The sequence below is a fragment of the Camellia sinensis genome, chromosome 13, assembly GCF_055761805.1.
Source record: "Camellia sinensis isolate YWXY chromosome 13, ASM5576180v1, whole genome shotgun sequence".
NCBI classification, from domain to species: Eukaryota; Viridiplantae; Streptophyta; class Magnoliopsida; order Ericales; family Theaceae; genus Camellia; species Camellia sinensis.
In genome coordinates this window covers 113999259-114071347 of record NC_138973.1, presented here as the reverse complement: position 1 = coordinate 114071347, position 72089 = coordinate 113999259, and the positions used below count along the sequence as shown (strand labels likewise).

The following is a 72089-nucleotide window of genomic DNA, read 5'->3' as shown; positions in this document are numbered from 1 at the left end:
AGCTTGGGTCAACACTGGGCATGTCGTACGGCATCCAGGCGAAGACTTCGATATTCGACATCAAGAAATCTACCATCTCGATCCTTTCTTGGGCGATAAGGCTTGACCCTAGCAAAAAGAATTTGTTTGGACTTTCGGTGTCGATGCGCACTTCTACCAATTCTTCAACAGCCTTGTCCTCGGCCTTGGCGCCCACATCTTCAAGGACTCCCTAGTCTTCCGGCCCTTCATTCATTTGGACGAAGCCTTTGGCAGCCCGGCTCCCGTTTACTGCCACAAAACATTGCTTCGATATGACTTGATCACCCTAAATTTCCTCAATTTCCCCCATAGCCGAGGGGAATCTCATAACTTGGTGGTAGGTCAACGCTACAGTCTGCATAGCGTGAAGCCAACCCTTACCGAGGATCAGATTGTATGTAGACGGCGCCTTCAATACCCAGAACTCCACTTACTTGACCACGGATCCGGCTTTGACCTGTAAAATTATCTTTCCCATAGGCCACTCCGATTGCAAGTTGAAACCAACTAGTGGCGAAGTTGCCGGAGCCAAGTCCGTATCCCGAAGTTTGAGTTGCTTGAACGCATCGTAGTACATAATCTCAACCGAGCTTCCATGGTCAATCAAGATGTGCTTGACATCGAACTCTCTAACACGAAGAGTGACCACTAGGGCATCGTTGTGCGGCGTTTGAATGCGCTCTAGGTCCCTGGTTGAGAAACTAATGACGTCTTTCTCCTCAGTCTTCCCTTTTTGACCGCGGGCTGGACTGACAAAACTTCCCTCATATGTTCCGCCTTTTTTATCATACCTCGGAGCTCGCACATACGCGCCGGCTCTACTATGCCGTGGATCACATTCACCATTCCTTGAGGGTGGGCCTCTAAGTCATCCAAACCATTTGGATCAGCCGGGATAGAATGCGCGGCTTTGACGCCCCCATTAATGTAAAGGTCTAAGTGTCTGGCAGCGACCAACTCCTCCAAGTGTTGCTTCAAAGGCAAACAGTCCTTTGTCTGGTGGCCTCGCTTCCGATGGTATGTGCAGCGGTACCGCGGATTGAAGCCCTTTTGCTCATCGCCTAACTTAGCAGGAAACTGGACGTAATCCTCATCATGGATTTCACTAAGTATGTGATAGATTGGAATCTTAAATACCGTGGTGATGCCCGTCCGGGCGTTCAGCCTTCTATTAGCATCAGCCGCGTCATTGCGAGGATACTCTGCTTGGTCATTACGGCGACCCCTGCTCCAGTTTCGATGATTTGGTCCACGGTCTGATTCCCCTGCGCGATCACTTGGACGGTTAGTCTTCTGTCTGACCGCGTGCACCTTGCCAACCGCCCTTTTGTCTGTTGCCACTGGATTTGTCTTTGCGGTGGATGCCGCCGCATCATCCTCTACTTGGAGGCGCTCATTAATGCGCTGCATTAGTTGCCCCATGGACGTCGGCTGGTTCATTATAAACGAGTCCCTCAGCCTATGTCCGACCGGGAGACCGCTCTTATACTGAGTGATTGCCAAGTTGATCGGGCAATCTAGGATCTCGTTGAAGGTTTCCCAGTACCTGGAGTTGTATGCCTTAAGGGTGTCACTCGACTCCATCTTGACACTTAGAAGGTGGTCCCCTTCTTTTGGCGTTTTGGTGTTGGTTTTGAAACGAGTCATGAGTGCTTCCGCCAACTGTTGCCACCTCTTAATGCTCTCTTCTGGGAGTCTCTCAAACCATTTCAAGCCCAATTCGCCCAAGCTGGATGGGAAAATAAGGCACATAAGAGCATCATTACGCCTGTGTCCGGCCATGACTTGCCAAAAGTGGCTTACATGCATTTACGAATCAATTTTTCCGTCATAAAGTGTAAACTTCGGCTGGTGAAAGCCCGCTAGGAACAGCGTGGTCTCTATTTCAAAGGAGAAGGGGCAGGCGTTCAGCCTTGCCAAGTCGGTGTCCAAAGAAACTGGTACGGCCAAACGGGGCAGTGGCATCATAACCTCCTCACTATGGCGACCTCCGTAAGATAACCGCTGGAACGCCGGCACCCTTCCGGCCTCCCATCGGCGAGCTCGCTCCTTCAGGACATCCCTCAAGTCCTCTAAACAGACAGAGTAAGAATATCCCGAAGTGGTCGCCGGTCGTGAGGGATGGTAGGTACTATCTTGCGCGCTAGACTTCTCTACAGGCGTGTCTAAGTCTCCACCCCTATAACTTCTGGTGATAGAAAGGGAGGGAGTGCGCCGCTGGCTCTGACTGCCTGAACGGTGGGGCTGGGTGCACTCACTGTGGTCTCCCACTCCAGCAACACCCTTCCCTTTGACCTAGCATTTGAAAGCTTCCATCTCTGCCGCCATTCTCTGGATGACGGTGTCTTGGTCCCTTAGCTTGTGCTCCAGACGTCAAGCATGCGATTCTCTTCGCTGCCGGTGTCCCTTTGGGCTCCGTGAATGACCAAAACTTCTGGAGCGCTTATCTCGTGCATCTCTCGGAAGTCCTCCTAGGGAAGTTTCCAGGTCCGCCATGTTCTGAACGGCGGGGAGTTCGTCTCTCCGTCTAGCTGATTTCGGGGTAACGCCGTCAATGGCAAACAACGGTACTTCGTCGTTGTTCGCCATTGAAGGTGATCAGATGAGCTTGGAAGACAAGGTTTTGTCTACTGAATGTTCCCACAGACGGTGCCAATTGTACGGGGAGGAAATATTTGTCGTTATCCGTACTCCTTTCGTCCAAGCTCTGAATCTATTCGATCATCCAGAGAACACAACGGCGGTGAGCTACCCGGTGGTGTGTTACCGGAAAACCCCTCCGACGGTTAAGTTAGCACACACACTTAGAGAGAGAGAGAGAGAGAGAGAGAGAGAGAGAGAGAGGAGCTCAATGAGTGTAAGTTTATCTCACCAAATGATGTTTCGTCCCCAACATGGGGGGCGCAGTCATGCTTATATACTTTCTGCGCTCAACTCTACGCCCATTAGTCTTTTGACATGTGGAGTTGCTCTTCCATCTGTCAGCACAAATCCAGCGAACACCACCTAACCAAACCGCCAGACAACATTAGTGGGAACTCAGCAGCTCGGCGGCATCACCTCGGCCTCACACGACCGTGCTGCGTAACGAGTCTGAGTGCTCCACTTGCCGAGCTCCATAACAACCGAGCTCACTAGCATTCTCGCAGAGCTGAGTTCAAGATCAGTCGAGCCAGTAAACAGAAGGCCTTTGCCGTCGAGCTAAACGTGCAAACCATGGAACCCGGGGTAGCCGACGATCACCTCAGCCAAATTAGCTCGGTCCAAACATGGGACCTGGGCCTCGACCGAGCAAGACCAACTCCAGGGAAGCCCAAGCTAGCTCGGCCCAAACATGCTCGGCCCTATCTTGTCCGGCTTCTACCACGGCCCAAAGCCAGATTATAAATCTCCCTCTCAATCGCAATAAAATAAATTCTAAATTTTTTATTTTTTCAATATAAATTCTAATTTTTTTTTTTTTACTTGTTTCAATCTAAATTATTTTTATAATTTTGATAAGACAAGTTAACAAAAAATGGTATTTTAGTCATTAAAATTAATGAAAAAGAGTATTTTAGACATTTTGTATATACTTACATTGAGGTTAATAACTAAAATACTATTTTTTTCGTCGATTTTACTTAAATAAAATGGGCGGATGGTTTATATTGAAAAAAATCAAAAAATTAAATTTAAATTGACAACAGTAAATACTGAAAATTTATTTTATTACAAAAATCAAACATGGAGAGTTTTTTTTTTTTTTTTTTTGGTAATTTCTTCAAAATCTTACAGATTATACCCTATTAAGTATAGTTGACGCATAAGGGTCACCACGATCCTACTTTGGCGATCTGAGTCGTTCATTTCATAGTCTATTATATGTCCTTCATTCACTAAGAAAATCAAATTAATTTGATAATCATAACCACATAATTTCATCATTTTTTTTTTAAATGGAAGTTAAGTATGACTTTAAAATAAGATGTCTATATTGTTGAAAACAAATGATAAAATTATGTAGTTAAAATTATTGGATCAATCTAATTTTTCATTGATGATCTACTTGTATAAAATGAATGAATTGAATTATTGAAATAGAATCCATAGCGACTCTCATAGGACTAAATGAACGTGACAGCTGGAGAAAAGCTCATCCCAAATTTCATACATCCATTTCTTAGCATTTATAATTTGCCTTGTTTCTGTAGTCGAACATCAGGTTTGGTTTCTCTTACGTTAGCCATCTTAACTTCAGAGAGCATTTGAACTTAGTAGACCCATTTTGAAATTGATTTTGGTTATCTAAACCATTCACTTTTTAGGACTCGTTGAGTAGAATATTCATATAAAAAATCAAGATGATCAACTATCGGTAGCTATTGTTTTGTTAGGTTTTTATTCTTAGCAATCCCATTTGACAAAACTCCTTTCAGTTGTAATTGTATTCGATCTTTTATTTCAGTGAGGCTATGAGTTTTAGATGTGAATCCAACCTAAATTGTGTCTTGCAGAGATGTTTTAGAAGTTAATTCTTTCATGTTTGTTAGAAGTTTCACCCGCCTGCAAAAGTACTGGAAATTGTTTTTTTCCGCTCGAGCGGCCATTTCTGCGCTTGAGCGTAGATCTGCTCAAGCGGCCATTCTTGCGCTCGAGCGGAGATCGCGGATTTGTTTTTTATAAATATGTGTTTCAGTCCGATTTTAGGGTACGGCTTCCAGATCTTCTTCTTGGGTATTAGGGTTTTCTTCTGAAACTCCTTTGCTTGTTTCCTTTGATATCTATGAGAGTTTAATCATGAATTGAGTAGATTATATTAAAGGATTTGTTTTTTTTATTTATTCAATAGAAAAGATAGAGTTGTTCTTCGGTGGTTTCCGTGAAATTTGGGCCTGAAGCTTTGGTGGATTCTAGAGTGGCTCATCGTCGTGGATTCGACATCGATGTTGTAGATTCAATGTTTGGCAAGACAATTCCGCGGTGAAGACTGTGGTGGAAGAGGCATATAGGGGTCGATTCAATTCAGGCGTGAATTCGCTAGGTAATTGAGAGTACACTTGTGTAATTCCTTTTGTTTTCTTAGTGGATTGTTTTGTGATTTTGACCCGTGATTTTTTATCACAATTGGAGATGCTCCAATTGTGATTTTTCCACGTTAAAATCGTTGTGTCGATCTATCTTGATTGTTTGATTGTGATTATTATTTACTACTTAAAATTGATACATAATCACAAATCAATATCTAGGGAATTTCTAGATTTTTCATGTTTAAATCAAATTTATATTACAAAAAATGAGTGACTATTCTTGAAATTATATTTGTCATTTACTTTTTGTAAAGAAATATGATTTAAACATATAATTATAGATGTCTAATTATCTTTTTTTTTTTTAATGAATATTTGACACAACGAGTTTTAAAAAGTAAATGGTTCGGATCACTAAAATTAATTTCAAAATAAACCTATCAAGTTTAAATACTCTCTCAAATTAAGATGACAATTTCAAAAAAGTCAAACCTCGTGGATTTATACTTTTCCAAGCCTCAAAGGAATCTCAGGAATTTCCAGCTTTCACACACAACTGCATCTCGGATACAAACAATTCCATAGATGAACAATGAGACCTCATATTCCAAACAATGACAATTCACTCTAGGAGGTTGTCCTTCCCATTACTATTAAACTTGTGAAAGGAAATATGGACAATGAGAACCATGGGGCGGCCTATCTATGGTCACATCAAGACATGTGATATTGTTTAAAATTCCACAATATTTCCTAGCTAATGTTGGGATGAGAATTATGTCCAGTTGGGTCGTGTTTACTGAGCGTATAGAGATATTTAGTAGTTGTATTTAGAAATTCCTAAATTTTAATGAATTGTTTGTTAGGCAAAAGCACCTTCTATTTCATTTATCCTTCCTTTCACCTCTATATCACTCATAACATAATAGATGAAGTCATTTCCTTGGTTCAACAAAATTTTGTACAGTTTTAGGGAAATTATTCGGTGTGCATCATATCCAATCTATCACAAAATGTATAATTTTATTATAAAAATTCGTAACATCATCCATAAAATGTATAATTTCGTCACAAATTGACGTAACAAAAATATCATAACCAAACCACAAACTTTTGTAACATCAATCACAAAATTTTGGGCATCAACCACAAAATTTTGGACATTTTTGTTATGCTAATTTGTGCTGAGGTTACGTATTTTGTAATTGATATTATGAAATTTTGTAATAAAATTATATATTTTTTTGATAGGTTGCATATGGTATGCACCCCTAACTCTATGTTTAGTTGGGGGATTTTGGAAGAAATTTGGAAAGAGAAAAGGAAACGGTGTGTGAAATTATGTGAAATATAAGTATATTTTATTCACATTTCACCTACATTTTTTTTTTTCATTTTCAAATCCCTTCCGAAATCTCCCAACTAAACACAACGTAAATGGTGCACACCGGAGAATTTCCCCAATTTTTAACATATGAAGATATCTTCAATTTTTTATTTAATCTAAAAATTATAATTATAATAGTTTAAATAAAATATTCTCTTATTCTAAAATGCAACTTGAAGTATGATAATATTTGGAATAAATTATACCCATGGTCCTTTTATTTTATCACTTGTGTTAATTTGGCCATTATAGTTCTAATTGTATCAATTTTGTCACTTTATTTTTTTCAGATTATGTCAATTTAGTTTGATAACACTCGATAAGAAATTAGATAGCAAATGGTCCATTCAAAAATGAATTGATCATTTTAAATTAAATGCCAAACTATCAATAACTTTGACGAGAGTAAATGAACTATTTTACCCTTTGATTTCAATCCAATTTCTAAATAAGCATTATTAATTGAACTAAATTAACACAATGTGAAAAAATCAGAAGTAAAATTAATACAATTAAAATTATGTGGACCAAATTAACATAAGAAGCAAACTACAAGAGTTCAAGTATAATTTGGCCGAATGTTTTTTTATATTGATGGTTTAGGTTTATTTTAAGAAGTGAAAGTTTTAAAAGATATTATACAACAAATAAAAATAAAAATACAATTGACACAGATTATATAAAAAGATTAGTTTATTTTTTCAAATACATGCATTGCTTTTAAAAAATTATTCACAATAGTTGTATTATTATTATTATTTCTTTTATGGATATATGAGGTTTCTTGGGTCAACTTGTGCGCACCAGATTAAATCTTTATAGTTCAAACAAACTTTTTGAAACAGGGTTTAAACCGTACAGTCCGTGCCTCCAAGAGTTTTGTTGGCGAGGGAGTCGAACTTGTGACCTTAGAGATAGTAAACCCCTAAATCCCATACCGCATCTACTAATTCAGATCCTTGGGGCTATAGTTATGATGCTACTTGTGAATAAATAAGTTTTTTAACATTAAATTTTGTTAAAGCATTCAATTCAAAATTAATTGGCAATAAGTGGAGAGACTTTTTCATTATATTAACCAAGTTTAAGTGGTTTAAATTGGCGATGTGTCTTTAAATCTAGCACTCCTCCTCACATGCTATCCGATAGCACGTGGAGGTGATTAAGAGGTCTGATTGAGAGATGAACCATGATGTAAAAAACCATCCAAGACATAGTTTTGATAGCATATTAAAGTATCCAACTCAAAACCAATTGACAATGAGTGGAGAGGTTCTTGCATTATATTAATCAAGTTTGTATGGCTTAAATTGACGATGTGAGTTTAAGTCTAACATTAATAGAATCCTATATAATATCCACAATAATTTTACAAGAAAGATTAAATAGTTTTGCTAGGTTATCACTTGAAAATTATATGTTAACAAATATTAAAGAGAAATTTTATGGGATGTGTATCTTATTTTTCAGTTATAATTTTTATAGTATTTCATTTTGAGTTATTGTGTTCTTAGTTATGACTTAATTATGACTTGGTTATACACATTGTGGTGCTAGTTATAATACATTGTAATGTTCTTTATGACATTAATTTGGTTATGATTCAAAAAGTTATACCTTATGTAGTATTTCGTTATGATTCAATTTTTTTTTTTAAAAAAATTATAATTGAAGAGAATTTAATTATGACATATATGATAAGTAACACTACAAATTTCAAAACTTCGATAAGGTACATATCACCCCACAGTATATATATATATATATATATTAGTCATTTTGCTAATCAAAAAGTCAGAAAAAATAAATTTAAAATAAAATATTTTACATCAATATTAAAATTAGGGGTAAATTACACCATCCTTCCATGATGTTTGAAAAAAAAAATAAAAAATAAGTAAGTCTTACAATTTTTAATATAATTACATTGATCTCTCTTTTAATAAGATTAAATTGATCGAAACTAATTCAGATAGTTCAAAAATATAAAAATAAATAACGTAAAGTATGCATTTGTTGGGAAAAAAATAGTTTATGGTGACTTTAACATCAAATTAAACTAAGTCTCAACCATTGGTTGAGGTGTAAATAAATGAGTTTAGATTCTTTGTAACAAGATTTTTACACCACAAAAAGAATGACAAAAAATCATTAAAAATTGAATGATAAATTATCTCATAAAGTTGGTCTCATGAATCTGGTATTGGGAATTGTGTATAACTACCAATCCCACATTGATTGTAGAGGATAGTATTAATGGGTATTTAAATCTCAAGATTTTGATAAGAGCATGAGCCATTTGAGGCATCCAAATTTTTCAAAGGAATGGAGTTATGGATGCTTTAAGAATGGGCTTGGACCAAAATTATGGTCTAAGTTGGTTATGCGAAAATTGTCACATGCGCGCGCCGCTTGTCCACCGGGACCAAATCGGTCCGGGATCTGTGGATCGTGGATCTTGGGACTTGAGGGTTGTTAAAATGAGTTAGGTATGGGCTCGGCCAGATTAGTGGTCCATCAACCTAATCTTTTTGAAACAGATAAATATACACACATGTATATAGAGTGTGTAACTCACACACACTTATTCTCCATCAGTTTTGCAAGAATAATATGCTACATTTGCTATCAGTCTTCATGGCTGGAGGCTCCATATTATACAGTCAGTCTATCCATATTTTCTTCTTGTTTGAGAGAGTACTGTTGTTGTCAGTTTGTCAGAGCTAAATAGAAGGTACTTCTGCATTAGCAAGTCTATATTGCCGTATCCTGGGAGACGGACGTCAATATACCTCAAACACCCACGGTGAGGCGGCAAATTTGTTTTAAGGAGACTGTAGTATCACACAAGTTTTGGTTTGCTTTTTTTTTCCTTAAGTTTTATTATATGTATTTATGTTTATTAAGTTGTACGATATAATTCCATGATTTCTTTTCCTGTAAATCAATTTCATTTCATATGAATCTATTTGTTTATTTTATTTAATTACATAATTTATATAACAATCTTAAAACTGATTATATGTTTTCCATGAAATTAGATAAATAGATTCATTGTTAATTTTAATAGATTACACTACTTTGTATCTATTACTTGGGAAAATTATTGTTGCTGTTTCCGAACCACCTGTAGGAATTCCAACATGCTGATACCTTCTGTTTCAATGTACATGCTGTGGGATTTAAATAATTTAAAAGCAGTAGAAGAAGAAAAAAAAAACAAAAAGGGAGAGAGAACAGAACAGAACAGTACTTGATGCGCTTGAGTATGGATGTGCATGATGGATTATATATATACTAGTGTATGTCCGTGCCTAAAGTCACGGAGGAAATAATATTGGGATTATCTTCTCTTGTCCAATCTTTTATGTGGTACATGAAAAATTTATTCACAAAATAATTTCGGAAAAAATTGTTCCTTTCTTATTGCAACATTATTATTCTTACCCAAGTTATCAATCTTTCTTGTTCTAACTGAAGAGGTTGGTCTCATTTGAACTTCGGCTAAAATTAGAAAAGAATAAAATCTCAGTGATTGCAATATTAACAAACCATCTCTAATGCTTTAAAAGAAAAGGCATGGAAAGAAAAATAGTACACTGCCGCTCACCCCCATTGTGCAAAATTGAAGTGTATCAAAGCCCAAAGTTTAGCAGGAAAAATGTATCAATTAGTTAAATAAAATGTATGATTAGCGAACTCATGAATATATTACACTTAAGTCTCATGAATATAGTTACAACGCTCATTTCACTTTCATAAGCTTAAGTCTCAAACTTTGCATATTACACTTCTCTCTTGCTAAAGCTTAATTAATAAACCAATTACAGAAAAAGAGAAAAATAGAAAGGGAAAAAAAAAAGAAACTAAACCTTAATCAAGAAAATCACCTCTTTGGGCAATCAACTAACCCTCCAATCAAGCATGTGTCTATGGATTACACCGATCTCAAAATATCAAGCACTATTTATAATAATTGCAAAAGCAAAAATCATCAAACACTAATTGCAGAAGTTCTAAACACATTATTAGATTTTAGGTCTTAAACACATCATCAAGCACTAATGTTTATAAATGACTCCCTCCATCATCAAGCACTAATGATTCAACAAATATATTTAATTTCTAACATTGAGCAGTCTTTTAGAGACATGAAATTTAGCACTTACGTAGATAATTTTTCAAGAAGCAATTTGTTTCACACCATTTCACTTTTTGCCTCCCTCCATCTCTACTCCCCCTCATCCCACACACCCTATCTGTTTTTTAATTTATGTAGCAAATATTTTATGCACCCAGACACATGCAGCGTCCACCTAGGAAACTACTATATATCAAAAAAATGTTTAACAAAGACACATCCATATAGATGGAAAAGAGAGATTTATTGACCAAGAAAAAGGTTCTTTATTTGATAACCTTTCATGGATATCTATGGCACCACAATGCAAGGAGCGTCCGTTTCAAAAATATTCAAACCACAATCTGAAAAGAAAGATTTCATAAACTCACAACTAAGATCCAATTGAGAGCATTCAAACTATTTAGAAGTAATGCAAACAAAAAACAAAAAAATTGCTAATTTTTTGGTCTTTCCCAAAAACAATAAATAATAATAAAAATAATTAGTAAAGAGAACATCGTCCAAAAAATAGATAAATTCATAAATTCAACCCAACCAAGTAAAGGGAACTTTTTCTCACCCCAGTCAAAAGTTTAGCAGAGGGGAACTTTTTCCCCAACCAAAAGTTTGATCATTCGATCAATCTCCTTTCACCTTTCATTCCCTGTGAATTAACAAATAGAGAAACAATTTATGAAGCATTTGGTGAACATAGGAAAATGGTTTTTTATCAAACAATTTATCAAGCATTTGGTGAACATTGTAGTAGCAAAAATTATGTAGTGGCTCAATCAATTATTTTGAACTTCAATTATTGCAAAATTATACCCAAATCCTTACAATGGAATGAATAACAATAAATTTAATTAAAATAATAGGAAATAGGTTGTAATTTATGCCAAGTGACATGAAGAAGTTGGTCTTTGAACTATGGAAATCGAGTAAAAGATTAAATCATCAACTTACAACATGAATGTACAAAAAATAAAAAATAGAAGCAAAAAAAAGATGGAATCTTAGTTACCTCTATTCATAGAGCCTTTAGAACTATTCTCCTCACCAAATTCCAATGCCTCCGTCATCTTTACATGAATTGATAATTTCTCTACAACACTCCAACTCAACATAAAATTGTGCATTGATTTTAGGAGAAAAGATCTTTCTTACTTAAAACTAAAAAGAAAAATTAAAGTGAAAGCAATTTCAAAAATCAAAACACATTTGAAAATGAAACCCATTTCACATTTCAGAAATCAAACATGTTTAATTTTTCCAACACAAACACAAATACAATTTCAATTTGGAACTTTGTATATAATATTCTTCATTAAGCTAATAATATGTTACCTGTAGATCAATGATCTGATTTTGATAAGAAAAATTATTGTATAGTAGAGTTGAAAATGTAGATATCAAAATCTAAAACCAAACACAAAATTACTATAAATAATACTTGGAATTCAAAAATAACTTCATAATTGAGACAATAAAAAATGGGGGGAAAAATTTAAAATTTGAAATCATATTAACGGAGAATTCTAAGAAAATAAAAATACATTCGCTAATGAGATTAATTAAAGCTTGAACAATGGCCAATTAAGTCATGAATTTCAAAATCAATTAATTGAAAAAGATTCAAATCCTAACAGTTAATAGAATAAAAATTTAAAGCCATGGTTTTTTTGTTTTTTTTTTTGGGGGTAGGTATTTAAAGCCATGGTTGTCTAACTTGACTATACAAATCCTAACTATTAACACATTCATTCATCAAATGAATTTGTAGGTATAATTTTTTTATTTCATCATTAACACATGACACATGACACACACAAAAATATGTATTTTTATTGTGTTCAATCATATACCTACAAATCATACCTATAGCAAGCATGATGGATGATAATTTCCTAGATTTGTATAGTGAAGTTAGACAACAAACCAAAGAAATACTCACTAAATAACAATGATCAATCACTGTTTCAGTAAGAATACAAATCAAATTCTTACCTCAATGTTTGGAAGTCCTCAAGCTGTCTAATGATCAATCACTGTTCTTAGGAAGTATCAAGCTGTCTAATGTGAGCCTATTAAGCAAACACAATGCTTTTTTTTTTTTAACAGCAAAAACAGAACTGAAGCAACAAAAATAGAGCTACAAATTAATTCTGGTGTATTTCAGCCCTTGTAGAGAGTGTAGAAAATCATTAATGTTGCAATGATAGAGATTTGGCCCACCCATTCACCCAAAATGCAATTCTAATGTTGAAGATTCATTCATTTCTAGCAAGCCAAAGAGTCCAAATAATAGAATCCAAGATAGTTGGGATGTACATGGCAGCAATTAAAGAAATCAACACAAAATTTACTTTTACATGATAGCAAAACAAAAGACATCCAAAAAAATTAGAGTAACAAAAAATGAATACCAAAAACAATAAAAGAAATCAACACAAAATTTAAAATTTTACATGAGAGCGAAAGCTAATGAATACCAAAAACAATAGAAGAAATCTGCACCATAATTTCCCTGTTGCAAAGATATAAATTGAATTTTGATTTGGATTAGTAATCAGAGAAAGCTAATCAAAGTGCACAAACAATTTGTCATAAAAGCACAAACAATTTGTCATAAAAAAAAAGCCAAATGATCTGAATCACTGAATAAACTTCCATTGCTAGCAGAAACTAAAGAAACTAAAAATACCCACAAAAGAATAAACATAGAAATACAAATTTTTGAGTCCTTGAGAAACTTTGAGTCCATAGAAGACCAAAGTAGGAAAGCCAAAGAATAAACAAAGATAATAATACTGATAATAATTGCATTGGAGAATTCTACCATACACACCTTAGTTATGCAATTTTCTTCTTTAGTTATAAAAAATTTTCTTCTTTCGTTGTGATATTATTTTAGTTAGGACTCATAAGATCTTTGGTTAAGCCTCATGTGATGTTCGGTCATGATTTTTTTTTTTTAAATATAAAGTTATGCCATTTTCTTCTTTAATTATAAGGTGCATATGGTAGAAACCTTTTGAGAGGTGTGTACATAGTCTTTCCCGCTAGAAAGATTTAAGAAATTATGGAAATGATGCCTATTGTATTAGCTTCTACCGGAAATATATATTAAACTGTAAGAAAGTGATACTATAGACACCTTTCAAAGGTGCGTATGGTTTGTACCTAAAATTTTAACCACAAAGATTCATGACTACAACCAATTTGAATCATAATAAAAAATCCATAACCAAGATCACTTTCAATTCATAGCAAAACACCACAAACCCTCACATAAGGCAACTTGGATTCATAACCAAATATTAAAAAAAGGTATCATAACGAAAACTAATTTAAGTCCTAATAAAAATCTCATAACCAACTTTATTATAAATTTGACCGGCACAAAGCTCATAACTAAGTACCAACATGATTTATAACTAAAACCACAAATTTTCATAATTGAGGGATATGGTACATACTTTTGAAGGGATATGTATCATAAAATTCCTAACCTGTATATGAGAGATTTAGATAGAAAATGGGCAGCGTCGTGGCTCCCACCAATCCCTCTATAGTTCCGCTACTGACCATGGAGTGAATGAGTCCAACATAATCTCTTTGGCAATCAGAACAATCTAAGTGATACTTGAGTTAATGTATAATAAAGGTCAAAATAGGGCTCTAACATAAAGCACTTTCAAAAGTGATAATCAAGCTGATGCTCTCTAGCCTCTAGAATTGCAGGCAGGGGAAGTAAACTGTGGAATGAACTATACACATCAATTGTATTTCGGCCTTAATTGATCAATGAAGAATTTATTTTTAATGCAAGCTTAAAACAGAATCTATAAATTAAAAGATAATAGTAGTAGCATCACATACCAAGAAACTAACTAAAACTTTTAAGAAGATAGAAATTTAGAAGAGTTTATTGAGGGACTTATCTGCTAAAACATGTAGGACATTGATCAAACAGGTGATAGGCTTTAAATGAATGGATACATATTACCAAGATGCTTCCCAATTTTCAAGATCCTCTGGCGAACAATCTCGAAGCTCCTTCAATGTCTTGGAGTTGAGATCATAAGAAATAAATTTGCCAGGAACAACTAAAACCAGAGTAAAATCTTTTTCATTTGCTCCCTAGTAATAACAGAGCACGTAAAATTTACAGAATCTAGTAATGGTTGTGTTTACTATGTCAGGGAATAAAGATAAAATGGGACTAAAATTGACCAAGTACTTCACAATCCAACTGCTGTAAATGGGACTGAAGGATTCTAAATCTCAAAGCAGAAATCAGATAAATCTAAATAAGAAGCAAATGCCCATCACATTTTCCAAACACACACACACACACACAAATGGATTAAGCATCCAACTCCAGCAGAACTATATCATTCATTGACCATGCATCCATGTTCTGCATCTATTAAGATTCCTGGCAACCTTTTGAAAGTTGCTACGCATTTCATTGACTCCACAAACAGTGATCTTTTTCATGCTTATAAATAAATTTTAAAAAAAGTAAGCCCAATTTAGTCTCCGTTGGATAGGGGTCTAGGAGGGGATAGATTGGGTTACCTAGCTTTGGCATTATTTGCGCTAAATGGTTGTCCTCAAAGCCACAACCTCAAGGTTGAGGAACCCACAACTCACAGCCTCATGCTTATAAATAAAAAGCATAAAAATTTCTGAATTTTAAGCAGCCTAAAAGGGAAAAAAAATGGTGATAGTTTACGGACAATTGAGCTCAAATCATGATAGTTTACGGACAAACTAAAAAAAAAATGGTGATAGTGAAGGAGATAAAAGTGTAATTAACCTTTTTTCTTTTATGAAGCATACTTTATCAGCCAAAGGATACATATGAGAACCTAATAGATAAATAAAAATTTAAATGCAAAGCTATTACCTTTTGCAATATCATGGACAATTGCCATTTTTATACACCTGACATTTGGGGGGAAAAAAAAAGGCAAAAAATGTTAAAATCTTTAGACAATGCAACAATAACAAATAACCCAGATGGAACACAAAAAAACTAAAAGTAACAGAAACCCTAACTTGGACTCTGGATATCCTTTGATGACCAATTTTTAGTCACTGTAAATGATTCATTTTGTGTGTAGATATAGCAGGAGGAGAATGGGTCACTGTTGTGACACTTTCCTTGCTGCTCCTAAAAATGGCACTGTTTTTTTTGTTTTTTGGCAAACCAAGTCTCCTCTTCCCAAGGGGTTCTCTTCTGGCAATGAAAGACACTCTCCCACTGCAATCACCACACCTACAATGAGGTAAAGAGAGAATATAAACTTCTCACAAAATCAGCCAACTCAACTAAGCAATTTCATTCTCTTATTCCTCCATAAATCTATACTCTTTTTTTTTTAAATATAAAAAAAAAAGTAATTTATTGATAATAATAATAATAATAATAATAATAATAATAATAATAATAATAATAATAATAATAATAATAATAATAATAATAATAATAATAGACATTGCAATGGACAAATTAAGAGGGAATTGAGAAAAGACACCCAAAACACATTAATACCAATTATCTCCAGTAAATCAATCCAGGGGATCAGCTTCTTGTTGAAAACTTCTTCATTCTTTGATAATCATAGGCTCCATAAAACCTAGTAGAACAATAATTCCCAGGTTATGTTATCAAACCCTCATGTTTTAGTTCAAACCACTAAACCACCAATCCCTAAGCATTGCAGGGATTAACCCAACACAAACCCCAATATTGCAAGATATTACTCTACACATACCATGCCCTGTTAGAGAGGAGAAGCACATGAGCTGCAAATTTATTCCCAACGTTGCATCTCTACACTTCATCTATACATACATATTCATAGTACCATATATAGAGATGTCAGAGAGAAGTCTGTCAGAGGCAATGAGAGCCATTAACCCCATTCGATACATATGATCGGCTATGGACGCTGGATTCTCAACACCTTCGCATCCATCCCGTTCTCTTCGTCATCTGATCAAACCCCAAAAAACCCCCAAACCCAAAAAACAAAATCACAAATTTAGGCAATGATATTCGAGTCCAAAACAATCAACACTCAAATGAATCATACATATATACATATCTAAACAAAAATACCTTGAGACGGTGCCAGAGAGAGAAAATCGATGGCAGAAGAAGCGGGGACTGAGGATGAATCGCCATTAGAGGATGAAGAAGGAGGCTCGGTGGCCATTCGAAAAACCCTAAAAGGGTTGGATGAGGAAGTTCGAGCTCTAAAAAACTTGAATCGAATGAGTTCAGTCGAAGCGAGTGAAGGTACCAAGAAGGATTTACAGAACACTCGACTCCCACTGCTCATTTTTTCAATTTACATTTTGGACCGTTAGATCTCGGTTGATGCTCAAAGAACATTTGGGCGGGAAATAAAGACATCTCAACCATTGAAGTTGAGATGAGATAATTTAAACCATTGGATAATAAAATAAGGCCAGTATATATATATATATATATATGTGAATATATTTTTCATGTGTTTCGGTAAAGTATTAAAAAAATAATAATAATAATAAAGTAAGGCCAGTATTTACCTGGAAGTCAGGATTACAAATTGATTTGTAATATATATATATATATATATTTGTTTGCTTGCTGCTGTACACTATTTTGGATTTGTTCAATGTATTTAGGAAAAATTATTTATAAGTCCTATTAGGGAGACTTATGTTATATAGGATCCTACTAAAAAACTTATGTTTTCATAAGTCCTATGTAAAGTTTGTTAACACATTTACCTCAATATTAGTTGTTAATATCATAAATAATGGTAAAAACATATATAGGAAATTGAATGATACTATAGATTAAGTTTGCGAAACGTAACGTGACACCTACATAAACGTAACATAACGTGACCATATCAGATGGGACATTACATTAACGTGACGTGACACCTACATAAATGTAACTTAACGTGTCACGTTATGTTTCGCAAACTTACTAGGTTTTTTATTTTTTTAATTGAATGTGAAAATATTACTTTCTATGGCAACATTCAATTTTCTATATATGGTTTTACCATTATAGTGAATAATAGTATATTAATACCATTTATTTACAACTCATAGGAACTTATGGAATACATTCCTATCTAAATAGGACTTGACACTGTATAAGAAATATCATAAGACTTAACATAGCATAAGTGTCCGAAATAGGGCTTATAAATAAGTCTCCCATATATTTATATACAATATATATATACATGCTTGCTACGGTTTCCCAATTCATGATTAGAATTTCAATGGATTTATATATATGTTATTCTGCTAATTCCTGTAGAATTGAATTTCATATTTATGCTAGTAAATGTTGTTTCCATCTCATCAACTTTATTTAAGTGAATATACATTTTTTTCCCCTTGTGATTGGTTTTACTACAATTTTAATTTTATAATGTAGTTAGCATGCTCATGAGTGTCCCAAATTTTAGTTAAAGATAACATCCTAATTATTTTCTAATTTCTAGTATAATCAACATGTTTAATATCTACTACATTATAGTTTAATTTACGTGTTTATTATTTCTTAAATTTTTAAGATAATTTGCATGTTCCTTGTTTTTTAGTTTTAGTGTATGCTACATGCTTATTATTTTTAGAATTATTTGCATGATTTTATTTCTAGAGCTATTTACATGTTAATTGTCTAGGCTAGAATATTTACATGTTTATTGCGTGATAATTTCATATGTAATTCTTACTTATTAATTTAATTTAATTATTTGGAGTTATAAACCTTTTGTAACTTGTCTAACATTTTAATTCATTAATTAGTTTTGCTATTAAATAGTTGCTAGAAGATTTTAAATAATTTATTACTCTTATAGTTTCTTTAGAATATTTGTTTTGGATTTTGTTGTGGTTTTTTGCTAACTCACTACAGAAAATTACACTTTTGGCCACTAAACTTGGCGACTAAAAAACATTTAGTCGTCAAAAGTTGTAGAATTAGTGACCAAAAATTATATTAGTCAACAAAAATACCAGATTTAGCTATTAAAATTTTTTAGTCGTGGTATATTAATTATTGGAGACGAAAAAAAATTTAGTTGCTAAAAATGTCACAATTGGTGACTAAAAAAATTTTTAGTCGCTACAAATGGCACAATTGGTGACAAAAAAAATTTCAGTCGCTGTATAGTTAGTTTTTGCTATTAAAATTCTTAAGTCGCCGAATGAAAAACAAAATTTTACATTTTATTGGTCGCCAAAAATTTATTGTCAATGACAAAAAAAATTTTAGTTGTTGTAGAGTTAGTTTTGGCTACTAAAATTATTTAGTCACCAAACGAAAAACAAAAATTTACTTTTTATCCTTGGCGACTAAAAGTTTGGTGGCGAAAAATTTATTTTCAGCAACTAAAAAATATTTTAGTCGCTGTACAGTTTGTTTTGGCGACTAAAATTATTTAGTCGCCGAATGGAAAAAAAATTAAAATTAACTTTAATCTTTGGCGACGAAAAGTTTGGTCCCCAAAACTTTATTTTTAACGACAAAAAATATTTTAGTCATTGTAGAGTTAGTTTTGACTACTACAATTATTTTGCCGAATGAAAAACAAAAATTTAGATTGTGATTCCTTTGGCAACCAAAAGTTTGGTCGCCAAAAATTTATTTTTAACAACTAAAAAATATTTTAGTCACTGTAGAGTTATTTTTTGTTATTAAAATTATTTAGCCGCCAAATGAAAAATAAAAATTTATTTTTATCTTTGCGACCAAATTAGGGTTTTCTAATCTCCGTATATTAAATTCCGCAGTTCCATCTTAGCCGGTGCGGTGCAGTTCGTCCCTGCCCTCCCAAAAAAATCTCTTCTCTCACTTTACCCTTCCTCTTCCTCTCATATCCCCTCAAAAACCCCAAAAAAGAAATTTAGCTAATTTATCTGTATTATGTTGCGTTTGTTGTGTTGTCTCTCTAGGGTTTCGTTTCTTCAACCCAGAGGAGAGGGGGGGAAATCTGAAAAAAAATGAAGAAAAAGAAAAAGGGGTTATGAAGGGTTTTTTTTATGGCACAGGTTCAAGTGCAGCATCAGAGTCACGTTTCGGATCCGAACGGTGTGGCTGCTGGTGGTGCGAACCAGTTCGTGACGACGTCGTTGTATGTTGGGGATTTGGACTTCAACGTGACTGATTCGCAGCTCTATGATCTATTCAACCAGGTTGGTTAGGTTGTATCGGTTCGGGTTTGTAGGGACCTCAGTACTCGGCGATCTCTCGACTATGGCTATGTTAACTACAGCAATCCTCAAGATGGTCAGTGTTCTTGTAATTGCATTTCTGTTGATACGAATTTGAATTGGGGTTGTTCGAATCTGTGACGATTTTGCTAAATTAGTGTTGTTGATTTGATTCGATGATGTATATGGTGTATTAATTTTCAAGCAAATTGTTTGATATGCGACATTTGTGTTATTTAATTGACTGATGATATGTTGATTAGTAGCTTATAGTGCACATTAATACTGATAAACAAGATGGATAATGTAGCATTGTATTGCTCTTTGTAGTCACATTTTCTGATGTTGCTAACACAAATTGTTGCGTTGAACGTGTGTAAACCGAGCTTTAACAGTCAATGGTCCAAGCAATTTAAGAAATTGTGCCAGTGGTTTGTATTGGGTCAACTTGAATAAGAAAAAAGGGCAGGGATTAATGGGTTTGAGGTATTACTGCGAATTGCATTAGTTGAATCCACTTAGGCCCTGTTTACTAACACTTCATAAAAAGGATAATTTTAGCTTTAGGACAATCTAAAACCCAGATTTACAACAGTTAGCTTTTTGAGCTGAAAAATCAAACAAGTTTAATGTGAAAAGTGGAACCAAACACCTTTTTAAGTACATCCGCTTAAGCATGTAATTCAATTAGCTGCAAATATGTGGAAACAAATGGGCTCTTAGTATCTACAGTTCCACTTGGACTTGTGTTGCAGGCGTAATTTAAAGACTACTAGAATGGACTTGTGCTACAGCTTTCATGTAATGATGTTTCCATCTGTGCTTGTGAGTTGGGTTAGTTCTTCATAGCTTGCAATAAGCACTTTGTGCATGGTCATGCTGAATTTGATATATTATGTTGCTTGATTTCTTACTGGCGTTATTTTGAATTGTTATCTGCTAACCAAAGGGTTAACTCGAGAGTTAGTAGAAACATCGTCAAAAGAAATACGGTTAAGGCCTTTAGCAATATTACCGGAATGGAAAACCCAACCTAGTTAACTGGAGATCTCAAGATCTAGGTTCAAAGGGATAACCTAACTGCATGTAACGGGAGCGTCATTGAAGAGGTAAATCATTTTGCCCATTCCTTTGTAAAGTGATACCCTGTGGAGGGGTGGAAAGTTAAGCTAATGATTTTAATGACCTAACTGATGTGAATAATCAACCGTGGTATAATGAGATACCTTATATAAGTCACCTATGTGAGTGCGAAGTAGGGCCGCTTCTTTAAGAATTAATAAGACCAAATTCTTTAAAAATACTCACTGAACTGGGCTAGTGTTCCAAGGCCATACAGGACACACTAGTGAGAACAAGAATAATGGTTAAACTAACTTCTATGTGAGGTCTATTATCTTGGTTTACATAAACGGTAAAACAATTCAAGACATTACATTCACTAGTTAACCAGTAAATCCGATGGGCTTTCACTACGAAAAGTTCAAAGCCAACAACTACCTTTTATGATGTAGGGTTAGTCTATGTGCTCTCTCTCCGAGTCTTTGTTGTAAATGTTGTCCGTTTTCTTTATTCGGTCAATTTTTATTCATATGGGGGATTGTTGGAAAAAATGGTTTTAAGGTGACTTTAATCTAAAATTAAAATAGGTCCCAACCATTGGTTGAGGTAGAATTAAATGACTTTAGATTCTTTATAACAAGATCTTTACACTACAAAAAAATGACCAAAAACCATTAAGAATTGAATGAGAAATTGTTTCATAAAGTTGGTCTCATGGATGAGGTATTGGAAATTGTGTATAACAATCAATCCCACATTGATTGTAGAGGAAATCATTGATCGATATTTAAACCTCAAGATTTTGATAAAGGCATGAGCCCTTTAGGGCATCCAAATTTTCTGAAGGAAGGGAGTTATGGATGCTTCAAGAATGGGCTTAGGCTAAAATTATAGTCCAAGTTAGTTATGCAAAAATTGCCACACTCGTGTGCGCCGCTCGCTCGCCCGGACTAGACCGAGTCCGAGGTCCGTGGGCCGTAAGGCTTGGATTTTGGAACTTGGGATTGAGGCTTGAGGCAATGGGTTAGGTATGGGCTGCGCCGGATTGGTGATCCACCAACCTAATATTTTTGGGTCAGGTTTGTTTGGTGGTTGTAGATATACACACGTGTATATAGAGTGTGTAACTCACACACTTATTTCCCATCAGTTTTGTACTCCATCAGTTTTGTAGGAGTAATGGGCTGCATTTGTTGCCAGACTTCATGGCTGAAGGCTCTTCATCTCTCCCTCATTGTGTATAAAATGAGGCCATCTTCATTGGTTTCAACATAGAATTTTTTGCTTCCATATTATACAGTCAGCCTGTTCATATTTTCTTCCTATGTTAATGTAACAACCCTCATACTGTTTACTGATTTATGACTGGCCGATTACTGCTAAACGGAACTGATAATGACTGATAACTGACTGATAATTGAACTGATTAAAGTACTGAACTGACTGACTGAAAACTGGAACTGGATTGAATGAATACATCTGATTGAACTGCATTCTATCTGTTTGATTGTTTGATTATCTGTTCATGTTTATATGTTTAAACTGCTAATTGAAGGCCATATCGGCGGCCGAATTAGAAACCGATTGATGTTCCGTGACCCTCATAATTAATGTGATTTTATGGTATAATTATCTGAAAATTGATTAGGTATGATTAAATTAGATTAAAATAAGCTAATATAAGAGTTGGACTTATTTACCATTTTGCCACATGAGTGGCCCACTACTTGAGTCATCTTTGATTCTCATTGCACTCACATAACACATTTCATCAGCTCTTGTGTTGCCTCTAACCGACCAAGAAGAGAGTTAGAGAGAGAGAGAGAATTGTTCTTGTTGATTTAGCTTGGAAATTGAAGGAATTGGAACATAGGTTGCAAATTTAGCTTCCTCACCTAGTAACTAAAGCTCTAGGTAAGGATTTCAATCCCTCCTTGTTGTGTTTGAGCTCATTCATGTTAGATTCTTGAGCCTCTAGTGATTTAAGTCATATTTTGGTTCATTGTTGTTGATTTGAAGCTCATTTCATGCTTGCATGTGTTCTTGGTTGAGTTTTGAGTTGTTTTCATGGCAAAAATGTTACATGCATGCTCATATTTTTACAAGAGACCATGAACTCATCATGCTTTGAAAGATTTGGCTCCTTAGAACATCAAATTGAAGCTTCAAAATGGTTTGAATTCATGCATGTTTGCATGTTCATCTTGTACTTGAAAAATGGTTTAAATTGGGTTTGAATTAAACACCATTGGGCTTTGATTTCTTAAAATTGAGCTTTGAAACATGATATCCTATGTGTTTATAAATGTTTTCCAGAAAATGAGCCCAAGAGGATCGGTTTTGAGTTGTTAACAACTTGAGTTTGAGGTTGGAGGTGCAATCTGGGTTTTCCAGATTTCGCACTTACGCTCGAGCGGGGAAAGTTACGCTCGAGCGTGGAATCCGAGCAACCAGCATCTCTCTGCACTGTTTTGCAGTCCGCTCGAGCGGAGGATTGGGCGCTCGAGCGGAGTCATGTCTCAAGCTCGAGCGGGCGTCGAGCGGAGATTTCACCCATCCAGTACTTTTACAGTACGTTCGAGCGGGAAATTTTACGCTCGAGCGTGTACCTTTGTTTGCCTGTACGCTCGAGCGGGGGAAACCTGCGCTCGAGCGGGACTCTGTTTTTCTGAAAATCCTGAAAATGCTTTTAAAAGTGTATTTTTGCATCCTCATCCCATCCTAGGCATTCTTAGGCCTAGTTTAAGACATTTAGATGAGGATATCATTGTAGAACACACCAAGGCAAATTAGGGATTAAGTTATGATATTTCCCAACTGTGTGGCTTAGTGTGTGTTCAACCTGTGAACTGTGTAGGGTTGGCAACTGGGGAGACACGCTCTAGCATACTGTAGCCCAGAACTCTGTGAGTAACAATTGTGTAAAGATATGTTCAACTGATATCTTTTGAATACTGAACTGAACTGTTTACTGAACTGGTATTACTGAATGAATGTATGTCCTTTATTTCTGAACTGTATTGTGGCATCCTTAGTACCTACGGTTTACTGTTACTGTTACTGTTACAGAGATCTCTGTCGGTTCCCTCGTGGAACCACTACTGTTTACTGACTGATGGCCATCATTACTGTTTGGTCTTTTAAGACCTACTGTTACTGTTATGCTAATGGATGTACCACATATGACTGTTTACTGTACTGAACAACTGAAATACTGATTGAATTGAACTGTTTTTATTACTGTAAGGACATTCATTCCAAACCCCTTTACGCTTTATGTTATTCACTGGGCTTTAGCTCACTGTTCATATATATATGTAGGTGTACAGGCACCAGAACGGAGCTAGGAGCGTCAGGGTAACTCCAGTTTTGTCAAACCAGCCTTTGTGCCTCACTGCGAGGTTCCGAGTTGCCATGCTATGGCTTTGGGGTGTTTGTTTGTTTTCCCCCACCTGTCTTCATACTGTCTAACTGTACTGTATAGACTGACTGTTTACCGTACTGTTATCAAGGGATTAGGTCCCTGTACTGTGTGACTGTAAATTTTGTATAGACCGTACTGTTTTGTACAGACGGAATGTTTTCTGTACTGTTATGTAGGGTAGAGTCCCTAGTTTGAATGGATGTGAATATTGTACATACTGTTCTGTACTATTTATGTATGAATGCATGAAAAATCTTTTTGGGCATACAGACTGTCACAGCTCATTGGACATTGTTTCATTACTGTATTGGCTTCCGCCAGGCCCTGTACTCTGTTTTACTGTATTACTGTTAAGCAGGCCTTCGGTAATCTTGGATTACTGGCCGGTTACGGTGCTAAACCCATAGGGCCGGGTTTGGGTCGTGACAGAGTGGTATCAGAGCAATACTTAACCACGAGTTATACCGCACACACGTGTCCAAATGAGCTATAGGGTGTCCTAGAGAAGTGATTAGGGCATCTCATGAGCATGATAAGTGTGTGGTTATGTTATGACTGAATATCTGCTAATGTGTTAAACTGGTAAACAAATGACTGCTTATGTTTAAAACTGTTATAACTGCTTATAGTGAAATGGACAATGCAAATGAGCCTGAGTCCTCATCTACTGAGGCAAGAATGGAAAGAATGGAAAGAATGATAGAACTGATAACTGCTAGACTGGAACAACAACAGAACCAACCTCCTCCTCCTCCTCCCCCTCCGGTACAGCCGAAGCCTAATGTGAATGTGGATGATGGGGATATTATTGCTCTCACCCATAAATTCAGCAAGATGAAACCGCCATCCTTTCAGGGAGGATTGGAACCGCTAAGGGCTGAAGCTTGGGTGCTTGAGACAGAAAAACTATTTGAAGTGTTTCCGTGCTCAGAAGCGAACAAAGTGTTGTTAGCTACCTTCACCCTACAAGAAGAAGCTAGAAGGTGGTGGATGTTGATCCGCGACACAAATACTGTTATGACTTGGGCTCAGTTCAAGGAGTCCTTCTTCGAAAAGTACTTCCCTCAGTGTGTCAGGGATAGAAAAGTGACTGAATTTGAACAGCTGAAGCAGGGCACAATGTCCGTTGCAGAATATGAAACCAAATTTACTGAGCTTGCCCGTTATGCACCGCATATGGTGGATACTGAGTATAAGAAGGCCAGAAAATTTGAAGGTGGCCTTAATGTGGCAATACTTGACCGGATAAATGTTTTGAAATTACCGACTTTTGTGGGTGTTCTCGACCGAGCATTGATGGCCGAGTCGAACATTGCAGCGGTGAAACAATCTGAAACACCAACAACTGAATGGCATGGAAAAAGGCAAGGTTTTAAATTCAAGAAAGGTAAGCACAACCCATCCAACAAGAAACAGAACACGGGGTCGACAACTAGCCCCAGCCAAGGGAGTGGTTTCATACCACCCTGTCCTGAGTGTGGCAAGAAGCACAAGGGGGTTTGCTACAGAATATCTGGAGCTTGTTACAGGTGTGGCAAGATGGGCCACATGGTTAAAGATTGCCCTTCTGCTCCTCAAGGCAATAGCAAAGCTGCAGCCAGCGGCGCAGCATCAAATGCTCCACCAAAGCCTAACCCTAAAGCTACCGGGAAAGAGCCCATGAGGCAGGGCCGAGTGTTCGCCCTAGTACCGGGAGACGTGCAAAATACTGAGACCGTTGTGTCAGGTATCCTCTCTATCTGTACACAAAATGCATATGTATTGATTGATTCGGGGTCTACACATTCTTATGTATCGCGTGCTTTCTCACGGAAATTGAATAGACCCTTAGAACCTATGAACTATCTGCTAGCCGTATCATCACCCATAGGGGGATCCATGACATGTGCTTATATGTACCCCGCATGTGAAATCATTGTTGGGGATATGCATCTGTTTATTGATTTACTGCCATTGAACATTGATCATTTTGACGTAATACTGGGGATGGATTGGTTACAAAAATATCATGCCACTATTGACTGTGTGACCAAGCAAGTTGTTTTTCGTCCACCTGGTCTGCCTGAATTTGTGTTTAATGGGAGTGGAGTAGTACCTCCTCCGTATTTGACTTCGTCAGTGAAAGCTGTTAAATTAATTAGGAAAGGATGTAAAGGATATCTGTGTTCTGTACTGACTGTGTCTACTGATGATAGTGTTAAAACTGATGTGAATTGTATTCCTATAGTCAGAGAATTCCCAGATGTATTTCCAGATAATCTTCCAGGAGATTTGACTGACAGGGAGATTGAATTTACCATTGATGTGATTCCCGGAACACAACCAGTTTCTAAAGCTCCATACAGAATGGCTCCAACTGAACTGAAAGAATTGAAAGTACAACTGCAGGAACTGCTGGATAAGAAGTTTATCAGACCTAGCACTTCGCCATGGGGTGCTCCTGTTTTGTTCGTCAAGAAGAAAGATGGCTCACTGAGACTGTGTATAGACTACCGTGAACTGAATAAGGTAACTGTAAAGAATAAATACCCATTACCGCGTATTGATGACTTATTTGATCAGTTACAGGGTGCACAAGTGTTTTCCAAAATCGATCTCAGATCAGGATACCATCAACTGAAAGTTAAATCAGATGACATTGATAAAACTGCTTTTAGAACAAGGTATGGCCATTATGAATTTTTAGTTATGCCTTTCAGAGTCACGAATGCCCCTGCTGCTTTTATGGACCTCATGAACAGAATTTTTAAACCGTACCTTGATGACTTTATTGTAGTATTTATCGATGACATATTGATTTACTCCAAAAGTATATAACAGCATGAACATCATCTGAGACTTGCCCTACAAACCTTAAGAGAACAGAAACTGTATGCTAAGCTGTCTAAATGTGAATTTTGGCTTGACCATGTTATGTTTTTGGGGCATGTTGTTAGCAAAAATGGAATTTCTGTTGATCCGCAGAAAATTGAAGCTGTAGTGAACTGGCCTAGACCAACAAATGTGACTGAAGTCCGAAGCTTTTTGGGATTGGCCGGATATTACAGAAGATTTGTCAAAGATTTCTCCAAAATTGCCCTACCATTGACCCAGTTAACACAAAAGGGGACATCATTTGACTGGACTGACCAAAGAGAATCTGCGTTCCAGGAGTTGAAAACTCGACTTGTGACTGCACCAGTTTTGACCTTACCTACAGGTACAGATGGTTATACTGTATTTAGTGATGCTTCTCATAAGGGTCTGGGGTGTGTTTTAATGCAGAATGGGAAAGTTATTGCTTATGCTTCCCCACAGTTGAGACCACATGAAAAGAACTACCCGACCTATGATCTGGAACTTGCTGCAGTAGTATTTGCACTGAAAATCTGGCGTCACTATCTGTACGGGGTGACATGTGAAGTATACACCGACCATAAGAGTTTAAAGTATTTCTTCACACAGAAAGAACTGAACATGAGACAACGGAGATGGCTAGAACTGATTAAAGATTATGACCTACAGATATTGTACCATCCGGGAAAGCCAATACTGTTGCCGATGCATTGAGCCGGAAATCGATTGGAAATCTAGCATGTTTGCTCACCGGACAGAAAGAGTTGCTTTGCGACCTTGAAAAATCTGAAATTGAAATTGTTTTGAGAAACCAAGGTGGAACCTTAGCTGCTACTTCTGCTCAACCGGCACTGATTGAAGAGATTAAAGAAAAACAGCAACTGGATGACTTCTTGAAGAAGATCATCGAAGAAAGAGAATCTAACCGAGACCGGGATTCAAATTTGAGAATAATGTACTGAAATTTCAAGAAAGACTGTGTGTACCGAATGATACTGAACTGAAAAGAAGAGTTCTGCAGGAAGGCCACAATTCGAAATTGTCTATCCACCCGGGGAATACGAAAATGTACCAAGATCTGAAACAGAATTTCTGGTGGCCGGGAATGAAGAAAGAAATTGCTGATTTTGTATCCAAATGTCTTCATTGCCAACAGGTCAAAGCTGAACATCAACGACCTGCCGGACTATTGCAACCCCTACCCATACCAGAGTGGAAATGGGAGCATATCACGATGGATTTTATCGTGGGATTACCTCGCTCCAGGAAAGGTATGGATTCAATTTGGGTTATTGTTGATAGACTGACTAAATCTGCTCACTTCTTACCTGTCAAGACGATTTATAATGCGGACAAATTGGCTGTTATCTATATTGATGAAATTGTTAGACTGCATGGAGTGCCAGTGTCTATTGTTTCCGACAGGGATTCGAAGTTTACATCGAGGTTTTGGCAAAGCCTACAGACTGCATTGGGTACTGAATTAAGACTGAGTAGTGCCTATCATCCTCAGACAGATGGCCAATCAGAAAGGACCATCCAAACTCTGGAGGATTTACTGAGAATGTGTGTCCTTGATTTTCAGGGAGACTGGGAAAGTCATCTGCCATTAGTTGAATTCGCCTACAATAACAGCTACCATTCGAGTATTGGTATGGCGCCCTTCGAGGCATTGTATGGCAGAAAATGTAGATCTCCGATTTGCTGGGCAGAAGTTGGAGATGGGCCGTTGCTTGGGCCCGAGATTGTGTATGAAACAACTGAAAAAGTGAAACTGATACAGCAAAGACTGAAAACTGCACAGAGTAGACAGAAAAGTTATGCAGATGTCAGAAGACGGGACAGAGAGTATGAAGTGGGTGATCACGTTTTTGTGAAAGTGACACCAATGAAAGGCCAGACTCGTTTTGGAGTCAAAGGCAAGTTAGCGCCAAGATACGTCGGACCATATGAGATCATTGAGAAAATCAATCCGGTGGCGTATCAAGTTGCGCTTCCTCCTGAAATGGAGCACATGCATAACGTCTTTCACATCTCTATGTTGAGAGACTACCTTCGGGATCCTTTCCATGTAATAGAGCCTACTCGTGTAGTGCTGAGTGATGACTACACTTACGAGGAACGGCCTATACAGATTGTAAACAGACGAATCAAGAAACTGAGGAACAAAGAGATCCCGTTAGTGAAAGTCGATTGGCAAAACCACGGTGGCGTGTATGCCACTTGGGAAAGGGAAGATGACATGGCCAAAAGATATCCTGAACTGTTTCCACTGAATCCTGTTTTCTTCCAGAATGAAGGTAACTCGAGTTTAGAGGACTAAACTCTTTATAAGGAGGGGAGACTGTAACAACCCTCATACTGTTTACTGATTTATGACTGACCGATTACTGCTAAACGGAACTGATAATGACTGATAACTGACTGATAATTGAACTGATTAAAGTACTGAACTGACTGACTGAAAACTGGAACTGGATTGAATGAATACATCTGATTGAACTGCATTCTATCTGTTTGATTGTTTGATTATCTGTTCATGTTTATATGTTTAAACTGCTAATTGAAGGCCATATCGGCGGCCGAATTAGAAACCGATTGATGTTCCGTGACCCTCATAATTAATGTGATTTTATGGTATAATTATCTGAAAATTGATTAGGTATGATTAAATTAGATTAAAATAAGCTAATATAAGAGTTGGACTTATTTACCATTTTGCCACATGAGTGGCCCACTACTTGAGTCATCTTTGATTCTCATTGCACTCACATAACACATTTCATCAGCTCTTGTGTTGCCTCTAACCGACCAAGAAGAGAGTTAGAGAGAGAGAGAATTGTTCTTGTTGATTTAGCTTGGAAATTGAAGGAATTGGAACATAGGTTGCAAATTTAGCTTCCTCACCTAGTAACTAAAGCTCTAGGTAAGGATTTCAATCCCTCCTTGTTGTGTTTGAGCTCATTCATGTTAGATTCTTGAGCCTCTAGTGATTTAAGTCATATTTTGGTTCATTGTTGTTGATTTGAAGCTCATTTCATGCTTGCATGTGTTCTTGGTTGAGTTTTGAGTTGTTTTCATGGCAAAAATGTTACATGCATGCTCATATTTTTACAAGAGACCATGAACTCATCATGCTTTGAAAGATTTGGCTCCTTAGAACATCAAATTGAAGCTTCAAAATGGTTTGAATTCATGCATGTTTGCATGTTCATCTTGTACTTGAAAAATGGTTTAAATTGGGTTTGAATTAAACACCCTTGGGCTTTGATTTCTTAAAATTGAGCTTTGAAACATGATATCCTATGTGTTTATAAATGTTTTCCAGAAAATGAGCCCAAGAGGATCGGTTTTGAGTTGTTAACAACTTGAGTTTGAGCTTGGAGGTGCAATCTGGGTTTTCCAGATTTCGCACTTACGCTCGAGCGGGGAAAGTTACGCTCGAGCGTGGAATCCGAGCAACCAGCATCTCTCTGCACTGTTTTGCAGTCCGCTCGAGCGGAGGATTGGGCGCTCGAGCGGAGTCATGTCTCAAGCTCGAGCGGGCGTCGAGCGGAGATTTCACCCATCCAGTACTTTTACAGTACGCTCGAGCGGGAAATTTTACGCTCGAGCGTGTACCTTTGTTTGCCTGTACGCTCGAGCGGGGGAAACCTGCGCTCGAGCGGGACTCTATTTTTCTGAAAATCCTGAAAATGCTTTTAAAAGTGTATTTTTGCATCCTCATCCCATCCTAGGCATTCTTAGGCCTAGTTTAAGACATTTAGATGAGGATATCATTGTAGAACACACCAAGGCAAATTAGGGATTAAGTTATGATATTTTCCAACTGTGTGGCTTAGTGTGTGTTCAACCTGTGAACTGTGTAGGGTTGGCAACTGGGGAGACACGCTCTAGCATACTGTAGCCCAGAACTCTGTGAGTAACAATTGTGTAAAGATATGTTCAACTGATATCTTTTAAATACTGAACTGAATTGTTTACTGAACTGGTATTACTGAATGAATGTATGTCCTTTATTTCTGAACTGTATTGTGGCATCCTTAGTACCTACGGTTTACTGTTACTGTTACTGTTACAGAGATCTCTGTCGGTTCCCTCGTGGAACCACTACTGTTTACTGACTGATGGCCATCATTACTGTTTGGTCTTTTAAGACCTACTGTTACTGTTATGCTAATGGATGTACCACATATGACTGTTTACTGTACTGAACAACTGAAATACTGATTGAATTGAACTGTTTTTATTACTGTAAGGACATTCATTCCAAACCCCTTTACGCTTTATGTTATTCACTGGGGTTTAGCTCACTGTTCATATATATATGTAGGTGTACAGGCACCAGAACGGAGCTAGGAGCGTCAGGGCTTTAGCTCACTGCGAGGTTCCGAGTTGCCATGCTATGGCTTTGGGGTGTTTGTTTGTTTTCCCCCACCTGTCTTCATACTGTCTAACTGTACTGTATAGACTGACTGTTTACCGTACTGTTATCAAGGGATTAGGTCCCTGTACTGTGTAACTGTAAATTTTGTATAGACCGTACTGTTTTGTACAGACGGAATGTTTTCTGTACTGTTATGTAGGGTAGAGTCCCTAGTTTGAATGGATGTGAATATTGTACATACTGTTCTGTACTGTTTATGTATGAATGCATGAAAAATCTTTTTGGGCATACAGACTGTCACAGCTCATTGGACATTGTTTCATTACTGTATTGGCTTCCGCCAGGCCCTGTACTCTGTTTTACTGTATTACTGTTAAGCAGGCCTTCGGTAATCTTGGATTACTGGCCGGTTACGGTGCTAAACCCATAGGGCCGAGTTTGGGTCGTGACAGTTAAAGAGTGCTGCCGTTGTCAGTTCACCGGAGTTAAACAGATGTCTTTTGCGTTAGTAGACCGATACCATCGTATCATGAGAGACAGACGCCGATACACTTCCAACACCCACGGTGAGGCGGCGAATTTATTTTAAGAAGACTGTGGTATTACATGGGCTTTGATTTGCTTTCTTTTTCTTAAGTTTTATTTTATGTATTTATGTTCATTAAGTTGTATGATGTAATCCCATGATTTCTTTTCTTGTAAATCAATTTCATTTCGTATAAATCTGTTTGTTTATTTTATTTAATTACACAATTTGTACAATAATATTTTCATATAAAAGAGATGATAACATTATTCTTTTTCATTCATATAACTCTCAAATTATTGATGAAAAGAAAATTAATTGTTATATAAATTAAAATTTTAAAAAAATTAATATAATTATATCAAAACTGAAAAGATGAATATAATTTAACCTAAAATTAAAAAGTCTCATTTTAAATTGTTATTTTAATGAACCTTTCATGCTAGAAGAAGTCGACTTGATTTGTCTGGTTGAAGTTTCCAAAACAACAAAAGATGAAAGTTCATTCCAAGACTTGTAACTTTTCTTTGGTTGGTCGTACACCACACGTAAATTGATGGAATTAGAATTAGTGAAATGTCATCATCATAGAGAGTGGAATTTACAAATAAACCAATCAATGAGCAATGAGCATATAATAGTTAGACTTTTCTTCACATGGTTCTAGTAATGACAAACCTATACACGTGTATACACAGTTATGATTGGATAAAAAATTTAAATAAAAATAAAAAATAAAAAATATTTTATTTCTATTTTATTTATTTATTTTGAATTTTTATCTAAATATATGATTCAAATATAGTCTTAAAGAATTTTTATCAATAATTTTATTTAAAAATTTTAATATATGACTTAAACTCAAATTTTTAGTCTTTCTAGATAAACATTTTGAATAGTTTCACTCTTTCTCTGCAGCTTCTTTCGTAGCTCCTTGACAAACAAATCAAACCAAAGGTCATCCCAGTCTTCTCCCCATTACCAATTTTCCATATCACACCCTGCATAGCAGGATATGACCAGTTTTTTAGTACCAAGAAGAATATCCAAACCAAAAAAATCTGTTTTTTTGTGTGCAAAGTAAAGAGAAGTGAAACAGAAAAATTATTTAGCACTCCTAAGACCCCATTACATTAATGTGCACGTGGCGTTCTCAATCAATTAAATTCTGCTCAAGGAAATAATCGAACTAATCTCCCGCCTAATTGACCAAGGAGGGTTACTCAGTCGACTCCACTTGTCATATGACTATTGTTCTAATTGGGAGTACTACATCAACATAGGTGGTAATTCAAAATCAACTATAATTAACCTCATACGAAAAAGAAAAATTCTATCGTATGTATTTAAAAAAGGTGCATGTTGTATCCGCCTTCACTTTTAGAGATGTTCAATATAAAAAAATTTATTTGAGCCATTGATCATAGTCACATTAGATTGTAACTAACACTACTTTTAGGATATGATGAAAGACCATTTCGATGGTAATTAAAGCCACCACAATAATTGTAACAAACACCATTTTGAGACCTAACAAAAACTACAGTGAGACGTAATTAATTGGATACCATGATATTTTCGTTAGTCTCTACATACACTAACGAAAAAAATAAATAAATAAATAAATATTGACAAAGTAATAGTATAATTGGATACCTTGATGGTTTTGATACATAGAGAACACACAAAAACCGAAACACCGAAATATTTTGAGGAATTGCTGGTAGATTTAAAATCTAGGATCAATATCATCAGACAAACATGAAACAAAAGAGATGCATACCTTATAAAATAACAAATATATGAAACAAAAGAAATGCATATCTTATAAAATAACAAGTATAGTATGGTTCAACACCCAAGCCCATGAGCCTTTAGATACACTAAGAGCATGTTTGTTTTGAGGGATAAGAAGGTGGGATTGGATTGGGACTAATAGTCCATTGTTTGTTTGAAAAATTTTGCTCCGGACTATTAGTCCCACAAACATGGGACTATCCTATCCCATGGGAGGGTGTGGGATAGAAACCATGGGATTGGTATCCCATGGGATTATTTTGTGAAATGTCCATTTTACCCTCCATGCTATTACTTAGTGAACAATTAGAAAAGGGTAAAATAGTCTTTTGAATATTTATAAATTATTTTTTTGGCGTTGTTAATTTAAAACTATATATTAAATAAAAAATTTAAATTATAAATTATAAATTAAATTTAATTAAAAATAATAAATTATAAATTATAGCCTTATAAATTAAATTTTTTTAGTGTTGTTAAAAAATTAAATTTACACATTAAATAAATAAAAAATTTAGTATTGTTAATTTAAAATTATATATTAAATAAAAAATATAAATTATAAATTAAATCTATTTAAAAATAATAAATTATAAATTATAAATTATGGCCTTATAAATTAAATTTTTTTAGTGTTGTTGAAAATTTAATTTATATATTAAATAAAATTATTTTTTTATTGTTGTTATTTAAAATTATATATTAAATAAAAATATAAAATATAAAATATAAATTTAATTTAATTGAAAATAATAAATTAAAAATTGTGGCCTTATAAATTAAATTTTTTTAGTGTTGTTAAATTATAAATTATAGATTCTAAGGGTAAAATAGTCTTTTGAACATTTATCCTTATCCAGTCCGTCTAACTAAACATTGGATTTACTAAAAATAGTTCAATCCAAACATCTAATCCCATGACTAAACAAATATAGGATACAAATCCAATCCAACCAAATAGTCCGATGGATTACAATCCCCCTTATCTAGTCCGTCCAAACAAACACACCCTAAAGGGAAAAAAAAATATTGATGAAAGAAAATAAGATTAAAAGTTCTCCGAAATTCTCTGAGTAACCAAACAAGCAACCAAATAAACATTCATTCTTATGATTTACTATAAACCAAAATCTGCCAAAAACTGATTGGGGAAACCTTATGAAAGAAAATAAGACTTGAATTTTTCCTGAATTTCTTATTAACCAAACAAGCAACAAGTGGAATTGACAAAATAGGAGGTTAAACAGTACGTCAATCAAATAAACATTAATTCTTATGATTTTCTATCCTTATATAAGATTTTCTTAGCAACCAAACAGGAAGAGAGTAAAATTAACACTTGCAGGAGGTTCTTGGCGTAGTCAGAGACGCCTTCGGAAATAACGAACACATGAAACAAAATAGATGCATACCTTATAAAATAACAAATATAGTATGCTTCCACACCCAAAGCCCATGAGCCTCCCATTAGACTAAAGGGGAAAAAAAATATTGACAAAGTGATAGTATAATTGGATATGAGTCATGAGTCCAAAACATTCAAGGTATTTGATTGATAGTAGGGTGTTTGATTATTTGAAGGTGTTTGATTATTTGAAGGTATTTGAATTTCGAAAAATATCTATGTTATTTGTGATTTTGTTGATATTTACTTTAATAAGTTTGGGAGGGTATTTTTGAATACACAAAAAGTAAAAAATATGACAATTCTTCACACTTTTGTAATAGTAATAGATAGTAGATAGATAGTAGATATATAGGTATTGTTTTTCCTTTTCTACTTAGGTGACACATTCTAGAGTCATACTTTTTTTTTTCTAAAAAAGTCACCTCAGCATACGTCTTCTATTTACATAGAAGTTATGCCGCTCTTATCTCTTTCTACTCCAACAAACCTACAAACCCTTTACACTTAACCAATTTTATAAGGACTCCATTTTTTGAGAAATACTTCTTTGACAAATCCAATTTGAGTTTGACATTAAATCTAATTATAAATTCTATATGAATTATACTTTAGTTGTACGAAATCTTTCTTATATCACAACTCAAAAGAGGAAATCGGCAATAAATATATATTTAGAGACCGTTTCAGATTCTGTATTGAGTTACTTCTTCAATTGCTATAAGTTCTTCAACATCCCTTCTGGTTTTTGATTTTTTGTATTTGGTTCATTGAATATGAAGATTGTTAATTTTTTATTTATATTAAAAATTGTGTTTTACTTTTAAATTTTTTCTCTCTCCTATGTGGTACATCTCTCCTCTCTTCACTTTTAATTTTATAATTATTATTTTTAATATCAAAATTAATGCTTCTTTTTCTTTGTTATAATTTAATATCATAAAAAATAATTATATATATATATATATATATATATAAATTACACTTTTATAGTACGATAGAGCTAAAATTATCAAAATAAGTGTTTCTTTTACTATGTTATAATTTAATATCGTATAAAACTATTATATATACATATATATATATATATATAAGTTAGATTTTTATAGCACAGTAGGGTAAAATTACTAAAATACACATAAATAATTTATTTAAAATTATTAAATATTTATTTAAATAACACTTTTATAAAATGATAGGGTTAAGATTATCAAAATAAATAGTAAGAATTATTCTTTAATTTTAAATTATTACTTCTTTTTTTCAATTTAATCATTATTTTTAATATTTTATATATAAATAATTTATCTAAATGTTATAAAATATTATTTTTGAAAATTTATATTTTAACCGGTGCAATATACGGATTAACTACTAATTAATATTATAATAAATTATAATTAATACTCCATCCGTCCCAAAATATTAGTCTCTTATTCTATTTTTCATTGTTCCAAAATATTAGTCCCTCTTCAAAAATCAAGTACAAAAATAATATAAATTTCCTATTCTGTCATTCTTTTAAATTAATAAACAATATAAAAAGTACAATTATGACATTGATATTCTCAAAAAATATACTATCAAAAGAATAATTTTAAAAAATCAACTTTTTTTTAAATGCAATAATTGTACTACTAAAAAAAATTAAATTCCTCAAAAAAGATCACTATTTTGAGACAGAGGGAGTATCATAATAAATTATAATTAAAAATCATATAAATAACAACTGGATAGTACACAGTTTTTCGATGTTGATTAGTTTGATGGAGTCATAACCGAGTCTTCCACTTGCTGACCCCGGTTGACCAGTCTTCCTCTCCCAGTCAAGTCACCAAGTGCACTTAGGGTGTGTTTGATTAGGGAGATTAAGGGGGAATTATTTATTATTCGAATTGTTTATTTGAAAGAGTGAGTAGTTTATCGTTTATTTTTTTTTAGTCTGCCGAATATGGAGTCCGGCCGGACTCTTTATCCCCCATATGGGGGATTATACTATCCCGGGGGAGGGGTGTGAGACAGTTTTGGGGGGACAATTTACTATTGGGATTAGGTAGTAAAATGACCATTTTAATCCTCTACTATTTAATTATGTATTATATTTAGTAAAATTCAATAAAATTGAAATGTCTCAATTTAAAAATAAAATAATTTTATTTAACTTTTTATTGATGTTTTATTTATTTAATTTTTTAAAATAATTTTTTATAGATATTTTATTGATATTTTATTTTAAAATTTTGTTTATATTTTATTTAATTTCATTATTGAAATGTTAATAAATGTTTTATTTAAAGGAGACTTATTTATAAGTCTTTTTTCAGACACTTATGCAAGGTTAAGTCCTGTGTAATTTCTTATAGAACCTCAAGTCCTATTCATATAGGAATGTATTCCACAAGATCTTACATAAACACGTAACGTGACGTGACACTTACATAAACGTAACGTAACGTGACACCTATATAAACGTAACGTGACATCTATACGTAACGTGACACCTACATAAACGTAACGTGACACTTACATAAACGTAACGTAACGTGTCACATTACATTTCGCAAACTTAATAGGTTTTTATTTTTTTAAATTGAATGTGAAAATGTTGCTGGTTTATGTTAGTGTCACGTTACGTTTCATATAAATATGATGTATGGTAACATTCAATTTCCTAGGTGTCACGTTACGTTTATATAGGTGTTACGTTACGTTACATTTATGTAGATATGATCTATGGTAACATTCAATTTCTATAGATCATAGGTGTCACATTACGTTTATGTAGGTATTACGTTACGTTTATGTAGGTGTCACGTTACGTTTATGTAGACGTCACGTTACGTTACGTTTATATAGATATGATCTATGATAATATTCAATTTCCTATATATGGTTTTACTATTATTTATGATATTAACAATTAATATTGAGGGTAAATGTGTCAACAAACTTCTCACAGGACTTATGGGAACATAAGTTTTTTAGTAGGACCATATGTCGCATAAGTCTCCCTAATAGGACTTATAAATAATTTTCCATTTATTTAATTTCATTGTTTAATTATTATTATTTTTAAAAACAAATTTATTTAAAATTTTAATTAAAAAAATAACATATATTTTTATTGATATTTTATTTATTTCATTTTAAAAAAATAAATTTATTTAATTGTATAAAAAATAAAATAAAATAAATTTTTATTTAATCTAGCTAAAAATAATTAAAATATTAAAGATATGTTTAATATTTTTTGTTACTTAGTAAATAATTGAAAAAATGGTAAAATAGTCTTTTGTTCATTTATCCTATCCAGTCCGTCCAACCAAACGTTGGATTTACTAAAAATAGTCCTTTCCAGACATCTAATTCAATGAAAAAACAAACACATGATACATATCCAATCCAACCAAATAGTCCGGGGGATTCACAGTCCCAAGACTCAAGCCCGATAGATTCTAATCCCCCTTTATCCAGTCCGTCCAATCAAAGGCTATTTTACCCTTTTTCAATTGTTTACTAAGTAATAGCAATATTAAACATATCTTTAATATTTTAATTATTTTTAGAAATAAAAATTTATTTTATTTTATTTTTTACACAATTAAATAAATTTATTTTTTTTAAATTAAATAAATAAATAAAAAATATCAATAAATAATTTATATTCTTTTTTTAATTAAAATTTTAAATAAATTTGTTTTAAATCATTACTGTATAACAAATACCACTAAATTATGTAATAAAATACAGAGAACATTATTTTTTTTTATATTATTTAATAAATCATTACTGTATAACTTGTATAACCACTAAAGGTTGGTTTGGAGTGTCTTAAAAAAGTACACTTTTTGTCTTTTTACGAAAAGATGTGCAGAAAAGTAGAAATGTGATGTGATGAAAAAAAGATAAAAAGATGGATTATATAGTCTATGCCAAACCAGCCCTAAATTTGATTTAATAAAATACTATATAACCTGTATAAAAAATTTATATTATTTTTTTAATTAAAATTTTAAATAAAACATCTATTAACATTCAAATAATGAAATTAAATAAAATATAAACAAAATTTTAAAATAAAACATCAATAAAATATCTATAAAAAATTATTTAAAATAAATAAATAAAACATCAATAAAAATTTAAATAAAATTATTTTATTTTTAAATTGAGACATTTAAATTTTATTGAATTTTACTAAATATAATACATAATTAAATAGTAGAGGGTCAAAATGGTCATTTCACCACCTTATCCCAACAGTAAATAATCCCCCCCAAAATTGTCCTACACCCCCCCTAGGAAAGTATAAACCCCATATGGGGGATAAGGAGTCCGGCCGGACTCCATGTCCGGCGGACTAAAAAAAAACAAACATTGGATATCCGCACAGTAAATCCAATCCGATGTTTGTTTTTTTTTAGTCCACCGGACATAGAGTCCGGCCAGACTCCTTATCCCCCATATGGGGGATTATGCTATCCTAGGGGAGGTGTGGGACAATTTTGAGGGGATTATTTACTGTTGGGATTAGGTGGTGAATGACCATTTTGACCCTCTACTATTTAATTATGTATTATATTTAGTAAAATTCAATAAAATTTAAATGTCTCAATTTAAAAATAAAAAAATTTTATTTAACTTTTTATTGATGTTTTATTTATTTTTTTATATAGATATTTTATTGATGTTTTATTTTAAATTTTGTTTATATTTTATTTAATTTCATTATTTAAATGTTAATAGATGTTTTATTTAATTTCATTATTTAATTATTATTATTTTTAAAAACAAATTTATTTAAAATTTTAATTAAAAAAATAATATAAATTTTTATTGATATTTTATTTATTTATTTAATTAAAAAAATAAATTTATTTAATTGTGTAAAAAATAAAATAAAATAAATTTTTACTTAATCTAGCTAAAAATAATTAAAATATTAAAGATATGTTTAATATTGTTATTACTTAGTAAACAATTGAAAAAGGGTAAAATAGTCTTTTGTTTATTTATCCTATCCAGTCCGTTCAACCAAACGTTGGATTCACTAAAAATAGTCATTTCCAGACATTTAATCTCATGAAAAAACAAACACAGGATACATATCCAATCCAACTAAATAGTCCGGGGGATTCACAGTCCCAGGACTCAAGTCCGATGGATTCTAATCCCCCCTTATTCAGTCCGTCCAATCAAACACACCCTTAGTGTATACATTCGGTTTGGAGAGTGGATTAGTTTTTTAATTTTTTGATTATTTTAATTTGGAGTTAAAATATTTGGGATAAATTTTTTGATTTTTTTGACTTTTGTGAGAAAAAAAAATGTAATGATTATGATTTGAATATGATAACTTTTAACATGAGATTAAAATGTATATTTATCTTCTTGTGGCTAAAATAGCCCAACCTAATCCAAATCTACATGCCAAACCACTACTAAATAAAATATAGAATTTATAAAAAGATAATAGTTACTATCTATATCTAGAATTGCAAAACGAATCGAGCCTAATTGAGTTTTGTTTGACTCGTTTGTTTATTGAGTTTGATTATCCAACTCGAGTTCGGCTGATAACTAATCGAGTTCGAGCTCGAGCTCGGCTCCACTTAGCTCGGCTTGTTAATATTAGTCAAGTTCGAGCTCGGCTTGAAACTCAATAATAAATTATTATTATTATTATTTATATTATATAAATAATATAATTATGCTATTATTTATACATATTTTATATTATTTAATATATAAATAATAAATATTTATTTTATAATTTAAATAAAGATAAATGAACCGAGAACCGAGCTTGTTCAAACTCAAGTTTGGCTTGTTTATTAAACAAGCCTAGCCAAGCTCTTAATGAGCTGCGCCGAGCTCGCAAACAAATCGATTCGTTTGCAATCATATCCGTACCACAATCCTCTATATTATTTCATATTTCATTTTGTGGATTTCACTCTAGATTCAATGATTAATTTATACCATTCACTATGTAAGCACTGTAGTGAAGATCGTTTATGTTAGGTGTGATTATAGATTCGTCCAACCCAACCTAACCCAATTGATTTTGGGCAGATGTATGTCTTTCGATATCTAGACAGATGAAAATGAAATATTTCAAAATTGGCAGGTACAGTTCAAATGGCGGATTAACTATCCCACACTTGCATGAACCCAATACGCCGCTAGATAAAGTTCCAAAAATAAATAAATAAATAAATGAACTCCTAACAAGTAACAACATAAAGTATAAATAACAAAAAAAAAATATATTTTTTTTTTAAATGAAAAACAATATCTTAGAATATGCATGTATGGTGTCATGGCCTATATAGACAAATAATACAAATTTTTTCAGATCACTAGTTATTAGAGATTGTAAAAGTAATGAATTATAATTTGAAAAAATGCCCAAAATTTGCAAAGTCCAAACCGCCAAACCAATCACATCCATCCGCCAACTTGAGCTACCCGCTCAATTTGCATCCACCAAACCGGTGAATGGATGCAGATTATTTTTTCTAATCCACCTAATTTTGGATGGATGGCGGATGTGATGCCACCCGACCCAACTCGATCCAACCCGATCCACGATCCCTCCTCGTTTATATTAAAAATCTAGTTCATCAAATGTCGATAAATAGATTACAAATTATATTTTGTTCTATAAAATGGATGGTTTAAGTTTAAACTCATAATTTCCGTCTATTTAAAAAAATAAAATGTAATTTGCCCATGTATCTAGGTGGTGTTTGGGAACTTGGTTCCCAAATTTTTTTCTCATTTTTTCTACTAAAAGACAAAAGTTTTGCAAAACCAAAAAAAACAAATACAAACAAAATATCACATCCAACCCCATAATCATTTCATTTTTTCTCTCACAAACATCACATCCAACCACAAAAAAACCCAACTATCTTCCCAAACACTAAAAATTTTTTATCCAATAATATCCTACAACTAAAATAACCTACATAAAAACTCACTTCCCAAACACCCTCCTAGTGATATTTTATGAAACTGATTTTTTTGATAACTCATTTAGATTAATGAGACGAACCATTCGGATTATTGTTGGATGCCCAAAACAAGGCCTATGAAATAGATGATGGCAAAATATGGAGGATAATAGTATGAAAATGATTTTATTCTCTTAATAAATGGGTATAATTTTATAGAAAATCTTAGGAGAAATTACAAAAGAAAAATTTCAAGATTTGACCTTTGCAATAAAATAAATTCTAAATTTTTGATTTTGTAATTTTAAATATTAATTTTTTTTCCTTGTTTTCAATCTAAATTATTTTTCCATTTTCGGTATAAAAAAAAGAGAAAAAATGATATTTTAGTCCTTAAAATTTATGAAAAAGAGTATTTTAGACGTTTTATATATACTTATATTGAGGTTAATGACTAAAATAATATTTTTTCCGTCAGTTTTACTTAAATAAAATGGGTGGTTGGTTTATATTGAAAAAAATTAAAAGATTAAAGTTTAAATTGATAAAAATAAATACTCAAAATTTTTCTTATTACAAAAATCAGGACATGGAGAGATTTTTTTTTTTTTTAATGTAATTTCTTCAAAATCGTACTGATTATGCCCAATTAAGTATAGTTGACGCATAAGGTTCACCATGATACTACTTTGGAGATCTAAGTCGTTTATTTCATAGTCTATTATATGTGGATCATTCACTAAGAAAATCAAATTAATTTGATAATCGTAACCACATAATTTCATCAATTTTTTTTTTTTTAATGGAAGATAAACTTGACTTTAAAATAAGAAGTCTATATTGTTGAAAACAAATGATAAAATTATGTAGTTAAAATTATTGGATCAATCTAATTTTTCATTGATGATCTACTTGTATAAAATGAATGAATTGAATTATTGAAATGGAATCCATAGTGACTCTCATAGGACTAAATGAACGTGACAGCTGGAGAAAAACTCATCCCAAATGTCATACATCCATCTCTTAGCATTTATAATTTGCCTTGTTTATGTGGTTGAACATCGGGTTTGACTTCTCTTACGTTAGCCATCTTAACTTCAAAGAGCATTTGAACTTGGTATGCCCATTTTGAAACTGAGTTTGGTTATCCAAATCATTCACCTTTTAGGACTCGTTGAGTAGAATATTCATATAAAAAGTCAAGATGATCAAATATCAATAGTTATATATTTAAATCAAATTTATATTACAAAAAAAAAAATAACTGACTATTCTTGAAATTATATTTATCATTTATTTTTTTTAAGAAATATAATTACAGATGTCTAATCAGTTTCTTCTTTTTTTAATGAACATTTGACACAACAAGTTTTAAAAAATAAACGATTCGAATCACTAAAATTGATTTCAAAATAAACCTATCAAGTTTAAATACTCTAATTAGATGGCAATTTTAAAGAAGTCAAACCTCGTAGATTTATACATTTCCAAGCCTCAAAGGAATCACAGGAATTTCAAGCTTTCACACACAACTACATCTCGGATACAAACAAATCCTTAAATGAACAATGAGACCTTATATTCCAAACAATGACAATTCACCATGAACAATGTGACCTTATATTCCAAACAATGACAATTCACTCTAGAAGGTTGTCCGTCCCAGTACTATTAAACTTGTGAAAGGAAATGTGGACAATGAGAACCACGGGGTGGCCTATCTATGGTCACATCAAGACATGTGATATTGTTTAAAATTCACACTATTTTTTGGTTGGTTCCACAATATTTCCTATCTAATGTTGGGATGAGAATTATGTCCAGTTGGGTCGTGTTTACTGAGCGTATATAGATATTTAGTAGTTGTATTTAGAAATTCCTAAATTTTAATGAATTGTTTGTTAGGCAAAAGCACCTTCCATTTCGTTTATTCTTCCTTTCACCTCTATATCACTCGTAACATAATAGATGAAGTCATTTCCTCGGTTCAACAAAATTTTGTACAATTTTTAGGGAAATTATTCGGTGTGCATCATATGCAATCTATCACAAAAATATATAATTTTATTATAAAATTTCATAACATTAACCACAAAATACATAATTTCGTTACAAATTGACGTAACAAAAATGTCATAACCAAGTCACAAACTTTTGTGATATCAACCACAAAATTTTGGACATTTTTGTTATGCCAATTTGTGCTGAGATCACGTATTTTATGGTTGATATTAAGAAATTTTGTGATAAAATTATACATTTTTTTGATAAGTTACATATCGTATGCACCCCTAAATGGTGCACACCAGAGCATTTCCCCAATTTTATACATATGATGATACCTTCAATTTTTCATTTAATTTAAAAATTACAATTATAATAGTTTAAATAAAATATTCTCTTAATCTGAAATGCAACTTGAAGTATGATAATATTTTGAATAAATTATACCTGTGGTCCTTTTGTTTTATCACTTGTGTTAATTTGGCCATTATAGTTCTAATTGTATCAATTTTATCACTTTATTTTTTTCAGATTATTTCAATTTAGTTTGATAACACTCAATAAGAAATTAGACAGCAAGTAAGAGCAAAATGGTCCATTCAAAAAGGAATTGATCATTTCAAATTAAACGCCAAACTATCAATAATTTTGAGGAGAGTAAATGAACTATTTTACCCTTTGATTTCAATCCAATTTCTAAACGAGCATTATTAATTGAACTAAATTAACACAACGTAAAAAAAATCAAAGGTAAAATTAATACAATTAGAATTATGTGGACCAAAACCACAGAAGAAGCAAACTACAAGGAGTTCAAGTATAATTTGGTCTAATGTTTTTTTATATTGATGGTTTAGGTTTATTTTACAAAGAGAAAGTTTTAAAAGATATTATACAACAAATAAAAATACAATTGACACAGATTATATAAAAAGATTAGTTTATTTTTTAAAATACATGCATTGCTTATAAAAAAATCATTCACAATAGTTGCATTTTTTTTTTTTTTGGATATATGAGGTATCTTTGGCCAACTTGAGTGCATCTGACTAAGGGATTGTTTGGGGTGTTCTAAATAAGTGCACTTTTTATTTTTTTTGACTAAAAAGTTGAGAGAAAAAAGATGGATGTTTGGGTTAACTTTTTGACTTTTTACGAAAAAATGTGTATTAAGAAATTGTATAAATAAGTGTATAAGAGAAGTTAGTAAAGTAGCTCGTACAGTCTGGCAGAGTAGTGGGCTGATTAGGAGATAGGAAATAGTTGCGTCCTTTTCGGGTTTGAATTGGACAGTGTTGTTCGACCCGTGGGGGGCCACCACAGGTCCCGTTTTTCTAATCGGAACCGTTTAATGTGTAGAATTTGTTGAGTACTATATGCTTGTAAAATATCATGTTGATCGGATATCGATAACTGTCTGATCATTTTAATTTTTTGTCAACTGTTAACTATAACACCATCCGTTTTTTATACAAAACTGATTTGATTATGTAGTTAACGATATCTGATCAACGTGACTTTTTACAGGCATATATTACTCGATGAGTTCTATACATTGAACGATTCAGATTATCAAAACGGAACCCATGATGGGCCCCCATTGGCCGAACAACACAGTGTTATTTGTTGCAATTTTTCCCAAAAAGTCGTCAAAGTCTGTGGGGAGACAGACACCAATTGTAATAATTAAGTGTAAAATTAATTTTTTTTTATATTTTTCCTGGTGAATAGTAATAACTTTTTAATTTGTTGACTTTTTAGCTTTTTTTATGTATCCCAAACCAGGCCTAAGTCCCTATAGTTCAAACAAACTTTTCGAAACAGGGTTTGAACCCTACAGTTTATGCCTCCAAGAGTTCTGATGAGGGAATCAAACTTGAGACCTTAGACAGAGTAAACCCTAAATCCCAGACCTCATCAACTAATTCATATTCTTGGGGTTATAGTTGTGATGCTACTTGTGAATAAATAAGTTTTTTAACATTAAATTTTGTTAAACCATCCAATTCAAAATTAATTGGCAATAAGTGGAGAGGCTTTTTCATTATATTAACCAAGTTTGGGTGGTTTAGATTAGCGATGTGGGTTTAAATCTAGCACTCTCCCTCACATGCTATCCGATAACACGTGGAGGTGATTAAGGGGTCAAATTGAGAGATGGACCGTTTGTACCACATGACGTAAAAACCATCCAAGATATCCAACACAAAACCAATTGACAATGAGTGGAGAAGTTTTTGCATTATATTAATCAAGTTTGTGTGACTTAAATTGACGATGTGGGTTTAAATCTAACATTAATAAAATCCTATATAAGATCAACGACTATTTTACAAGAATGATTAAATAGTTTCGCTAGGCTATCACTTGAAAATGATATGTTAACAAATATTAAAAAGAAATTTTATGGGATGTGTATCATATTCTTTAGTTATGACTTTTATAGTATTTCATTATGAGTTATTGTGTTATTAGTTATGACTTGGTTATACACATGTGCTAGTTATGATATATTGTGATGTTTTTTATGACATTAATTTGGTTATGATTCAAAAAAGAAAAATTTAATTAATACCTTATGTAGTATTTAGTTATGACTCAATTTTTTTTTATTTTAATTATAATCGAAGAGAATTTAATTATGGCATTTATGGTAAGTAACACTACAAATTTCGTAACTAACACAAGGTACATATCACCCAACATTATATATATATATATATATATATATATATATGGAGCCAGTGTCATTGCTGTGCGTGAAGCATAACAGTTACTGTTGTGCAGCCTATGGAACTCATTTTGGGTCCTATTTTAATGATCCAAACTGTTGAAAATTTAGAAAATATCGAGAATATTATACTTGTAAAAAAATCAAGTTAATCAGATATCAATAACCTGTTAAACATGTTATTAATATCTGATTAACTTGATTTTTTGCAGGTGTGTTGTTCTAAATATTTCCTAAATTTTCAGCGGTTCAAATCATCAAAATAGGACTTGAAATGAGTTCCACGGGCACGTACAGCAGTGACACTGGATCCTATATATATACTAGCATATGTCCGTGCCTGAAGGCACGGTGTAAGTAATATTAGGATTAGAATATAATTGTAATCCCAACAGTATTTAAATTTATTTTTTAATTTGATAAAATCACAAATTTATTATAAAATTTTGGAGTTCTCACAAAACTCCTCACGAACACTCGCTTTTGCTTCTATAATATATAGCTATTTCCATGGGCATATATATAATACTGCTTTTACTTATATAATTATATGGAAATTGTATGTATGCCTGTAATGTCCTAGTGTATTACAGGCATACATACATTGTATGGAAATATGTGTAAAATATATTGAACAAAAAGGAGAAAATAAAAAAAAAACAAATAGAGAGAGAAATAAAAACGGGAGAAAATAAAAACAAAAAATGAAAAAAGAAAAGAGAGAGGAAGGCCCGATCATGGGATCATGGAAGGAGGGTGTGAGAAAAGGAAAAAGTAAGAGAGAGAGAAGCAGGAACGCAAAAATTGTATATGTAGAATATTTTTTGAAAAATATATCTCAGTCATTGTTTTATAATTTGAACAGATCTAAGTCATCCAAATGTCCTAATAAAACAAAAATATGTTGAAGATTCAAAAACTGTCCTGCTTTATTAAAATATGTTGAAGATTCAAAAATCTTCCTACTTTATTCAATATATTTAAAATAATAATTAATTGTTCAAATTCATTTAATTTGTGAACTAAAAAATTCATTAATAAAATCTTCATTACACACAGTAAAATCTGGATCCTAATTCTAGGATCACAGACTTTTCCATATAATATGAATAAAAATAAGTGATCAAAAAGGAGAAAATAAAAAAAATAAACAAATAGATAGAAAAATAAAAATGGGAGAAATTAAAAAAATAAAAAGAAAAGAGAGAGGAAGGTGTGATCATGGGATCATAGAAGGATAGGTGAGAAAAGGAAAAAGTAAGAGAGAGAAGCGGGAAAATAAAAAATGTATATGTAAGATATTTATTGAAAAATATATCTCAACCGTTGTTCTATAATTTGAATAGATTTCAGCCTTCCAAATGTCCTAGTAGGACAAATGTATGTAGAACAAATTCAAAAACCGTCCTACTCTATTATATAGGTATTTAAAAATAATAATTAATTATTCAAATTGATTTAATTTGTGGACTAAAAAATTCATTAATAAAATCTCTACTACACATAGTAAAATATGGCTCCTAATTCTGGGATCGCAGACTTTTCCATATAATATGAATAAAAATAAGTGATCAAAAAGGAGAAAAAAAAAAACAAATAGATAGAAAAATAAAAATGGGATAAAATAAAAAAATAAAAAGAAAAGAGAGAGGAATGTGGGATTATGGGATCATAAAAGGATAGATGAGAAAAGGAAAAAGTAAGAGAGAAAAGCGAGAAAATAGAAAATGTACATGTAAGATATTTATTGAAAAATATATCTCAGCCGTTGTTTTATAATTTAAATAGATCTGAGTCATCCAAATGTCCTAGTAGGACAAATGTGTGTAAGGCAAATTCAAAAATCATTCTGCTTTATTATATAGATATATATATATATATATATATATTAGTCATTTTGCCAATCAAAAAGTTAGAAGAAATAAATTTAAAATAAAATATTTTACATCAATATTAAAATTAAGGGTGAATTACATCATCCTTCCATGATGTTTGAAAAAAAAAAAAAGTAAGTCTTATAATTTTTAACATAATTATATTGATATTTCTTTTAGGAAGATTAAATGAATCAAAACTAATTTAGATAGTGAAAAAATAAAAAATAAATAACATAAAGTATACATTTTCATATAAAAGAGATGATAACATTATTTTTTTCATTCATATAACTCACAAATTATTGACAAAATTTTTTTTATTATATAAATTAAATTTTTTTTAAAAAAATTAATATAATTCTATTAAAACTAAAGTGGTGAATATAATTTATTTTAAAATTAAAAAGTTCCATTTAAAATTATTATTTTAATGAACCTTTCATGCTAGAAGAAGTCGACTTGATTTGTCTGGTTGAAGCTTCCAAAACAACAAAAGATGAAAGTTCATTCGAAGACTTGTAACTTTTCTTTTGGTTGGTTGTACACTACACGTAAATTGATGGAATTAGAATTAGTGAAATGTCATCATCATAGAGAGTGGAATTTTCAAATAAACCAATCAATGAGCAATGAACATATAATGGCTAGACTTTTCTTCACATGGTTCTAGTAATGACAAGCCTATACACTTGTATACACTGTTATATGTTTGGATCAAAAATTTAAATAAAAATTTAAAATAGAAAATATTTTATTTTCATTTTATTTATTTATTTTAAATTTTTTATCTAAATATATGATTCAAATATAGCCTTAACGAATTTTTATGAATAATTTTATTTTAAAAATTTAATATATGACTTAGACTCAAATTTGTAGTCTTTCTAGATTACAAACATTTTGAATTCTTGTTTCACTCTTTCTCTGCACCTTCTTTCTAGATGATAAACATTTTGCAGCTTCTTTCGTAGCTCCTTGACAAACAAATCAAACCGAAGGTCATCCCAGTCGTCTCCCCATTACCAATTTTCCCTATCACACCCTGCATAGCACGATATGAACAGTTTTTTAGTACCAAGAATAATATCCAAACCAAAAAAAATCTGTTTTTATGTGTGCAAAGTAAAGAGAAGTGAAATAGAAAAATTATTTAGTACTCCTCAGATCCCATTACATTAATGTGCATGTGGCGTTCTCAATTAATTAAATTGTGCTAAAGGAAATAAACGAACTAATCTCCCACCTAATTGACCAAGAAGGGTTAGTCAGTCGACTCCACTTGTCATATGACTATTGTTCTAATCGGGAGTACTATATCAACATAGTTGGTAATTCAAAATCAACTATAATCAACCTCATACAAAAAAGAGAAATTCTATCGTATGCATTTAAAAAAGGTGCATGTTGTATCCGCCTTCACTTTTAGAAATGTTCAATATAAAAAAATTTATTTGAGCCATTGATCATGGTCACATTAGATTGTAACTAACACTACTTTTGGAATATAATGAAAGACCATTTCGATGGTAATTAAAGCCAATATATTGTAACAAACACCATTTTGAGACCTAACAAAAACTACAAGTGAGACATAATTAATTAATTTTGATTTAATAATTTACTGGCTGAACTTACATTATGGTCCGTAGTCTAACACTAAAAAATTCATAATTAACATCAATGTGAAACACGAGCTATATGCACCACAAGTATTACATTTAGCATGATGATCATCCAAAAGATGATCAATGAAGTGGTAGTTTGACATCCATCCCCAATGTCAAAGAAAACAGAGCAACCTTGACAAAGTGAAGCTCATAGATGACAACGCTAATTTCAATTATTCAATGCATGGCTTAGAGGAACCATAGAATTCAAATCCTTTATAATGCATTGCTCGTAGTATTTCTATAATGTCTCAAAATGGTGTCATTTTTAATTGTTTAATATGACAAGAGAGAAAGAGAGTTACTGTTGAAATTCAATGTTGATGGAATTAGCAGAAGAATTTGCAATGACTCCAAGCGCCGTTTCAGACAGAACCATGGTGGTGCCGGTGGCAGAAGGAGTGGAAGCGGCAGCAGGGGCATAATCGACAATCCTTATCTGAATAGTTTGGTCAGGAACACAAGCATAGGGTGTGGTGGCGCTGATACACCTCACCAAATACTGCCTCCCACATGACGCCCCATTGTCCCATATTCCATCCCCCGCTGCCGCAAACAGGTTGCTCGACGGAAACTGCGACGGGTCGCTTCCGTAGCACGCCGTGGCTAAAACCCAGATTGATAAACAGTCATTAGATCAAACTCAGAAGCCTAATTGTTGTGCTCTATAGAACTATAACTTTTGAGGAAAAAGTCTAATATTGCATAAATCCGATCACACAATTAGACACAATTCTATGATACGAGGCGAGTCCTACTTTTTGTGAGTCTGTACATATGTGAGTGAATTGTGCTCGGTTCCATCTCAAATTGCTCTGGTTAGTTATGTGAATGCACATCCAATTATTGAATTGAGAAATGTTAAAGAAAAACTGACAATGTAATTTCCACAATGAAATGAAAAAAGAATTAAATGTTACATAATTAAATTTGTAATAAGTTAAAGAGAAAAGTTAGGGATCATGAAAATTTTTCATGAAAATGGTCATGAAAGATTTATGATCCTTGGATTACCTTGATTAGTGTGTAGTGCTTTATTTTAAGTGTAATCCATGGGTCACAAAACTTTCATAATTATTTTCATGAAAGATTTTTCATAATACCTACCATTGCTGTAAATTAAAACTTGACACATAAATATCACATCATGTCATTATGGGTGAATTATATGAGACTCAAATTATTATATAGAAATTACAAGACATGTCTACTAAGTTGAATTTTCAAAATCTATTTATAAAAAATAAAAATTCAACAAGGAGTTTTGGTTTAAAAAATTTAAAATTTATTTTTCTTATATTAAAATTTATTTTTTTCTTTTTGATCAAAAATAACTTATTAATATTTATTTTTGCCAACCTAATTACTCCATAATTGAGAGTATATATAATCAGTGTTTATACCGAATGAATATACTTACGTGTATATGGAGGACTGTACTTGGCAGCAGTGCCAACGTCCGCATGAGAGCGTTGAAAATGCTCAACGAGGAGGAAAATAAAGAGAGATATCCGTTGGATGATTTGTTTGATGCTAGACATGTTAGAAAAAGCATCCATTGGATGAGTTGAGCAAAAGCCTTCTTTATATACAAAAACACCGTGTTGACTGAGTCAAGCTAGTATGTACATAAGAAAATAATATACATGTCGACCATTGATGGATAATTAGAGAAGAGACAATATGAGAGAGAAGTAATAGATGAAAGTAATTTGTTCATTGATCATTAAATTTGAAAAATTGGTCTAACTTTTGAGATTCATTGAAACATAATGGTGGAAATTTAGAGACAAAAACTTCTTATCTTATGCTCTGCTTATTTGGGTTGAGAATATTTTTTGAAAAATATTTTTCATAATTTATGGCATTTGATATAATAAAAAATGAAAGTAAACAGAAAATATTTCTCATAGTCAATAGAAAATAAATTTATTTGAGCAAAAATATTTTTAATTTTTAAAAGGCGAAAATCATTTTCAGAACTAAAATATTATCAATGCCACTACACTACTACTGTCATTCTCACCTCCAACACTACACCACCACCATCATCACCATAATTGCCACCAATACCTCACCACCACGCCTCCACCTCTACCTCCACCTCCACCTCTATCCCATCACCACCATTACCAAACATAGAAACAATTTTTTGAAAAGTTTTTCATAAATAATGGCCTTGTTTGGTTTGTTTTTCAGAAAATTTTTTGAAAAAAATTCTCTACAAACAAATTTTCAAAAGTAATCAAACTAAACAAATTTTTTCAAAAAAAAATCTCAAAATTTTATTTGGTTACCCACTTTCCAAAATCACACACTCTCACATAAACATCAAATCAATCACTTTTTTTAAACTCTCTCTCTAAAATAATTTTCCAAAACTATTTCTGAAAAAAAGACAAACCAAACAAGTTGTCGTACTTTTTATTTTAAAAACTACTCTACAAACACAAACCAAACACACATAATATCTTTCGTTAGAAAATATTTTTCATCTAAACAAACAAAGCATTAATGTTGTAAATGTTAGATATACAATGAAGAAGAAGCATCACGTGATATGAATCAAAAATAAAAAAATAAGAAGCATCGAAGTGTAGTGTGTATACACGTTGTTTGTTTGCCTGTTTTTGTTTTTTTTTTTTTTTTTGTTTAAGGATTTGACTTATCTCCGATTGGAGACAAGTTCAGTCCAAAGTTGTTAGGCTTATAGAACTTATCATGAGTTTATTCCTTGAATATTTTTCCTAATTTCTTATTTGTTCTAATATTTTTTGAGTTTGATTCCTGTGTTTTAGTTTGTGTAAGATATGTTGGTTAAATTGTACTCCCTTTATCCTATTTTGATTCCCTTTTTGAAAAAATTCAACTTTTTTAAGAGATTAGTAATCATTTTATTTGAATTTAAATTTTAAGAAATTAATTTTAAAAGTACTATTCTATTCTTATTTTTTTAATATATTTATAATTATTAACAAGGACACTATTGAAATTTCAAAATTTAAACTTTTGACTTTTCAAAATGAACATAAATTTTAAGATAATAAAAAATAAAATAATAAACTAATAACAATCTAGGAGGAAGATAGTATAATCCAACAATTAAAGCTAAACAAGAGTAAAATAGCATTAGGATCACACCTTTTATTTGCTTTAACTTAAACTAGTGTATTATGGCAGAGAAATGGCAGAGGCTCGTGATTCATATTTTCCAACTACTCTATATGATATAATTATATCTTAGGACATTTTTAACGATTCATTAAAATTTTTATCAAATCTAAAATTAAAAAAAAAAAAAAAAAGACGAATTCCTTAATCTGATATCAATCACTCTAACGATAAATACTATAACTTTCATCAAAACGCATTGGACGTCCGGGGGATGATCGGCCGATCGACCGGAAAGAGGAAAATGAATTTTTTTTTTTTCCTTCATTTATGTTTCCTTAATTCCTTTCCCATTTCTTTCTCCCTCCATTAAATCTTTTCCAATTTTTTTTTTCCTCCAATAATTATTTCCTTCCAAAAACAGATACAAACAAATTAACCCATGTACTATATAAAACCAAACAAACAACGTTGTATCTAGAATCAACCATAACTGAAAACCAGAGCATAATGACCAGCTCAAGTTCTTATTTGTTCATTTCATTTTTCATCCTCTTCTTCTTCCTCCTCATCCTCTGATGATGAGTCTAATGATGAAAAAATTATGAAACTTCTGAGTGTTTATGAGATAAATAATGCTAATATGATACAGATTCTGATAGCAAGTGATCGATCAAGAAAAGAGGAGATTCTATTGTAGGACATAAATACATACGTCGTGATAGATGGAAGGGTCACGAAGTATTGTTTGCGGATTATTTTGCAACAAATCTAGTTTATTCACCTACAACATTTCGAATACGTTTTAGAATGCGTCATTCTTTGTATCTGTGAATTTTGAATGCCATTGAAGTACACGATCCATATTTTGTTCAAAAAAAAGATGCAGTTCATATCCTCGGATTGTCTCTACTGCAAAAGATGACTTCAACAATGAGAATACTCTCATATGGAGTGGCAGCAGATGTAGTTGATAATTATGTGTGAATTGGGGAAAGCATGGCAATTGAAAGTTTGAAACACTTTTGCAATTCAATAATTGAAATATTTGGACCCAAATACCTTAGATCTCCGACAACAATTGATATTGCTAGATTACTTGCAGGTTCGTGGGTTTTTGGGTATGTTGGGAAGTTTAGATTGCATGCATTAGGAGTGGAAACATTGTCCAACGGCATGGCAAGGTCAATACGTAGGCCATCAGAAAAAGCCAACTATTATTCTTGAAGTAGTAGCTTTTTATGACTTGTGGATTTGCCATGCATTTTTTGGAATGCCTGGATCACACAATGACTTGAATGTGTTGGATCGATCGCCCTTATTTTCTAATCCTGCCCAAGGTAAAGCTCCGTCTTCTTATTACACTATTAACGGACACACTTATAATATGAGTTATTACATTGCTGATGGTATATACCCTTAATGGGCAACACTAGTTCAAACAATCTTTTCTCTCCAAGGAGCAAAGAAGCAACATTTTGCAATGATGCAAGAGTCAGCAAGGAAGGATGTAGAGCGGGCATTCGGAGTGCTTCAATCCCGATTTGCAATTGTAGATGGTGCAATATGTTTTTTGGATCCCAAAATGCTTGGTGACATAATGAAGAGTTGCGTTATATTGCACAATATAATTGTCGAAGATGAGATAGATGAGCATCTTGATTTCTATTATGAAATTTCATCAACCAACTCACCAGTACAACTTTCATGTAGCAATAACAATTACTTCTAATTATTTATGTCCCGTCATTTAGGTATTAGAGATAAGAATGCATATCATGCCCTTCGCAATGATTTAATAGAACATATGTGGCATCTTCATGATGAAAACTAACTTCACCACGTGGACGAGAACATGAACTCTTGGTTGATTTTTTTGATTAGGAGGTGATTACGCAAGGAAGGCTGTCAGTGTTTGTTGTTGCTCTTAAACTTCATTTACACACATCATTTTTGTTGTTAATCAAAACTGTCAGTGTTTGTTGTTGGTGCTCTTCACCCTATACACATCTATTTTTTTCTAGTATTATTGGTCTGTTAACTTTGTCAATACCGAAAATAGTGTGAATTTTGAATGTACGGATGTGATAATTTATTGATGTCGTGTTTTGTGCATGTGAAATGTATTGTTAAGAAAGTGATTTTTATCAACATATTTTTTGTTAATTGATTATTTTGACATATTGTGTTGATGAGTCCTTAAGATTGAATTTTGGATAACAATAGTGTCAATTACAAGGATGACTATTGATATGGATTTGGACTACTAACATGGATACCTATAACATATAGCTTACTTTAGTGAATAACTAATTTTCTTGTTCTGTATCTACATTTATTAAATTACAAATCACTCATGATTCTTGTGTGGGTGATTTTCTGACCACACTACCCGCTTAGTAACCAGCTGGAGAGCACCGGCAGAATAGACGGCACCTGGCTGACCTGAAACAGAAAGAGAAGATTCCGGCGGTGGTTCGTCCACCCGGGGGCACTCCGACGATCAAGTCAGTATATCTCTCAAAGATAAATCAAGTGCTAAACTCACAAGCTTGAGTATCAAAAGCATACCTTAGACCCATGGGGGTGCCTCTCTTTTATAGCCAATACAATCCTAGTCCCAATAAGAGCCTGGCCTTAGTGGACTTAGGATTACTGCTAATCTGGGACTCTCAGTGGGATTAGGATAAACTCTCTAAGAGTCTTATCTTTACCCAAACTGAAGTTTTCTCCCAATCTAAGACTCTTGTCCATATCCAGGTTGAGTTCCCTTTTCATTCTAGGACTCTTGTCCTTTATCTGCCTATCTCGGATTCCGATATCTTCGGAGGCAACCTCGGCCTAGCCGAGATGACCTCGGCACAACGACCAAGACACGTGGCACCTCGACTGACACATCGGCGTCACCTTGCCACGTGTTGGTACTCAGAAAATATATCCCCACAATTGCCCCCTAGGTTCTATTACCTCGGCATTCTGAGGTGATGGAACCTACACTGTTCATTCATCTGTCCCCCTCTGTCCGAGATCAAACTCGCCGACCTCAAAGTTCCCTGGACCTTACTATCCACTTGTGTCAAGTATCAAGATTCATGCCTTCCAGGCTACTTGAGATCGCACCTCCTAACCGAGGTTTATGGTTCCATCAATTCGTAAACTCCAAAAGCTTTGCAACTGCGCATGAGCTACCATGCATACGCTCCTCAACCGTTTTGTTCATGCGTTCATCCCTTACTGGCTTGTACGCGCTATCAGGTTTGCGTCGTTTATGCGCACGCCGCCTGATAGGTACGTCACCCAAGGTACAATTCAATACTCCTTTGTCGCCTTTTTGAGTTTTCAACAAAGCTTTCTCTCTTTCCCTTTGTCTTCTCATTTTGCATTCTTTCATGTGCTTTCTGTGCTAAAACTTTTCTCTTTTCAAAAAATATCCCCAATCCTTCATTGATCTGTTTTCAAGCTTTCTGCAACTGCTCCGTTCACACTCTCCGGTGGGTTTCCTGATTTCCAGTCACCTATTTGACTCTGGCGATCTTTATATCGGCGTTCATTTGGTAGGTTCATAAATTCTCACTTTTTATTAAGCTCAATCTTTCATAACTCTTCTGATTTACTTTGAATCTGTTTATTTGCCATCTGTGGCCTTCTGTTCTCGTTTGTCTTCAAGTTTTTGATTTTTTATTGCTTGAAATGCCTGGAACTGTTCTTGTCATATCTGCTTAGTGCCTGTGTACTTGGCTTTATTCTTTGAACTTTGTCATCTTCTTGACTCTGATTTTTCTCTTCTTGTTTTTCTTGTTGTATTTCCAGATTCTTGCCTTCGTTTCTGTTTTCTGCATAGTCTTAGAACCACGTTCCTTCTTGAAATTGTTGCCGAGATAATGGTAGAGAAGCTCTCCCAGCTGATTGCCAATGCTGAACCACCGTCAACCGTTGAAGTAGATTAGTCCGACGTTCTTGCCTTAGTCCCTAGTTCTTAGGGTCTTCATCTTTGTACTTTTCTTTTCTTTGCATATGTACCCTTTTTTGCTTCTGAAAAATGTCTGTTGTTGGCCGATGTTAACATTCCTTGCTCCTTGATTATCATTCCTTCTTCCACTGTATTTGATAGCCATGTCGGGTAATTGACTTCTCAGATGGCCCTGGGCTCCAGAAGTCTGTCTACTTCTTCCTCTACTGCTTCGATGTGCATCAACGTCAGTCCTCTTGCTCGTTGGATTACAGGTTTGGCCAACCTGTCGACGTTCAGTTGGTGGCAAGTGACCTCGGGGTCAATGCCAGGCATTTCGTAAGGTGTCCAAGCGAATACCTCAATGTTTGCTCTTAAAAAAGCTTCCAATTCTCTTTCTTCTTCTTCAGCTAAGCCTGAGCCGAGAAGAAAGAAACGTTTTTCATCCCCCTCCTGGACGAGGATTTTCTTCAGTGCCTCTTCACTCTTCTTGGCTGGCTCCTTGCTGACATCATCTAGGACCTCTATGTCCTCGTTTTCAATCTCTGTCTTCTCTGGTTCTTGAATGCTGCAGGTGAATTTTATTGTTGCCATGGAGCAATTCTCCGCCTGCAGTTGATCTCCTCCGACTTCTTCAATCCCATGTTCTGTTGGGAACCGTAGTAGTTGATGCAACGTTGAGGGAACTCCCCCCGTTGCATGCAACTATGGCCTTCCCAAGATGATGTTGTATGGCGAGGGCGTGTCAATCACTATGAATGCTGTCTTGATCTCTTTAGTGCCGGCTTGTACTTCCAAGCTTGTTGCGCCCAATGGCCACGTCGGCGTTCCATTGAAGCCGACCATCGGGCCATTGGATTGCTCCAAGTCATCAAGAAAGAGGCCCAGCTCCTTGTAACATCTAACATACATGATGTCGCAAGAGCTGCCTTGATCAATCAAGATGCGTTTTACTTGGCACTCCCCAACCTGGAGGAATACTACCAAGGCATCATTATGTGGATGCTGGACCATCTCTAGGTCGGCTTCAGTAAAGGCTATTGTCGGTCCCTGGCATTCTTCAGACCGAGGTCTTTTATGTCCGACTTGGTTCACGTGCTGTAGGTGTTTTACCTTCTGGGTCTCCCCTCGTATGTCATTTTCGTTCATCTTTGAGTGGATTACATTAACCACCTACGGTCCTCCAGCCTGTGGTTGCTGTGCTGGGGGAGGCGGAGCTGCTGGTGCTTGAGGCAATCTTGCCTGTTCTTCCCTTGTCCTGGCCTCATCGCCAAGGTCCCTCAGATGGCCTTGCCTCACCAAGTCTTATAAGTGTGCTCTTAGTGCTCTACAGACCTGAGTCATATGCCCGCCTTCAACATATACTTTTATTTGTGCAATCTCCTCGGGGTGTAACACCTCGGTTGTACCCATTAATTAGTTTATCTCGGTTTTGACCTAATACTTGAAAATATTTATCATAATATTTCCGTAAGTGTTATTTACAACTTAATACTTCACTTTTAGCAAGACTTCTGTCTTCAAATTTTTTCCAAGTCTTGGCAATATGGTAATCTCGGCAAGTATGTAGATACTTCTTTTAACATAACCTTGGTTTAACTTGTAAATTTTTGCTCAAAAAATTTCAACAAGTATTTAACCATAGTCTTCAACTTGTAAACTCTTCTCAAGTTTCAACAAATGTTTGAGCATCTTCTAACTTGTAAATTTTTCTCAAGTTTCAACATCATCTCGGCTTAACTTCGGTTAAGCATTATCTCAGTTTAACTTTCGTTAAACATCATTTTCGGCTTAACTTCGGTTAAGCATCATCTCGGTTTAACTTCGGTTAAACATCATCTCGGCTTAACTTTGGTTAAGCATCATCTCGGCTTAACTTCGGTTAAGCATCATCTCGGTTTAACTTCGGTTAACCATTATCTCCGGCTTAACTTCGGTTAAGCATCATCTCGGTTTAACTTCGGTTAAGCATCATCTGGGCTTAACTTCAGTTAAGTATCATCTCGGCTTAACTTCGATTAAGCATCATCTCGGTTTAACTTCGATTAAACATCATCTGGGCTTAACTTCGGTTAAGTATCATCTCGGCTTAACCAACTTATAAATTGCTACAAATTTCAACAAGCGGTAAACATCATATCGGTTTAACCAACTTGTAAATTGCTACAAATTTCAACAAACAGTAAACATCATATCGGTTTAACCAACTTGTAAATTGCTACAAATTTCAACAAGCGGTAAACATCATATCGGTTTAACCAACATGTAAATTGCTACAAATTTCAACAAGCGGTAAACATTATATCGGTTTAACCAACTTGTAAAACATTATATCGGTTTAACCAACTTGTAAATTGCTACAAATTTCAACAAGCGGTAAACATCATATCGGTTTAACCAACTTGTAAATTGCTACAAATTTCAACAAGCAGTAAACATCATATCGGTTTAACCAACTTGTAAATTGCTACAAATTTCAACAAGCGGTAAACATCATATCGGTTTAACCAACTTGTAAATTACTACAAATTTCAACAAGCGGTAAACATTATATCGGTTTAACCAACTTGTAAATTACTACAAATTTCAACAAGTGGTAAACGCATTCTTCTTCTCTCTGCCCCCCCAGTGTGAACTTAAAATCCACTTGGGTTCTCATCATACATGTAGCTTCGACCTTGTCGCCGAGGTTGAATTCAAGCCGAGGTTGTTGGCCTTGGTTTCTCTATTGATCTTACTTGGCTGAGTTTGACTTTCGGGCTCGCATCGGCGAGCCGTTTCTCTTTTCTTGTTTCGATGCCTTTTTCCCGGCATGTCCTCCCCGGCTCTAGCATACTTCTCAATGCTGGCTAACTTTAGTCTGATCTTGTGTGTTTCCTTTTTATCTTCTGGGATCTGAGATCTGCTCATTGTGCTCTTCTCTTTTCAAACTCAGGTACCGAGATTTTATCTTTTGGAATCTTGGATCTGCTCACTTAGGTTGAGCTCTTCTTTTCTCGGACCTACTCATCTAGACCGAGATCATGTCTTCTGGGATCTGGGATCCGGGATTTGCTCACTCAGGTTGAGCTCTTCTATACTTGAATGTTATCTCCTTAGGAGCGCTCATGCCCTCTGTCTTTGCATCCCTTCTGGAAGGGTCTTCGTTCTTCCTCAGGTATCTATCCTTCCATACCTGGAGGCCATCTTCGTTGTAGTATCCGCTTCGATCTGTTGTCTTTGGTGCGTCACCTTCCTGGCCGACGTCTTTCACTCCGTGACTCTGGTCACGAGTTTCTGTGTTGTGGTCGTCCCCTTCAACGTCGAGGTCGATAGGTCTCCCACTCCCAGCAGGAGCGTTGTCTCTAATCTGATCCTTCTGTCTGTCATTGGCCATCTATTCTTCTTTCTTTCCCACAGACTGCACCAAATTGTGTGGGTGATTTTCTGACCACACTGCTTGCTTAGTATCCAGCTGGAGAGCACCGGCAGAATAGATGGCACATGGCTGACCTGAAACAGAAAGAGAAGATTCTGGCGGTGGTTCGTCCACCCGGGGGCACTCCGACGATCAAGTCAGTATATCTCTCAAAGATAAATCAAGTGCTAAACTCACAAGCTTGAGTATCAAAAGCATACCTTAGACCCATAGGGGTGCCTCTCTTTTATAGCCAATACAATCCTAGTCCCAATAGGAGCCTAGCCCTAATGGACTTAGGATTACTGCTAATCTGGGACTCCCAGTGAGATTAGGATAAACTCTCTAAGAGTCTTATCTTTACCCAAACTGAAGTCTTCTCCCAATCTAGGACTCTTGTCCATATCCAGGTTGAGTTCCCTCTTCATTCTAGGACTCTTGTCCCTTATCTGCCTATCTCGTATTCCGATATCTTCGGAGGCAACCTCGGCCTAGCTGAGATGACCTCGGCACAACGACCAAGACACGTGGCACCTCGGCTGATACGTCGGCGTCACCTTGCCACGTGTTGGTACTCAGAAAATATATCCCCACAACTCTTATATATATTCACCATTATAAATTACAAATGAATTACAAATAAATGCCTCCGACTTCACAAATGAATTACAAATGAATTATATAAATATATCCAAAATTTGATATATACACACAACCATCCAACTAATTCACCATCATATATCCTGCACACTTCAGAAAGTGGTTTCATGAATGCCTAATTTACAAACACAACCAACCAACTACTTCATTAAACAAATTGACCCACCTCACTACTCCCTCCACCATCTACCTCATTTAAAGCTATTGAAAATGCACTCTATATGGACACAATGCCATGCAGAAATGTATGTCATAAATGAATTTGGTTAAATGTTGGAGATGACCTTATATCATCTTTTTTATTTGTTGGAAAATAATAGTTTTTCAGAAATTTTAATTCGAAATTAAAGTGGGACCCAACCAGTGGTTAAAGTGGGTCTGAGTGGTTTTGTATTTTCTTAACCGAAACCATTGAGTTGTGAATGAGAATTATCTCATTAAGTGGACATCAATAAAGTTGGGCTTAAATTTAGACTTAGTCTTAGTTTAGACTGGGCCTAAGCTTGTGTGCTCGTGCATATGTTGGGTTTGGTCTTCGACTTGGACTTGGACTTAATCTTGAGCTTGGGCTAAGTTATGTTGTGTTGGACTTAGCTTATGCATGTGTTTGAGAATTAGGTTTGGATCGGGTTATGACCCAACATTAGTATCTATTTTGTGGCCCATCTAGTTGGTTTATTCGACCATCATTATATACATATTTATTTGTATATATTAAGCACACATGGAAGGTTTAGACCTTTGTAACTCTCATCTTTTGATGATAGAATTGATGGCCATATTAGTAGGCATAGGTTTTCAACCTTTGTAACTCTAGCCCTAATGGCTAGAGTTGATGGCCTTGGTTAATGGCATTTGATGGCCCTATTGATGAATGACCTTCATGGTTAGGGATTCCCCTACTAGTATAAATAGAGGCATTTCCCCTTCAACTTGGAAGAAGAATTTTAGAGAAATTTTTGATGGAAAATAGAGATGGTGTTTTGAGATTAAAAGTTGAAGATGTTTATTTTACACCAAATTTTTTTTTCCTATCTTCTTTTGCTAGCCTCTTCTTTGGTTCTTGTTAGAGAGAGTGTAGTCATTGTCAAATTCGCCGAAACTATTCAGAAGGTACTTCTGCATTAGCTGGTTTCGACCGTCGTGTCTTAGGAGATAAACACCGGCGTACCTCCAGCTCCTACCGGGAGGCGGTGAATCTGTTTTAAGGAAACTGTAGTATCACACAAACTTTGGTTTTCTTCCTTTATCTTTCGTTCTTCAAAGTTTTAAATTTAAATAATTTCTTATATATTATTTTATATGTCCATTTGAATCTATCTTGTAATATGTTCCATGGTGTAATCTAGTTCATTTTTGTGTTTTGTTTTAGTTATATAGTTTATTGTATATTTCATTCTTTAATAAAAAAAAAATGATTTTGTCATTTTTATTTAATTTATTTTATATATTTTTCTTATATTTTCATAAAAAATAATAACATTATTTACCGTGTTTATGATATATATATATATATATATATATTGTACTCTTCAAGTGGCTACTATACTAATATTTTACTTTTAAGAAATTAAGAAAAAAAAATTACAGGATAAAACCCCACCCTTAAGTGAGAACGATGACAAAAATTTTATAAATAATATTCACTTCATAGTTTAACACCATTACATATTTCATTAATATCAATTATAATTAAGACTTTTTATAATATAATTTTGGTATTTATTAACAGTACATGAATATCATAAATTAGCACCATGAACAATAGGGCCGTTTGGAAAGTAAAATTTTAGCTTAATTTAGGTTAAAATTTACAAAAAGATAAAATATGCTAAAAAAATTAATAAGAAAAAATATTACATTAAATTCATAATTATTTTACTTTTTCTCTCACAAACATTACATCCAACTACAAAAAAATTCAATCATTTTTCTAAATATAAAAATTTTAACCTATTAAAATAGCCAAAAACTAAAATAGCGTATTAAAATAACAACTTCCCACCATATTGTGTGATTTGGGAATAGATTATTTTAGATTATTTATTTATTTATTTATTTTTCGATTATTTTAACTTGGCTAAAAAAATAAATTTGAGACAATAATTGATTTTTTTAATTAATTTAATAATTATAAGAAAAAAATAAAATAATTATAATTTAAATATAATATTTTCTTTTCATAAGTTATTTTAACTTATTTTATCATTATTAATTATTCTAGCCAAAACTTCACTGGCCAAACACTCTAATATAAATTTCGAACTTAAGAGAAAAAAATTTCTGGAATCAAATAGAAAAATGTATGGAGTTTTAATTCTTAAATTCTAAAATGAGCTCTAATAAATTAACAATAAATCATATTTACTGTGATGTGATATTTTAATTTTAATTTTTTTTATTATCATATACTCCATTAAATTACTAAAATTTGTGTTCTGAGGTCTCGTTTGGAAACAAGTTAATTTAGTAGCTTTTTAGTTATTTGGCTAAAATATGAGCTAAAAAATTAGTATGTTTAGAATGACTTTTTGAATTTTTAAGAAAAAATATGTAAAAAATAGAGAGAAAAAAAATCTTTAATTTTTTGATATAAATTGTTGACTTTTTAATTTTTTTAATAATTTTTTAATTTTTTAACTATATAAACTGGTTCCCAAAGAATCCGGAATTGTTGCTGGTATCAAATAATACAAGTTATAAAATGGCTGACGTAAAGCAGGTGGTTTGTTTGTAGACAGCCATTCAATAGATGTCATGATAGCCACTGAACAATGCCCCACCACTCCGGTTTTCACTTCTCTCCCGGTATTCTTCTCCCTCTCCATATACAAAACCAACGGGGTGTTTACCGGATAGGCATAAATTTTTTGGATTAGGATAATTATAAAAATAAAATGAAATATTACATATAAATTATAATTTTTTTATTTATTTTACAAAAGTTAAAAAAGTTAAAAAATTTATTTCAAATGAGATTTTTTAACCTCAAATTAAAATAGAATAAAAAAAAGTTAAAAAACCAACTCATATCCTAAATGAAAGTAGGGGTGGGCGCGGGTCGGTTGCGACAACGGAACCTCCAATCCGCCATTCATTCGCCAGATTGGCGGATTGGAGAAAATCAATTCGCATCCGTCTGCCAATCCGGCGGATGTGGATTGAGCGGATTGGCGGTTTGGCGGATGGATGCGAATCGATTTGGCGGTTTCAAATTTTATAAATTTTCAAAATAATTCAATTTGTGCACTTCCTCAAAAAAAAAAAAAAAATATTACAGTCAATGACTTAAAAAAATATTACCATCACTGCATCCCTCATCCAAAGTAAGAAAGTTTGAAACTTTAGAATATTACAATCACTGCATGCCTCATCCACATAAAGTATTATAGTCTGTGGTTCTTAAAATATAAAAACAATTCAAACCACCATAACTATGAACAAAGCAGTAGTAGAAATTGTATGTTTATGTATTGTTACATCTATATTTGTTTTTGAAAACAAAAACCAACCAATATATATCATATTTTCTATTTATTATTTTTAGAGATAAATTTAAAAACCAAAAAATATAGATAAATAATAAGTTTATTTTTTTCAATTTAAAAAAGATATTCAAGTTAAAAACTTTTTTTCAACATAATATTTAAACTATTTTCTAATTGAAAACACAAACAGAATATTTAAAGAAACTGAAAACACAAAGTCTTATAAATTACTAGAGGTGCTTGCGGTTTGGCGGTTTGGTTGCGGCTAAAAAAATCTCAAATCCGCTATCCGTCCGCCAGATTGGCGGATTGGAGAAAATCGATCCGCAACTGTCCACTCGTTATCACGCATCCGTCCAAAATGCGGCGGATCGGTTCGGTTCGGTCGGTTTTGGCTGATCGGTATATCCGTTACTCATTCCTAAATGAAAGTATAGTTTAAATTAATATGGAGTCTTTTGGGAAGCTGGCAAAAAGTCAACTTTCAGCTTTTTATTCATTTTTTGCTACATCACCTCTTACATAACTCACCTACAAAAAAAAAGATAAAATAAGTTAAAAAAGTCGAAAGTTAACTTTTTACCAACTTTTTAAAACACTCCTATATTAAAAAAAATGTAAAATATGTATTAAATTTAAAAAGATGTGATAAAGAAATGTTATATTTCAAATAAGATAATTGTAATTTGAATAAAATAATGTATTAAAATAATATGTGATATTTTAACACAGGCCAAACATTTCCAAGCAATCAAATTAAAAATCCACCAACAGTTAGGCGCTGATGAAGGAGCTTGCGCTGGAGGTTGCAAGGAAGTCAAATTTGGGACTGGACAAGTGAAAAACCACACATCTTCTTGCTAGAAGCTTCGAATCTAGTAAACATCTGATCCAGAAGCTCCATTTTCTGAGGGTTTCTAGAGCACCATTGTGGCTATGTGCGATTCTTGTGAAGAGGATCACCGTTAAGGGTGAGATGGTTTTGTGGAGTGTTTTAATTTGTGATTTTGTCTTGAAATTATTCTAATTCATTCATGTAAGATCTACAAAATCCTACAATTACAAATACAGAGTGATGGGTTTCCATCATCATCAACTACATAAATTATAAATATACCATAGTTATGATAGGAGTTGGGTTGATTTTTTAGTTTTTTAATTATTTTATTTAGTTCATGTTAAATTGTTTATTTGGATTGACTTTTTTAGTTTTTTTAATTTTTATAAGAGAAAAAATAAAATGATTCACTACAAAAAAAAAGTTACTTTTAGCTACTAAAATATTAGTCGCCAATTGTCTGTTTTTGGTCGCCAAAGCCATTCTGCGACAAAAAATTTTGGTTGCTACATTTGTCGCCAAAACCCTGTCGGGAAAGGTTTTGAAGGGTTTTTTCGACTAAAAAATCTTTGGTCGGCAAAAAGCAAGTCTTTAGCGACCAAAATTTTGGTTGCTAATAGTCAATTATATTTCTTTAAAATCATACATTCGCTGACCAATGTTTTAGTCGCCAATAGTAAAGGAATCGCCGGCCAAAATCTTTAGTCGCCAAAAGCTACCAAACGGCGATCAACATTTTTAGTTGCCAAAAGCTTCATCTGTGAAAAAAAATAATTCATCGTTAAGCTTTGCATCTGCTCTTATGAAGACTCGAACCACCAACCTCACACACCATGAACCTTATGCACCACATACTTTCCACTACGCATCTATAATACCACATAATTATATATGTAATATATATTATTTATATAGTACATAGACCCGTATTAATATAAAAGTATATGTATAAAAATAATTATTTTTATTGACATAATTTATGTAAAAGTAAATTATTTAGTAGCAAAATAAAAATAAAAATTTAACTTTTAGCGACCAAAATTTGGTCGCCGAAGAGACTTTCGCCCTAAAAAAAGACCACTTTTCACTACTAAACATATTTTTAGTTGCCAATTGTAGATTTTTTGGCTACTAAATGTTTTTTAGTCACCAAAAAACTTACTTTTGGCTACTAAAAAATGTTTTAATCGGTAAAACCCACATAATTGGCGACCAAACTTATAATTAGTCGCCAATTGTAGACTTTTTGGCTACTAATTTTTTTTTAGTCGGCAAAAACTGTACTTTTGGCTACTAAAAATGTTTTAGTCAGTAAAACCCACATAATTGGCGACCAAAATTATAATTAGTCGCAAATTGTTGACTTTTTGGCTACTAAATTTTTTTTAGTCGGCAAAAACTATACTTTTGGCTACTAAAAATGTTTTAGTCGGTAAAACCCATATAATTGGCGACCAAACTTATTTTTAGTCGCCAATTGTAGACTTTTGGCTACTAAATTTTTTTAGTCGTCAAAAGGCTTCACAATTGGCTACTAATGCTTTTTTAGTCGCTGAAAGCTACCAAATTCTTTTTAGTCGGGAAATTTGGTTGCCGAATGTGTTTTTTCTTGCTGTGATTATAGTTTAGATGAGACATTTTGTCTTGTTGGTTTTAATCTATTTTATCTTTTTGTGACTAAGAACGCCACCAACCTCAAAAAAGCCGGATGCCAAAAAGCTCATAATATATATATATATATGTATAATATGGGGAATTCTAATATATACATTTTAAAAAAGGGTATATCATATGCATCCAAATTTTATTCCTTAATTATGATATTATTTTAGTTATAACTCATGAGTTCTTTAGTTATGTCTCATGCTGTGTTTAGTTATGATATTTTTTAAAAATTATGATTTAGAAAATATGAAATTATGTTTTCTTTTTCTTTTTTTCTTTCTTTTTAGTTATAAGGTACATATGTGTTCCATAGTATTTCTCATACTATATATATATATATATATAAAGCCTTGAGATGGTGTTCACAAAATATTTCATATATATTTTTAATTTTTTCAAAATATCTCTAGAGTTAGTGTTTATGTATAAAAAAAAAAAATGAGAGGTTGACACAAAATCTCATATGTTGGGTTATCCAAAAGTACCATATGCACACATGCTATGTATTTTTGTAGCATATGTTATGTATTTTGTGAGAAATCCATACTTCTACACTATATATATGCGCAAATGTAGGAAGTCTTCAAAAAGTTCCAAAGTCTTAATTTTGCCTTCTCATTCAAAGTTACCTTCCCCTTTCCTGCATGGCAAGCCATCTAGCCTCATTTGTCATTTTCTTAATTTCTAATTATTTATTATTTTTAAAAAAAAATGACCAAAAAAAAAAAAATGAGATAGAAAATATTGAGTTTGACATTTAAAAAAAATATAGCTATAAGAAGATAAATAAGAATATTATTTTAACTAATCTATTTACTCATATCTAATCTATCTATCTCTCCATATTCTTCTCACCTTATAAAGAAAATAATAGTAAAAATTATGTTTTTCATATGAACGTAAATAAATAAAGTTACGAAAAGATAAATAAGAATATTTTTTTAACCAATCTATTTCAGTATTACAATTAGATAAGTATTAACATATATAAGATAATATTAATTTTTAAATTTTAAAAATACTAAAATAATGGCATACTCATTTTTTTGTTGGATCATATATCATTTTATTTAATAAAAAAACATCCTTTTAAAAACCAAATAATTGATTGGCTATTAATTAAAATAAAAATAAACAAACAAATATTATCCTTATGGCTCCATTTGTTTGGAGTTATAGGGAGGGGATTGGGATTGATAATGAGGTAGGACCTACTATATAGGGTGTTTGTTTTGAGAGATAAGAGGGAACTCTTAATCTCTTGGTATTGGAAAGGCCTCGGAAGAGTGATTGGGTTGGAAGAGGTAGAGATGATATTAGAAAAATGGTTCCAAGGACTAGAAATTTTTTATTTATTTTATTTTTTACATGTTGGGCCTTTTTTAACATTAATGTTTAATTTTTGAAAAATATTAATTTTTGATATTTTATTGAGATAGAAAATATTGTTTTTTAACATTAATATTGTCTCATATTGTTTTTTAATTTTTTTATTGTCTCATATTGGAATTTTTTTATTTTATTGAAAATATTGTTAAAAAACAATATTTTTTATTTTTATTTTTTTCATGTTGGGCATTTTTTATGTACATTAATGTTTAATGTTTTTGTATTTTTTTATTTGTTTTATTATTTTATATAAAAATAATTTAACAACCCTTACACTAGCAACTATCATCAAAACAAATATAATTTTACTTAATCCCCTCACTATGAATCCCCTCCATTCTACCTCTGAAAACAAACGGGGCTACAGGAGTGAGTATTCAAATTTCAAATGATAAAAGTTATTCTAGATAAAACAAAATCATATTATTATCAGTTTAATAAATTAGATAAGTATTAGTTTCTATATATATATATATATATAATGTATCATCTTAATTTATACCTCCTCACCCAAACTTTCCACGGATATCAACTAGAGAAAAACAAAAATTGTAAAAACTTCAAACATTGGTGTATTTTTCAACCAAAACTTTCTTCTTCGCTTAAATTTAAAGCTTATATCAAGAATACACTTAATCTATAACTCTATTACATGTTTTCGTTTATTGGAGCCAATATATTTATAGTGATGCTGAATAAAACTATATTAGAATATGTGATAGGTTTATTGATTTAGAATAATTAAATTTAATGTATTTACAGTGATGCTCAATCAAATGCCATTAGAATATATGATTTGTTCAATAAAACTTCATTAGAGTGTATAATTTGTTTGTAAGTGTAGAATAATTTAATATTTTTATGGTAGTATTATTTTCACATTTTTACATTTCATTTTTATTTTGTTTGTTCATTGAAGGTGCACTCAGAGAAAGAAATATTATTAATTTATTTTTAATGAAAAACTCTACGGCATAAGAATGGCATATGGTATACACTTTTTTTAGAGGTGTTTATCATAACATTATCCAATATAAAACTTTACATAAAGTACAACTAAAGGCTTTTTGAACGATAATCAAAATAATGTCATAACTAACATCACAATAAGTCATAATTAACATCATACTGTGTATAAAAAGGCCACAGCTTCTCTCCAGTCTAAATCGGACTAGAGGGTGTTGTTGGGCCTCCATGGGCCCATCACGGGGCCAGCATCGATGATTCGAACAGTTTAATATGTAAATATCGTTGACTATTTTATCCCTGCAATGTTAATCGGATATTGATACTCACTTAATCATATTATATTTGTGCCAACAGTAAGTATGATTTTTAAAATAAATTATTTATACAAATATATTTTGATCAACTAACTATTAATATTTAATCAATATAACTTTTTATAAAAATAAAATATTAAAAGAGTCTCACATATTTAACAGTTTGAATCATTGATATAAACTTTGTAATGAAAATGAAAGTCCAACAGCATCGTTCACTTAAGATACCCAACTAGAAAAGAGTTTTTTCTTAAAAAAATTATTACAACAAATCATAATTAAATATTACAAATATTATAACTGAAGGAGATAATGAGGGACATATGTCAAGTCAAATACGTCTCATAATTCATACAACTCATTAAAGATTTTCCGAAAGAGGACAGGGCCGTTGGTGGGCTCTTAGGCCATGTTTGTTTGGGTGGACATGAGTTTGGGATTGGACTAATAGTCCAATAAAATTATTAATTCGATGTTTGGTTAAACAATTGAAGTACGGATTAATTATTTTAAACTTGACTATTAGTTAAGATAGGATACATAATCCAACGGATTAGTAGTCCTAGGACTATTAGTCATAGGAATACTAATCCAATCCGCCCAAACAAACATGGCTTAGCGTATTTTACTTGACAGGTCAATGCCAAGTTGCCAACTATCCACGCGGGTTCAACAATAATTGGGTCCTTGACGCATAATAATTATTTCGCTGCGGTTTCGATGATATTTACTGGCGAATGGCACACGGATACACGTATACTTTAAATAAATAATAAAAAATTAATATTATAATATATAAATTATTGAAGTTATAAAAATATTCTTAATAAAATTTAAATTTTTTGATTCAAATCCTTGGCACACCTCTTTGCATAATGATAGAAAAACCTGTCGCATGATATGATAAGAAAGCTTGAACATCGAGTTTAATCTTCATTTAATAATAACATGGATAGATAAATATATATATATATATTTTGAGAAATATTAGATTTTTAGACTCACAAATTCACCTATAACAATGTGATAAAGAAGGTAGATATTATATCAATAAATGTGTAACAAATCAAAAGTTGATACCTATCATACTACCTCATTATGGGCCAAATTATGACAACTTTTTTATGAGTATAAACATTTTCCTTTTTTATTTTTTTTATTAATAAAACATTTTTTTAATAGAAAATTTATCAGTAAATCTCATTTCATATACTTAAATCTCATTTCTAATTAATTGCAATAGATATTATTATATTTTAATAAGTTCTATTATTTAACAAATTTTATCCACCAATTCTCACTTCTAATATTTGAGAACTTCTATATTTTTGTCATTGTAGATATTTTTTCATCTTGTGGCATACCATATGGAATATAATAGATAATCTCCAAATTCTTTTTTGAGAATATTGTGTTTGATTTTTTTTTTTCTTTTTGAACTATTTTGAAACAAGATTTATAGTATTTAATTGTTTCCATGCTGAGAGGGGAGTTTTATGTTGTTCTAAAGCGGCCGAGCTATGTTGGGCTGAGCTCGGCCCACCGCTTTGTGGGTTAGTTGGGACACACTGAAGGTGGACTTGGGAATGCCTTACAAAGTTGACTGAGCTCTCTCTAATTGGCTGAGGTGTTCTTCATGTGAATCAAGCTAAGCCAATTATGCTGAGTAGGATCGAGTAGAATTTGATCCTTGTGCCGAGTGGCAGCCCAACGCTAGACTCATGGGCGAGGATCATAGGCTTAACCGAGCTATCGATAGGCTTGGCCAAGAAATGCTCTGTCGGGTGTTACTCATGCCCTAGCAGTTGGTGGGGAACAAGTAGTGACGTGTCCAAGTTAGTACTGTTTCTGACAA

At 33.1% G+C, this 72089-nt stretch overlaps 2 protein-coding genes and 1 long non-coding RNA gene across 4 annotated transcripts in view; all 3 read right to left on the bottom strand.

The window, feature by feature from the left end:
• Positions 1-1803, bottom strand: part of LOC145805646 (uncharacterized) — a 2207-nt gene extending 404 nt beyond the window's left edge. The window contains exons 1-2 of the mRNA XM_082900814.1: positions 1088-1803; positions 456-884 (exon numbers count right to left, since the gene is read on the bottom strand). Of these exons, the coding sequence (XP_082756940.1) occupies positions 456-884; positions 1088-1803 (1145 nt within the window). The remainder of the gene's footprint in view (positions 1-455; positions 885-1087) is intronic.
• Positions 1804-10915: 9112 nt separating this feature from the next.
• Positions 10916-15466, bottom strand: LOC145806389 (uncharacterized). Its single transcript, XR_014349420.1, has 2 exons — positions 11565-15466; positions 10916-11204 (listed from the first exon to the last, which is right to left on the bottom strand). It is a non-coding gene; the product is annotated as an uncharacterized LOC145806389 (long non-coding RNA).
• Positions 15467-32818: 17352 nt separating this feature from the next.
• Positions 32819-52055, bottom strand: LOC114319416 (EG45-like domain containing protein). 2 transcript variants are annotated; one of them, XM_082903215.1, is made up of 3 exons: positions 51875-52033; positions 50760-51060; positions 32819-33012 (listed from the first exon to the last, which is right to left on the bottom strand). In XM_082903215.1, exons 1-3 carry the CDS (start codon positions 52011-52013, stop codon positions 33006-33008), a joined length of 447 nt encoding a protein of 148 aa, XP_082759341.1. In that variant the 5' UTR covers positions 52014-52033; the 3' UTR covers positions 32819-33005. The 2 variants fall into 2 exon arrangements, with proteins under 2 accessions (XP_082759341.1, XP_028122226.2); XM_028266425.2 differs by lacking the exon at positions 32819-33012 and adding an exon at positions 49596-49829 and having other exon boundaries at positions 51875-52055.
• Between the last annotated feature and the right edge of the window lie 20034 nt (positions 52056-72089).

Coding starts and splice junctions, on each gene's coding strand:
- LOC114319416 (XM_028266425.2), bottom strand. CDS start 52,013: ATGGATGCTTTTTCTAACATGTCTAGCATCAAACAAATCATCCAACGG. Junction 51,061..51,874: donor GTACAGTCCTCCATATACAC/GTAAGTATATTC, acceptor TCTGGGTTTTAG/CCACGGCGTGCTACGGAAGC.